The following is a 69,690-nucleotide window of genomic DNA, read 5'->3' as shown; positions in this document are numbered from 1 at the left end:
TTTATTAACACCTCCTCATGTTTGGTCAACTGCATCTGATTCTGATCCGTTTCAAGTTAAAACTAAATTCATGCATAAATTATTTACACATTAGTCAGACTTCTAAGGACAATGAGGAGCAACCAAATTGCTAAGCTACGAATATTCCCAAATTTTTGAATTCTTGATAAGCATTTTGTTATGAAAAAAATGATCGAATAGGAGTTTATGAGAACAAGAGAAAAATTAATGACAAGAAAAGTAAATAGGCACACACAAACGAAACAAAAATTTATACGTAGTTCACCCTCACAGATAGAGTTACGTTCACGGACGATGATGATTCGTATCACTATAAAGAATAATATTACAAACTGAATAACGTTTTGGTTCTTCCTCACAATAATCTCTCTTTTTACACCACTTACTCACCAACAAAGAAGACTCACTCAACACTCAAGAAATACCCCAAATAATATATGGTTTACATAAAGAGAAAAACCCACCAAAATACAAACTTCAACTCTCTCTTGAAGATTGTACACACAAAATGATTTTTTCACACATACAAAACCAATATACTCTCTTGATCCGAATATTATCTAACTCTTTGATGTCTCTCGGATGCTTTAAACTACGGAAGGCAAAGACTATTTATAACAAAAATAGGACACTAAAATGAGGCTACTTGGTGACCACTCAAAAGACTTGTTGGGCACACATCCATGGAGGCCAAGACTCAAAAGACTTGTTGGACACACATTCTTAGAGGCCAAGAATCTTGATGACATCGTGGGTGATGCAAGTTTCAAATTGAGCCATATGTTCAACACATTTTATTCTTATCATACAAAACCGAATCATTATATAATTTTTTTATTTTTTATTATTAGCCTCCTATCCTCCATGTATCTTATTGTTTTATAGGGGTGACTCTCGACTGTAATTATATATATATATATATCAAGAACATTTGCTACGACTTTTGGAGATTTGCTCAATTACACAATCGTGGCCATCTCTCCGAAGGCTAAGCCTACACAAGAAAATTATCCAACAGACGCAATTTTGACTGGGACATGCAACGGTGACAGAGAGAGAGAGTCGCTCTGGAACCAAACTCTCATCACACCACTGCCTTTCTCAAACATAGAGCCAAAGTGGTGGGGGTGCAGCCTTAAGCCGCTGAAGGCAGAGAAATCCCTACAAATTACACCCCTTCCACCCTTTCGAGTGCGGTTGGAGAGGAAAACGAGTTAGGCACGTACGCACGGCATGTTATATAATATATAGAATAGTAACTTATTATTATTAATTTACTGTTCTCCTATATCTTATTATTATTATATGCAGTGAATATATATATATATCTATATATTACATGCATAATATAGAATGATGAGATTTTATTTCATGTTTGGGAGTACTGTGTTCTTGTTGTGGACTCTTTAGGTGCCAGCTTTGTGTTGCGTGTCTCTAATTGTTTTTACTCTGTTGTTGTATTAATGCTATGTTTGCCCATTTATGGAAAGGGAAAAAGAAAAAAGAAAAAAGAAAAAACTTCAGCCAGATTAAATAATAATAATTAATAAACAAACAAACAAAACAAAGACTGTTGACCAGCCAGAATTATTGCACGTTAGTTAATTGTTAGACTTAATTACAAAAACGGACAAGCTGTGGAACCAAAGTGAACCAGTGATTTTTTTATGATTCAATTTGGTTCCAAATATTACTTAATCCTTAGAAACAATTTAATTCTAAAATATTTGTAAATAGATGTAACTCGAATCACGTTAGTCTTTAACTTGTTTGATCTAGTGGAACTAAATGCTGAGAATTTGTGAAAAATTATTTGTTTGATATTTCTTTTACACATTATTTTTTTCATATCCATCTGAAATGTTCTCTTTCCTAGAATTATTGACAACTTATTTTAGAGAACTGAACTAAAAAACACTAAATAGTTTGTAATAATTCAGGACTAAACTCTTTAGATACCAATTTTTTTCATTACACAGTTGACACAATTTAATAAGTTCCATTATGATGTTTTTTTTTTTTTTTTTTTTTAAATACAATTTAAAACCACAGGTGCCATTTAAAATATAGTAAAGTGTTAGGAGAGGAATACCTCACCAAACAGTGAACATTAAAAATTAAAAAATAATATTTAATTGAAATTAACACTAAAAATTTCCTACACTTGGACAGTCTCTGAATTATGGAAATTCTCTGTTAAAAAAATAAATAAGATATGAAAAAGGAGACAACCAATGAACATTTATGAAATGCATCACGTGAGATCAATATGAGTAGTCCCTATTTTTGTTTCATATTATTAAATCAGCCTATTTTATCGACTTTTGGCTGTAAGTGAACATTTATGAAATGTATCATGTGAGAGCAACATGAGTAGTCCGTAATTTTTGTTTCAAATTATTAAATCAGCCTACTTAATCGATATTTTTTTTCTTCATAATTACACATTCAAATATAGGGCTAAAATAAAAAATAAAAACTCAAATAGTGACACAATCATGGACTATAAAGTAGCTATCGCCAATTGAGTGAATGAGCTAAAAATGAGAGACAAATTAATACACACTCATGTAAAAATCTAATGATGTCATATTATTATTATTTATGATTTAAGTTTTTTCTTCATTTCTTATAACAGAATTTTGTTTATATCAATTTTTGGAAGACTAAAATGGATAATTCTAGAAAATATCGACATAATTTAAATATTTGACACAGTAAATAAGATTTTGCTTATACCAATTATCCAAAGACCAATAGATAATTCTAGAAAGTATCGACCCAGTTTTAATATTTGACATAGTAACTAAGTCACTTAACAATAAAGAAACGTTGCCAATAATAACTTAATTTAATTTATCCAATTATCATAAATCGCACCGCCAAACGTACTCGCCAGCTCAGATGAAAACGATTTACTCGCCATTTGTACGACCTGATGGCAATTCTGTCAACTCACACAAAAACCGTACGACTGAATTAGAAAACTCTTTTAAGTGGCAGGTGGCAAACAGAAGGAGGCGAGTACGATTGTTCCGTGACACAGTCGCGAGTTTTGTAGAAAACTCTACGCTTCTGTTCTGCTTCGGTCGAGACGGGCTGGCCAATCATGTAGACCGGGCCCACACTTTGCTCTCAACTTATTTCCACTGTGGCGGTGTGTACAGATAAGCTCACGCCAACTCAGCGGCCACATCACACCTCGACCAGTCAACGTCTCGAATTTAGCCACATCATCGTCCGACACGACGTTTCACTCCAGAAGAGTAATCGAGACAGTCAGGTAAAAATTGGAGACTAGAGAGAGAAAAGTTAGAGAGAGACCGGGACTAAGTTGTCATTTTAAAACACCTAACGCCCCTCTATTTACAGGTTGTGGATGGGCTTTACACAGAGCAGACCGAGGGCTCGCGTCGTTTTCCATTTTATATCTTTATTCTCTCTCTTCATATCTGTGCGTTTCTTTATATCTTCTCTTCTGGTTGGTACTAGTGCCTTTTTGGTTACTTCGATTTAGGGTTTGTGTTAAAGGAAGGCGTTCCAAGGTAAATATATCGGTTTTTGGCCTGCGATCGTTTGTTTGTCTGATTTTTTGCTGTTTAGAATGCGATTCTCCATGTTATAAGTTAATTTCTGGATGTTTTTATTGATTGTTTTGATGATTGTTCTGTTTATTTGTTTGGATCTAGTCCTTTTGAGTTTAGTAATTTGTTTTTCATTCGGATCTGTAGCGATTTTGAAGGGTTTTGCATGTCTCTTGTTTAGTCTTGTTTAATGCACATGAATCGGGTGGGTTTTTTTGGTGGTTTTGTGGAATAACCTGATCAGATCTTCAACTTATAGTTTCTGGTTTTGATATTAGCTCGCCCCGGTTATATATGGCATAGTTTTGATGAGTAGGGTTTTTGATGGATTTTTCATTTTTTATTATAATTTGTATTAAGCATTTTATTCGTGGATGTTTTTCTGCTTCATTTATGAGAAATTATGTTATAATCGGAACAGTTGGACTTGTGCGTGCTGTGTATATATGTATTATATATTGATCAACTGCTGTACAGTAATTTTAATAGTTTATTTTGTGTTCTTTAACAAAAATTTTCAGCTGTATGTTCATGTATACAGTATAGATAAAGCATTAGATCATGTATACAGTATATATAAATTATTAGATCATCTTATTTATTTATTTATTTTTTATACTTGGTTGTGATTAGGGCTGCGGTTGTTGATTTTAGGTAATCTGCTAATATTGTTGTGCTTTTGTTAATTTGAAGTGTGATGTATCTGGTTCTTTACTGTTCTGAATCAACCATTGCAAGTAAATAGATTATTGCCATTTTGCTGATATCCCACAAATAGTGAATTTGGACTGTGTGAAGTAAGTGTTATGGCTTTGGCGGCATATAGTTCTAAAACATTCACTCATTCTCGTGATACTAGTTTTTATTCTATTTATATTTTATCATACTATTTTAATTTATGATTTTGGTATCTTCACACAGATGAAGTTTCAGTAATCAGCGATTCTGCTTTCCTTTTTTGTTTTTGATGCAGTTTTTATCATGGTGAGGAAGAGGAGAACCGAGCTTCCTAGTGGCGGGGAGAGCTCTATGCCCCAGGAAGGCAGTGGAGGACGTGGTACTGGTGCACAACGTCCACCAGCACAACAACCACAACCACAACGTCCACCAGCACAACAACCACAACCGCAACCACAACAACCACAACAGCAGCAGGGATTTGGACACCAAGGAGGAGGAAGACCATGGGGTCCTTCCCAATCTCAGTATGGAGGTCGTGGAGGATATGGTGGCCGTGGTGGTGGTGATCAGCGTGGTGGAATGGCATCTCAGCAGTATTATGGTGGCCACCCTGAATATCAGCAAGGCAGGGGGATCCAGCAGCAGCCACCACGAGGAGCACTGCCCCAGCAGGCTGGTGGCCGTGGTATAGGACCTGCTGCTGGCGGAGCATCTAGGCCACCAGTTCCCGAGCTGCACCAAGCAACCAATACTCCGCATCAGGCTGGCCTGACCACTCCGCCAATACCATATGCTGAGGCCAGTTCTTCGTCCCGTCCACCTGAACCAAGCAGTTTACAAGTGACACAGCAATTTCAGCAGGTTTCTATCCAGCAAGAAGCGCCGCCTTCCAGCCAGGCAATTCAACCTGCCCCTCTTTCAAGCAAATCAATGAGGTTTCCTCTTCGACCCGGTAAGGGTAGCACCGGTATGAAGTGTATTGTCAAAGCTAACCATTTTTTTGCGGAATTGCCAGACAAGGATTTGCACCAGTATGATGTGAGTACTCTCATTTTCATATATCTCTTTGTACTTACTTTTAGGGCACATGTTGCTGAAAATGCATTTTAATTTATTTTCTCTTGATTCATGCAAGGTTTCCATCACTCCCGAGGTTACATCGCGCGGAGTCAACCGTGCTGTGATGGAACAGCTGGTGAAACTTTACAGGGAATCTCATCTTGGAAAACGGCTTCCTGCATATGACGGAAGAAAGAGTCTTTATACAGCAGGACCTCTTCCTTTTGTTACAAAAGAGTTCAGAATCACTCTAATTGATGAAGATGATGGATCAGGCGGTGCCAGGTATTAGTTTATATTTTTATTTAACTTCTTTGCTTCTTTCTTTTATTTTATTTTTCTTGTATACTGTTACCCACATACTTGTTTGATCTGTAGCTAAGTTATCTTTGGTTACCTTTCTTCTTATCTTGATGCAGGAGAGAGCGAGAATTTAAAGTCGTCATCAAATTGGCTGCACGTGCTGACTTGCACCATTTAGAAATGTTTTTACAGGGGAGGCAGGCAGATGCACCTCAAGAAGCTCTTCAGGTTTTGGACATTGTTTTGCGGGAGTTGCCTACAAACCGGTAGTCCATGGTTTAAATGACATTTGACTCGATTACTGTTACTTCTATATTGTTGTTCTTGTACTGATTTTATGCTTTTGTTTGAAGGTATTGTCCTGTGGGCCGTTCATTTTATTCCCCATTGTTGGGGAGAAAGCAACCATTGGGTGAGGGATTGGAAAGTTGGCGTGGTTTCTATCAGAGTATTCGCCCAACTCAGATGGGGTTGTCGTTGAATATTGGTAATTTTCATTACTGTAATAGTTATTCATTTTTTACCAATGACTTTTACAGTATGTTAGTTATGTGTGCCTCTGTTTATGGCCTATTGTGATTTTATGTAACTGTGACATCCTTTATTGGTGCAGATATGTCTTCAACTGCGTTCATTGAGCCATTACCTGTTATTGACTTTGTGACTCAGCTTCTTCCTCATATTTCTTCCAGACCTGTGTCTGATGCTGATCGTGTGAAGGTTTATTCTGTTCCTTTATTTTATGATAATTATGTACTTGCACATTATTATGTATATCTGTTGCACTTAAATATTTTGACTATACTATCTCTCTCTGTTTCCTGCTTCTTCTTTCCACTCGAGGCTGTGTCCACAGCTGATCCACTCGCTTTACATGCCATTTTTTTTCCTTTTATTAGAAGTTTTAGATAGAATATATTCGAGCTGTTTGTCATTACTTACCAGCAGCTTAAGAATAAAACTACTTATACCATGAGAAAACAAGAGGCTGCTTATTGCTACATTTTATCAGAAGCACACCCCTGTAATTATAAAATTTTTTCGAAAGGGCCAAAAAATTCATGTTATATCAGAATCTCTTTCTGTTTATCACACTCTCTCCCCCTGTCAATTTCTTTTACTCATATCTACATGTCTATTCAATTTTCCTTTGTTTATTCTGCTGTCTTTTCTTTTGTTTGTCATAAATTTTTTGAGTATCCTTCTGAATCCACCTATTCATGTTTATATATTATTCAATGAAAGGATTCAATTTTTGGCTTCCATTTTAGTGTATTTGATGATATTTTCTGTTGTTTGTTTGAATGGGGTTTTATGGACAACATCTGATGACAGTTCACATGCAGTTAGCTTGCTGTGAGTATTTGCTTATCTGTATCATTGGCTTTACTTTGCATGACAGATAAAGAAGGCTCTGAGAGGAGTTAAGGTTGAAGTTACTCACCGTGGAAATATGCGTAGAAAATACCGTATATCTGGTTTAACATCTCAGGCAACACGAGAACTGACGTAAGGGTCATTGTCTGGTTTGTAATTTCAATAAATAATTTTAATTTCTCGAATGTAATTTGTGGCTTGTGTTTAGACACTGTTCACATGTTTTTTAGCTGATGATATGCTTCGCTGTTTGTATATATTAGCTTCCCTGTTGATGAAAGAGGTACAGTGAAATCTGTGGTTGAGTACTTCCAGGAGACCTATGGTTTTGTTATTCAACATACCCAATGGCCTTGCCTACAAGTTGGAAATCAGCAGAGGCCAAATTATTTACCTATGGAGGTCAATACTTGAACCTTTTCTTCCTGGTCTCGAGAATTGTATGGATGTATGCCTTATGTGTCATTTATGGATTCAGGTGTGCAAGATTGTGGCGGGTCAGAGGTACTCCAAGAGGTTGAATGAAAAACAGATTACTGCTTTATTGAAGGTGACCTGTCAGCGCCCTCAAGAAAGAGAGTATGATATTCTTCAGGTTTGTGTGGCAAAATACCCACATTGATTATGTTTCACATTATTCACTGGTCTATAGCATTCATGTTGCATCTTTCTAATTGTCCCCCCCCCCCCTCTCTCCCTCCCCGGCCCGATATCTCTCTCCCTTGTGTATATGACTAAAAAGGGCTGTACGTAGATCATGGTCAAGATCCTTGCCATCATGCTAGGTCTATTTTTTCATTTTACTCTTTATTTGCCATCTTGCAAGTACTCTCTGGATGGAACTCTCAACTCTCGATATAAATCCTAATTTTTTGGCGACTCAATTTTTACCTTGTTAGGAGTCCTGATTACCTTTGTTGCATTTCTTGAATATATATTATCAATGTATGTATAAATTCCTATCTGCAAATGCCACCTTATTATATGTATCAAACCTTTTATAATCAAAAGTTTTTCATTGAGTAGTATCTGGTATGATCATAGTTGGACTTCAGATGTGCTCTTATCAGTTCTTGATATTTTTTATCCTTCTGCAGACAGTGCGTCACAATGCTTATGCTGATGACCCCTACGCAAAAGAATTCGGAATTAAAATCAGTGAGAACTTGGCCTCAGTTGAAGCTCGAATTCTGCCTCCTCCATGGGTAATTGATTAATCATTATTTTTGCTGTTGCTGGGTGTCTTTCGTTTAATCATCTTTCATTTAATCATCTTTCGTGATCTCTAATTTGATTGTTTGAAGTGACATATGTGGCTTATGTGTTGCTTGTGCAGCTTAAGTACCATGACACGGGTAGAGAGAAGGATTGTCTGCCTCAAGTTGGTCAATGGAACATGATGAACAAGGTAACCCCCGGTTTCTAAATTTTGAATCAGCGTATTCTAGTATGTAATGGTCTGCAGAATGTTTAGTATATTTTATCCACTTCTATTTGCTCTAGATAAACCAAACCTGTTGTTCTTACATGTACTTTTGTAGCCCACATGGCCCAAATATAGTATGTTTAAAAAAGAGGGTATTTTACATTTTATTTCCTAAATAGTGTTCTTAATTTTTTATTTTTGAATTGCGCCATTATTTTTAGGATAAGTTAGTGTGAAAGGATAAATTGATAAATGAATTTGACTTGTACTTTGTTAATAAATTTGAGATGTCTTTTGTACTCCCGCGTTGAAGCAGAGTTTACTTCATTTATTGTGTGCTTGCTCGCTCGCTCTCTTTGCTACCACTTGGATCGGTTACTTATGTAGTGATGCAATGGGTTTTATACCTCTTTGACGTTTCTTAGTCAGTTAATGTTGGGTTATTATCTAAAGGTTCCTTTGCTATGGGGATGCCGAGTCTGGTTAAGAAGCAGTCTAAGGTGTTTAACATGTTTCAATAGTCTGAGAGGATTGTGTCTAGTTGTTCAGTTTTACCATCTAAGTAGTAGCCACAATGAAGCATATGTTGGTTAGTTCCATGGCAAGGACTTGCATTTATTGTGAATTTTGTGAGTAAGATAACTTTTGGAATTTTAGTGAGTGGTAAGTGCTAATCATCTGTGATTTGGTTTGGAAGTTGTGGATATATTCAAACTAGTGAGATTGGCAATTCCAATTCAGTTGGGTGATTATGGGGCATTTTCGGAGCTTAACATCTGTTTGAGGGAAAGGGATTGGCATTGTTAAATAGATTGCTAAAAGAGGGTATAATGGGAGGAAGATAAAAAACTTTGATATTTAGGGGTGCGAGTGAGCTTCTCCCTTGCTGTTCTGTTACAAATATGGATATTGAATTATACTTTCTTTCATTTTGTAAACTTTGGTACAATATTGTGGCTGTTTTGTTTATTAACACAACATTTGCATTTCTTCGAGTAGTTCATATTTTAGTTCATATTTTTGGCCTTGTATTGAGGCTATGAGGCAATATATTTGAAGGTTGAGTCTCTTTTATTGTTTATCTTACATCTTTAACGTTTACAGATTTACATGTGGTATTTGCAATACAAACATTCATTTTTTAAGGTCTAATCTTAATGTCGACATTAGTTCACTGGAGTATTTAAAAATCTGTGTTCTTTTTTTCTGGTCTTTGTTCAACTGCCATTTGAAAGCATTGTAAATGACATTGATACTCAGATTTGATTGGCTTGTGTTACAGAAAATGGTTAATGGCGGTATAGTGAATAATTGGATCTGCATAAATTTTTCACGAAATGTACAAGATGGTGTGGCCCGTGGTTTCTGTCATGAGCTCGCCCAAATGTGCAACATTTCTGGCATGGTGGGTCTTGAGATATACTTATATTTTATTATTTGCTATATATCTCAAAGGATTATCATTACTCTGCTCTGAACTTTGGCTGTATGGATTTTATAGGCATTTAATCCTGAACCTGTTCTCCCGGTACTCGGTGCCCGTCCTGATCAAGTAGAAAGAGTTTTGAAAGCTCGATTCCATGACGCTATGACTAAACTCCAGCCCCGTTCCAAGGAGCTTGACCTGCTAATTGTCATTTTGCCAGATAATAATGGATCGCTTTATGGTATTAAATCTATACAACAAATCAAGTTCCACTTTATTTTCTCTAGTTTTTCTGGATAGATTTTTGAGGTTTATATATTTTTGCCATTCAGTTTTATTTTCATTCCTTTGCAGGCGATTTGAAACGTATTTGTGAGACAGATCTGGGAATTGTGTCTCAGTGCTGTTTGACAAAGCATGTATACAAAATGAGTAAGCAATATCTTGCAAATGTGGCTCTGAAGATTAACGTGAAGGTTGGAGGAAGGAATACAGTTCTTGTTGATGCACTATCAAGGCGCATACCACTAGTCAGCGATCGGCCTACTATCATTTTTGGTGCTGATGTTACCCATCCTCATCCTGGGGAGGATTCAAGCCCGTCTATTGCGGCCGTATGATGTTTTAGGATATGTTTTTCTTTGTTTGCCTGGATTTATATTGCCTCCTATTTTCTATTGCCAACCAAAGTTAATTTATTTGAATTCTAATTTAGGTGGTTGCTTCCCAAGATTGGCCGGAGGTTACAAAGTATGCTGGCTTGGTTTGTGCTCAAGCACATCGACAGGAGCTGATTGAAGATCTGTTCAAGTCTTGGCAAGATCCTGTAAGGGGACTTGTTTCTGGTGGCATGATCAAGTATGGCCACATCTCTCTCTCTCTCTTAAATTTAATGTGCATAGTTCTAGAGTGGGTTTGTTGATGCTGATACTCGTTTGAAATTTTCAATGTGAAGTTATTTGGTAATAGGTTTTAATATTTTCATGTTTAATTCAGGGAACTTCTCATTTCTTTCCGCCGAGCAACTGGGCAGAAACCACAACGCATTATATTTTACAGGCATTGTCTTACCATCCTGATTTTATCTTTTATATGTAGTGGTGGAATTGGCTCTTATGTGTGCTATGCCTATTGACTAGTGCTTTTTCTGCAGGGATGGTGTCAGTGAGGGGCAGTTCTATCAAGTTTTACTTCACGAACTTGATGCTATTCGAAAGGTAAGACTAGTATTTAATCTTCTTTTTGGTCCTAGCTTTCTTTCACTGTGATTCATTGATGTGTGCTTTGTTGTAATTAGGAGAATTTTGACTTCTTTTTTTCCTCCCACCATTCCTATTCAACTAATTTCAGGCCTGTGCACATTTGGAACCAAACTATCAGCCTCCTGTTACATTTGTTGTGGTTCAGAAACGGCACCACACAAGGTTGTTTGCTAACAACCATAACGACAGAAGAGCTGTTGACAGGAGTGGAAATATACTGCCTGGTAAATTATTTGATTTGCCACCACCTCTGCTTGAATTACTTTCAATTCTGAATGAGTAATATGGTTGCTTGAATTATTTCAATTGTTGGTATTACCGTCTCTGTAATAAATTCACTTTCTATAATAAATTTACAGGTACAGTTGTGGATTCGAGGATATGTCATCCCACTGAATTTGACTTCTATCTATGCAGCCATGCTGGCATTCAAGTAGAACTCAGTTTCCTCTCTGGTTTTGATGAAGTTAATTATTTTTAAGTTTTTGGATTTCATTCATTGGAGATATTATGATGATATGTAACAGGGTACGAGCCGGCCGGCCCATTACCACGTATTATGGGATGAGAACAACTTCACAGCTGATGGGCTGCAATCACTCACGAACAATCTTTGCTATACGTAAGTACATTACTGGTTCTTGAGTATCTATCTAATGTTTGAAAGAATTGTGGTTTTCATGTTTTCTTAATTGTGGCACCCTGCCTTAGCATCGGGATTACTTCTTAATGATCATTATTTATTAGTTTTTAATAGATATCAATTTGATAGGTTTAATGGAGAGATTGTTTTAGCTGTCAATTTTATTTTTCACTTAATGTTCTCTAGACTCTGGCATAAAATCCCGTTAAGGAACTCACATAATTTTGAATTGGTGTCATTTTATTCTTGCAGATATGCGAGGTGCACACGATCGGTCTCAATTGGTTAGTTCTCCTCACCATGCTATACTACCCTCTGTCCATTTGTGTTGTACCATCTATGTACCCAGTAGAATGTCTATTAATGGGCTCTTTCCCCCTGTTTGTTTTTTGCAGTTCCTCCTGCATACTATGCTCATCTGGCAGCTTTTAGAGCTCGTTTCTATATGGAACCAGAGACATCTGATAGTGGATCCATGACAAGTGCAGCAGCTGGTCGTGGAGGCATGGGTGTTGGAGGTTCATGGAGCACACGGGTACCTGGTGGTCCTGCTGCCGCAGTGAGACCCCTTCCTGCCCTCAAAGAGAACGTGAAGAGTAAAATGTTCTACTGCTAGGTTTTGGATTTATGGGAGAGATCAAAACTCTATTTCTGCCTTGGAGCGTAATCATAATTAAACCATGATGTGTGTTGTTAAAGTTCTGCTAGTTTGCAATGAGTTTGTTTTGTATTTAATTAAACTGCATTGAAGTCGTTACCATGACTTGCTTCTGTATCAGCAGCTCTTGCTGCAATTGCATATGGGTGAGATGATTTGACATGTGCGCTTCTATATTTGGGGTTTAATATAGAAAATGTTTTTGTGGGATGATGAAAGCTAAGGAACATCATTTAGAGTCCTTTTTCTTGGTTTCATTCATGTCTTGTAGGGCTTTTGATTTGATTCAATACTGATTTATGCTGTTATTTATACTGTTATTGACAGAGGCTATGGCCTCGAACAGGACTTAACGGAAATACGAGCATAGGCTATAGCCTCGAATAGAACGGAATGGAAATACGAGTAGAACGGAATGGAAATATGAGAAGCCGAATTCAAATAATTGGAAAAAGGCTTATTTTCAATTGAAAACATTTGCTAGCCTCTATCCTTGTGAATCTTGGGGACTGACTTAGATGATATGAGTGCCTTTTACTTATTCCTCTCCCATGAGACGGAGATATATTTATATTTATGGATATAGTTCCAACCTATGGTTAGCAAGATATTATTTATATGATGGATACAGTTCCATCCCATGGTTAGCTAAGATACAGAAATGTCACTTTTGAGTTGTGTGTTTGCAGACAAATAGAATTTATTTTCATCCATTTTTTTCCCGGCATCTCCAGTTCTAGAGTGAAAGGAGTGCTAGAAATAAATTCGGAATTGTCATCACTATTTTGCATTAAAAATAAAGTTTCAGTTGCATTTCTAATTTCAGTACACGTAATTTAAATCAACTTCTCATTCTTTTCTTCTTCTGTTTTTTTAATAATAAAAGGATTATATTGTTTTCGAGAAGAAAAAATAAATCAATTGTTTAAACCCTGAAGAAGTTTTGCTCATGTTGAGCAATCAACTGCATTGTTATTCTTAGTAATAGCAAATAGAGACTTCAATCTCCATCAATTGGGAAAAAGATAGAAAAAGCTTATAACTAATTGGGCTCGACACATGATGTACAAAAGTCGACCCAATTACGAATGAGGCCCAACCCATCAAATCCTTATCGTCAATGGAGTGCATTTCGCAACATTATCCTTTCGATCAACTAACCAACCCAGTTTATTTATTCAACAATACATTCAATATTCAGAAAAAGAACTCCTTAGTAAAGTACCACAAAGTGAAGAAGGCTAGAGATAGAGAGAGAGAGAGAGAGAGAGAGATGGATGGAGTGCAACTAGCCCTTCCCATATTGGGAATTGTAGCAGCTGCAGCTGTTACTTTCTATGCAGTCAGCTTTACTGAGCTTAGTGAGGTATCTCTCCCCTCTCTTCCTCTGTATAAATAGACAACAAACAATATATATATATATATATATATATATATATATATATATATATATATATATATATTTGTGTGTCGGCTTGTATGTACTTGTTTGTTTGATAGATTTTTGAGATGGTTTCACCATTACTTTTATTGTCTAATGATTTTAAAGTCTAGAGTCTGAACCAAACTGGGTCAAAAACTCCATCCTTCAATACACTTACCTCGAGTTTGGGAGGATGGAATTGGTGTGTTTAAATTGAAATTGAAGAAAAACTAGTTGAAATTGTGAACTAAATTTTCTTCCAGTCAAATTCCAAGGCTGGAATTCGGTGCTCCCTGCAAATGTAATTGAAACTCTTGGACTTTAATAGCATTACTCTTACCGTTATGTATGTATGCAGAAATCTTTCAGAGATTTAGAGGATTCGGAAAATTCTGAAAACGAAGGTTTCAAGTCGTCTCTCAGCTCTAGGGAAAGGCGGGCCAGAAGAAAGTCTGAAAAACAAGCCAAATCTTGAATGTATCCCAATTCCCATGTTAACGTTTCCATTTGAATTATGTGTTTTGATGGGTTTGTATAATGCCCTGTATTGTATATCACTACTCTTTCTGTAACAAGTGAATTCGTATTTCATTTGCTTTCCACTGCTACAAATTAAGAAAGTTTCTTTTTTATTTTCTTTGTCCACTATCCTTCTGAAATAACAATAGTATTTGCTTCCTCCAACCTGTTTTATAATATGATTGAACCATTTTAAAACTGTTTGATCCAAGGAAAAATGGGTTAACTGTTTATATATATATATATATAGTGAAGGAAAATGATTAATTGTCCTCTCTCCTTCACATTTTATCCTAATTAATTAATACTATTTTTTTCTTGCTTTCCTCTCTTTTTTTCCCTCATTTTTTTCCTTGAAAATAGAATGCACATTCCTTAGGTTAAGATGGTAATTTTTATGGGAATGACCATTTCACCTACCCAAAAAAGAGACATACTTTACTTTTCAAACTCGAAAAAAAAAAACAGGAATGAAAAAGTGGAATGAGTGTTTCATTCCATTCCAACCATGGCCTAAAAGTGCAAAATAGAAAGAACAACTGCATGTGATATATAGAAACAAGAGACATGCAGTGCAAATTAAACCACAATTGTTTGGATATATACAACTAAGGAAGAAAAGAATAAAAGGCTAATCCATCTGAAAGGGTAAAATCAGATTTGGATCTAACCAATCACAAATTCCTTTCTTGCTTTCACCCTTTATTAATTTCCAACACTCAGCATCAAGGAATGTTCTTTCTTTTCTTCCCTTCCCTTAGCCTCATATTCCCTCCCATTATGGTGTCCTCTATATATACTCTCTACTTCAGGGATCAGAGGACAGAAAACCAATTCCTCCATTCAACTACAAACCATTTTTAGCATTACAATGGCTTCTTCACCAGTTTTCAAACAATCATCTATGGTTGATGGCATGCCAGATGCATTGAAGCAGAACCGGTTTCATATGAAAAGATGCTTTGCTAGGTACTTCTTTTTTCTTGAATTATTGCTTCAGTATTATCTTAGAACTGAAAATTAGAAAACTGTATAAAAATCTGTTTGGTTGATAGTTTTTAAAAACTATTTATACTTTCTGAGTCGTTGAGAATTGTTTTATGAGTGACAAACCAAGCAGACTTGTATTTCTCTTTAAACTACACATTTCCAATGAAGAGTCCTAACTTGTTTATTTTGACTTTTGAAACTTGATTTCCTTTGTAAATTAAGGTTTGTGGGAATGGGGAGAAGGTTACTGAAAACCCATCATTTAGTGGAAGAAATGGAGAAATCAATAGAGGACAAGGTTGAAAGAAACAAAGTCTTGGCTGGTCTGCTTGGTGAAGTCTTCAGTTCCACTGAGGTGCTCAATTACTCTATCTATTTCTTTTTTAATCTTCAAATATATATATATATATATATATATATGTTTGTAGACTATGAAGTTCTTCTTACCAATTGGTATCAGTCCATATGGAATGTGCTCTCCTCCCCCAAAGGGAACATTGAGTGTTCGAGTCCTGTTAGGGCAATGTTATGTGCTGTGTGCACGTTTGCTTTGCTTGAACTTTCGAAAAAGACTGAAATTCTTCTTAATATTTGCAGGAGGCTGCTGTTGTTCCACCTTATGTTGCTTTAGCAGTAAGGCGCAATCCTGGTTTATGGGAATATGTCAAGGTGAACAATGATGATCTAGCTGTAGATGTTATGACTTCAACAGAATACTTGAAATTCAAAGAATTGATCTACAACGAAAAGTGGTGCGTGCTAGCTGTTCAAGTCCCATATTTTTTTTGTACAAAATTCAACAGATTTTTTAAAAATAATTATTGAAATTTAGCTCAGGAATTGTAACTTGTGTTTTTGATATGCAGGGCCAACGACGAAAATGCAATGGAAATAGATTTTGGAGCATTAGACTTCTGCACTCCTCGCTTAACCCTTTCTTCTTCTATTGGAAATGGAGTCAGTTATATCTCGAAGTTCTTGACTTCAAAGCTTAATGGGGGTTCTGAGAGTGCAAAGCCTTTGCTGGAGTACTTACTTGCTCTTAGTCATCATGGAGAGGTACGAAAAGAAACTGAAAAAATAATCAAATAATTTCAAAGAGGAATGCATTTGATTTTGTCACTAATTGGGATGTTTGATTTTGGTTCCAAAAATCACAGAAACTTATGATCAATGACACACTCAATACAGTAGCCAATCTTCAAGTTGCATTGATGACAGCTGATATTTTCATCTCCGCGCTACCAAAAGACACGCCTTATCAGAAGTTTGAGCAGAGGTTACCATTTTCTACTTTGATTAGAATCAAATTGTAGAATTTTAAAATCTTACTTACTATGCTAAGTGGTTTCAAATGTTTCAGGCTTAAAGAGTGGGGCTTTGAGAAAGGATGGGGTGAAAATGCAGAAAGAACCAAAGAGACAATGAGCATACTTTCCGAGACACTTCAGGCTCCAGACCCTGTTAACATGGAGTCCCTCTTTAGGAGGCTTCCTGTCATATTCAACGTTGTAATCTTCTCCGTTCACGGCTACTTTGGTCAGTCGGATGTACTTGGCTTGCCAGATACTGGAGGCCAGGTGTATAACTTGATCAGCTTCAATTTCTTAGTATTAGTAGTAGTAGTATATAGTCATTTGAAATAATAATAGACATGTCACCCGTGACACTCCATGTTCATTCAGGACTAATGTTTTATCTGTATAAATTTAAACAGGTTGTTTACATTCTAGATCAAGTGAAAGCTTTAGAGGAAGAACTGCTTCTCAGAATTAAGCAACAGGGCTTGAATGTGAAGCCTCAGATTCTTGTGGTCAGTTATACATACATATATAATTCATAAAGATTTGGTAGTTTTCAACCAATTGAAGATATGATATAGAGAATTTAATTCCTATTTTCTTCTGCTATATCGAATATAGGTAACTCGTCTTATACCAGATGCAAAAGGGACAAAGTGCAACCAGGAGATGGAGCCTATCCTTAACACTATGCACACTCACATCCTTAGGGTCCCTTTCCGGACTGAGAAAGGGGTTCTCCGGCCATGGCTTTCCAGGTTTGATGTCTACCCATACCTGGAAAAGTTTGCTGAGGCAAGTCATCTCTCCGTTTTCATTCCTTTATTTGCACCTTCTTTTTTTTTTAAAAAATCTAATCTTTGTTTATCAATTCAACTCTCTGTGTGTCTCTCTCTCATCACTAGGATGCTACTGCTAAGATCCTAGAGCACATGGAATGTAAACCAGACCTTGTACTTGGGAATTACACTGATGGAAACCTGGTGGCATCTCTAGTGGCTAGCAGACTCGGAATTACTCTGGTTTAATCATTGTTGATTAGTTTGAAACTGTTTATGTGAATTGCTTCACTTTCTATTTCTTAACTTCGTCATGCTTTGAACCTAGGGAACCATTGCTCATGCTTTAGAGAAAACTAAGTATGAAGATTCTGATGTGAAGTGGAAGGAGTTGGATCCAAAGTACCATTTCTCATGTCAATTTACAGCTGACTTGATTGCGATGAATGCAGCTGATTTCATCATTACTAGCACTTATCAAGAAATCGCAGGAAGGTTAGCCGGTTTTATGACATTTTCTGTTTAGCTAGATGCATACAATGATTGTCTGCAGTGCTGGCCAAAGCTAAATGAATCTTTTCTCAATTTTCCCAGTAAGAAAAGGCCTGGACAGTATGAAAGCCATACGGCATTTACCATGCCAGGCCTTCATAGAGTGGTTTCAGGCATCAATGTCTTCGATCCAAAGTTCAACATTGCTGCCCCTGGGGCTGATCAATCCATCTTTTTTCCCTTCTCCGAGAAACAGAAGCGATTAACCTCATTTCATCCTTCCATTGAAGAACTACTCTACAGTAAGGAGGATAATAGCGAGCACACGTAAGTTAATCTCTCTATTCCACTCAATTCATGTGCATTGTGTGCACTTGCAAGTTTTTAGCATCAAAACTAAATTAGGCCTGGAACAGTGGTTTTCTTGCAGATAGGAAGAAGCCCATCATCTTTTCAATGGCGAGACTTGACACGGTGAAGAACATAACAGGATTGACTGAGTGGTATGCGAAGAACAAAAGGCTCAGAAATTTGGTAAATCTTGTTGTGGTGGCTGGGTTCTTTGATGCATCCAAATCGAAAGACCGGGAAGAAATCATGGAAATAAAAAAGATGCACACATTGATAGAGAAATACCAACTCAAGGGTCAGATCAGATGGATAGCAGCTCAAAACGACAGGTACCGGAATGGTGAGCTGTATCGCTGCATTGCAGATACAAAGGGAGCTTTTGTGCAGCCTGCACTATATGAAGCTTTTGGTCTAACAGTTATTGAAGCAATGAACTGTGGATTACCCACATTTGCAACTAATCAAGGAGGACCAGCAGAGATCATTGTTGATGGGGTATCAAGCTTCCACATTGATCCTAACAATGGCGACGAGTCAAGCAACAAGATTGCCAATTTCTTTGAGAAATGCAAGGTGGATGCTGGATATTGGAACAAGATGTCTCAAGCCGGTCTCAAGCGTATCTATGAATGGTACCAGAGGGCCCTACAATATCTAGTTTTTTCCGTTTTCCATTTGAATTGTCATATTATCTCTAATCCTGTTGCCTTGCAGCTACACATGGAAGATTTACGCGAACAAAGTGTTGAACATGGGGTCTATATATGGCTTTTGGAGACAATTGAACAAGGAGCAAAAGCAAGCTAAGCTAAGATACATTCAAATGTTCTACAATCAGCAATTCAGAGATCTGGTGAGTTGGATTGGACCTATTATATTAATTTAATTGTTGAGAATTTATTGACAAAATAAATATGAACTTATGTACATATAATGTTATAGGTGAAGAATGTAGCAATCCCAAGTGATGAACCTCAACCACCAGCAGCCCCTGCACCATTATCATCACCTGAACCCCAACAACCAGTGCCGGTGCCAAAGACAGACACTCAGCCAACGCGTTCCACAAAAGATGAACCACCTACGCGTCCCACAAAAGATGAACCAAAACCAAAGTAATGTGTACAAATATGATCACACATGTCATACCTGGTTTTTCAATTCATCATTCTCTTGCTTCCAATACTAAAACCTTTGTATTTTTTTTTCAAATTGATCCAAATTGATCTGGTGATTAATGTTCACAGGGAAGAAGGTAGTCCAGAGCAGAAGCAGTGGCTAGGCTACCGAAGAAACCTTGGTGCAACTTTGTCCAGTGGTTCGTGGTGCTTTGTTGCTATCTCTGTTTTTGTCATTGTTTATGCTATAAAGAATTTATATAGCTCACCTGATCATCAGCACCGTGATTAGACGGTGCAATCTCAAGAAATTCTGTGAAAAACCCTAATATTGTAAATGCTTTACTTGTCAATAAAATGTTTCATTTGGCATTTATATTTTCTACTATATTGTTGGTTGGGTTTTAGAGTGGCATTGAATCCCCAATCATGTGTGAACCAAAAAGATGGGGTTGGGAGACATTAATTTAAATCAATGCATATATGACAATGGAAACAAAATTTCCCAAAACAATGCCTCACTCACACTAGGATCATCCATAAAACATGTTGTAGAATAGGATGACTGAAAGCTGTCATATTGGCCCCATTCCATAAATTGCAGCAGTACAGTTCAGCACTAAGCAGAGAGGCCAGTACAGCATTCAAGTGAGAGAGCCACTAACATTTAGCACTAGATAAGGTTTCAGATGAATCTAGCTATTCCTTACTCTGGTTCTGTTTCCTTGGCTCATTTTGGTTTTTAAATACGAGATCGTTTACTAAACAAGCCGAGCTTGAGCCTAAGCTTACTTATGTATGCTAGATAATAGTTGGAGATCTGGATTTCTGATGGTCTCCAATTATCCAGAGTGGCTGGTCAACATTGTCCCAGGCCCCACGAAAATGGGGAAGGTCTGAATATGTGTAAACTACTGTGATCTAAAACAGGGCAAGTATTAACCTACCATTTGGGACTGTTTGGACAAATTTTTTAGTAGTGCTTGCTCAAAGTGATTTCATAATTGTATTGCAGCATGAACTCTTACATACATAACCAACTAACTAATAATAACATATGGTTTTGGCTTTAAATTCCTGCCCGACTAATTAATATTCTAATAACTAGGTGAGTTGACCCGTACATGTCTTGAAATTCCTGACCATTGTTTGTTTTGTATTGTACTTTCTTTGAGTTATTTTTCCTTTTGATTAATACGAGTTTTTTTTATTTTTTATTTTTATTTTTTTATTTTTATGGGGTTAGTAATTAATACGAGTTCTCGTGGATCAAAATCTATAAATGACAATACTTCCTAAAATTATCAAGGTTTTGTAAATAGCTCAGGTAAAAAAATAATAATAATAAATAAATAAATCTCAACTATCAAGATCTTGCAGATAGTGACAAACTAATTGTTTGTTCAATTACTAAATTGCCCATTCATTACTTACAAAGGTTAATGTTAATTACAGAAAAACTCCTTCAACTATCAAATTTTTGCAAATGCTCCCTTGGCAATCAAATGCTTAAGAGAATGAGTTTTGTGTCAATGGACTGACTTGTTTTCAACATTCATTTTGTATAACTAATTGTTCTTTTATTTTTATTTGAAAATAAATAAATAAAAGATTTCCAATCATTAGAGCACTTTAGTTTTAGTCTTTTTATTAGACTATATTTTTTCATGGCTTGTTCTTTTTATTTTTATCTTCTGGGGTGGGAGAGATAGATGTGATTGGTTAGTTCACATCTAACAATTCTGGATTTACCCAAAATATTTGCAGTGGTTATTTATTTATATAATAATTATGTGTATGAAGTATAATTTCCGGTATATGTTTGATCCAAAAATCCATTACTCAATAGGTGTCAATTTGTTATTGGTCCATCATATGGACCAAAAAAAAAAAAAAAAGAGGATATAGTTTAAGGTGTTATATGTTAGAAAATTAATTTGAGGATTTTTTTTTTTTTTTTTGTAAAGAAATATTTCAAGGAGTAATAATAGTTTAAGGATTCTTTCTGGTAAAGAAATAGTTCAGGGAGTAATAATAGTTTAAGGATTTTTTTTTTTTTTTGGCAATTTACCACATGTTTTATAATGGTTTCATGATGCTTCAAAAATTCCTTTCAAACTTCAAGAAGACAATAGATAGAGTTGCAAACGAACCAAGCCGAGCTGAACTTTAGGCTATTCGGGCTTGGGCTCATTTTGAACTCATGTTCAAAATTCATTTATTCTTGTTTTTAAGCTTACTAGGTTCGTTTGCATTTTTTTTTCCTACTTCAAAAGATTAAAGAATTCCAATAAAACATAGAAACAAATATTAAAAGTTTACAATTTACGAATCTATGCAAGCCCTGAGCTTTTGTTCCCGAATATATGCAAGCACAGTACAAGACTATGTTCTCGAATATATATAAGTTTACAAGAGCTAAGTTCAAAATTTTTTGGACTAACTCGTTTAGTAAGAGAGTTGGAACTCAAATTTACTTAACAAATAGAAACAAATATGTCCAAGCAAAGCACGAAATTTTCATCAACAACTCATTTCATTTGCATTCCTAAACTGCTGATGGTCAATCAATATTTAAAAACTTCCATAAAAATCTGTTTTTGGAGAACAAGTCCTTTCAAAGCCTATTTAAGATGCTCTCCGAACGGTACCTAAACTTTAATTCACTTCTGAAAATTAGGAATAAGAAATTCAAATTATTGTAGTAAAAGTTGTGTAAGCATTGGAAATTCGAATCTTGATAATTAAGGCGCGTGAGACGGTGAACACAGAGTCAACAACAAATTGTTTCGAAGTCTCCTCCTTCAAAATCAAAACCAGACCAGAAGTGGTCTTGATGATGAGTCTTCTGTTCCCTAGAAGACCACGTATGCCTTTATTTTATATTTTTTAACAAAAGATGTAAATCACATGTAGGTAATGTTTATATGTTGTTGTTCAATCACCTTCAAATTAACCTCAGAATCGTGGAGCCCACATCCCAATTGATGTTCAAGCTACAAAACTGTCCAACCCGTCACCATCTGTCCCCAGTACTATGACTTTGGAGTTTGGAAAGACGTATTTGCCCATAAAATGTTACATATATACATATATATATATATATATAGAGAGAGAGAGAGAGATATACACACGCATATATATATATATATAGAGAGAGAGAGAGAGAGAGAGATAGATGGAGGTGAAAATTAGTAGATGATCCTGTAGATAGCTCCATAGATAGATGATAAAAAGTCCATGAACAGAAGTCAATACCCGAACCATACATTATTCTTGCTGTGTTGAGTAAGGCAAAGAAAGAGAGAGACGGAAAGCAAATGGAAAAAAATGTAACAGTGACAAAGACAGAGTGACCCCACAGCAGGAAATTCACGTATGGTGCGTTCTTGACTTCCTCTTTTAAAGCCTAACCCTCCAAACCCAAATGAAAATGACAAACCCAAAAATAAAAAAAGGGATTAAACACAAACACTCAAAGAAAATAGAAATAAAAAATTTAAAAAGAAAAAAGAAATTTTTTGAAGTGAAGTTGTTGTAAACTGTAATGAGGTTTGGCAGCAAAAACAGCAACACCAGCCAGAGAAGCAGCAGCAGCAGCAATAAGTCAGCTTCAGCTATTGATGATGGAGCATTCAAAGTCCCAACTAACCCAATAGTGTTCCACCTTCATTCAATACCACCAACATGAAGAGGACTCTGAATTTTTTCTCCTGTGTATTTAAATATGGTGGACAGTTGTGGGAGCAACAGAACCTCATCAGGAACTAGCTAGTGCAATTCAAGGCAGCTTTAATTTGCTGGACAGTGGAGCTGATAAGGTTATTAACGGTCGTCACCGACTCCGGGCTCATCTTAGCAGATGGCAAGCTACTCACTAGTATTTGAAATACTACAGTAATAAGTGAACCTGCTGACCTACCACCCATCACCCCATGAGTGTTGGAGCTTGTCGACGCTCCGTCCCCACCTTGGTCGGGCCGCCCATCCGGTGAAATGGCGAACCCTGATGGCAGCAGTGGTATGTATGAAGGATCCTCGCCGCTCATTGCTATATTGATGGCAGGTAGGTCCACCGGGCAGTAGACAACAAGCGAACCCGATGAATCTATGCAACTTTCTTGGAGTAACAACATATTGTTCTGGCTGGTATTGAAGGCCTAATCAACAAACATTGCACTTGATCAAGTAGAGTAATTTGAAAATTATAAAACAAATATATCCAAAGAATACATCCCAATTGCTACAGAACTATATGATAAGGAAACTGAAATGCAAAAAATGAACTATTTCATCGAAAATTTGATCTGAGTTTACCCGAAGAACAGATATACAGTTCCCTGGATGAGACCCATTCGCAATGTGGGCAACCTCCTGGACGGCATTGCCATGGGATAGCACGTCCCACTACAAAAATCAGGAAGAAAAACAAAGCATTACAAAACTTGAATAGCCAATTAACTTGGTTGGTTAAACAGTGTCCTACTTTCATATTTGCATTCAAGTTATCATGTGTGCGCGCAGCGCGCATGCATATACCTGAGGACGAGTTCTTTCATCTCTAAAGAAATTGAAGACATTCTGTGGAGAAATTGGAAGCCAAATTGTAGTAGCTGCACTAAGAACCACGCCATTGGGCTGTCCAGGGTCCGTGCTCTTATGAAGAGTGGCTCGGATTTCTGTTTCATTCACACCAGAGAGAGTGGTCCATTGGTGGCCGTTCGATGGGTTGATGCTTGCACAGAAGTTGTTCACCATTCTCTGGGCAAGTTTCATCATGCTTCGTTTGCCATCGGGAGACGGAATCACTGGAAATGGAAAAGTTTGTTCACTAAATGAAATTGAATAGGTGATTAAGCATTGAAGAAATTGGTTTAAGAGTTAGTTACCTCCTCCAAGATCACGAGTTGACGTGCCTGTCACCATCAAACAAGCGAATCTTTCGCACATCCTCTGAAGAGTAGCAAGCCATCGTTCTGCACCAAATGCCAATCCACTGTGTATGAGATCTCTGTAAAGAGCATGAATTGGGGTTCTGTCTTCTATTTCCATGTGTTCCACCCAAGTAACCTGTTTCCGGCACGGCAAGGACTATGTTATACAAGGATTACAACTTGTATATCACAAACTAAGAATATAAAACAACAGAAAAAATGTTAGTAGATTGACTTGACAACCTTGGAGTACCCATTAGGCATATCTTGAATCAAGCATCCAGAAGGCAGCCGTTGACACCGGCATTGAGAGGCAAATTGGTTCATTTGAGGTAAATCATATGAAACATCAATTATTGCCCACAAGCCTTGTTCGATTTGCTGACAGAAACGTAGGAAATAGAATTGTCGAGTTGGTACCAATGGAGAAAGCACTTGCAACTCTTGGTACATCTGCAAGGAACCCTTACTAATAAGAATATAGACAAACAAAAATCTGCCACAGTAGTATTGAACTCAAAAGAAAGTGAGAAGGTTGGTGCTAATAACCAGTTGCAAGGAACCACTTTGGCTACCCATCATTCCAGAAGATATTACTTCAATTATTCTAGCCCTCGAGACAATTGTGGAAAATAGGTCCACCCATTTGTTCTGCAAATTCAACACAGCCGAGTCACGAAAGTGAACAATTGGGATTCAAATTTTACTATGATTTGAGAAATAGAGGAAAGGAACTAACCGAGTCCATAAACATGTCAACCAATGCCAAACTATTCATTATCACTACACCTGAATCTCTTGATGCTTCAACCCGAACATTGGGATTTTTCAAGTGAGTATTAGCCCTCGGGAAAATCCTCTCATAATTTTCGAGGTTAAGAACCTCCCTCCCATCAGCTGTGGACTTCATCCACAACGGTTCGTTTGTCTGCGTTGTCTGCAAAAGTCTGATCAATTCATCCATTGATCTACCAGCAATATCAGCCATGACGGATTTATCCATTTCTGTAAAATTTGTTGCCTGAAAAGGCGGATTGGGGATAGTCGCCGAACCACCAGAGAGAAGATCAAGATCAAGTGAAGGACCACTCATCCCATGGCCTCCGAAACTTGCCATCGATAAATCCAATGAAGACATGTGAATTGGCTGTATGGATGGGAGCTGAGAAATGGGCCTTCCTATGTACTTGGCAGCTATGCTCGAAACTCTGTCAAGCTGCAAAGCAAGAGTGTTTAACAAAATGATTAGTAGAAGAAGAAGAAAAAATAAATAAATAAATAAAAATAGTTGAAGTATGAATTCATTTAAGCTACCTCTTCTTTCAACTGGGCATTTTCCATTCTCAATTTTTGCTCATCGAAATACGAATCTTCGCCAACGGGAGGACCTCCACAAGAGGGGCATATCACATTTTTTAGAGCCTCTCTGATTGCTATGTTTTCACATCGAATCTTATCATTCTCAGACCGGAGTGCACAGTTATCGGCTCGTTCATGTTGAGCCTATATCAATAAAATCACAGACACATTAAAAAAAATAGAAAAAATTACAAACAAGTTCAATCGCTCAAGAACAGGAGGAACAGAATGAGAATAAACATAGCAAAAAAAAAAGACCTTCATTTGGGTTCTTCTGTTTTGAAACCAAAATTTAATCTGTCTAGGAGCCAAGCCCAACTCTCTGCTTAACTGTAATCTCTGTTTTTCATCTGGATGAGGAAATTCTTTGAACATCCTTCATTCGCATCGACATCATAACAACAGCAAACACCATTTTATTACAAAATCAAACATGTATATAGAATGAACAAGGAAAAAAAAAAAAAGTGCATGTTGTGATTATTACTATTTACTATTACTTTCATTATTATCATTATCATTATTATAAGATAAAAGAGTGTATGCATGTAAAGGCAATCTTACGCTTCAAGTCTCTGAATCTGGTGAGCAGTGTGGCGGTGGTAACGTTTCTTCTTCCGGTGAGGGTCGGAGGCATCGTGGTGATCGCCTCCCGACCCCCCGCCTCCGCCGCCGTAGTCCATCATCGTCGGAGGAGTCACCAACACCTCCGGCAACTGTCGCGCAGGTGGTAGTAGTGATTATAACAATAGTAGTACTTGTCCTCAAGAAGCTTTTGAAAATCAGCTATTCCCGTCATATTATTCGAAAAAACCCAACAAAATACAGCAAAAGAAGAAGAACTCGCGCCCAGAAGATTTCGATTTGAATTCTGATTTGAAAATCGATGCTCCGATTTTGAGCATGTAACGCATTGTTTAAACAATACCCATTTCATTTCATTTTGAACAGAGCCGCCTCGTCGGCCGGAAAATCGGAGATATCGGCATAAATATCTATAAATATAGATATATAGAGAGAGATATATTTATAGAGAGAGAGAGAGAGAGAGAGAGAGAGAGTGATAAATTTTTTTAATGAAATGAAATTTCGGAGTGGAGTGAGTGAGCAATTAAAAGGGAGGTTCGCGTTGTTTTAGAAGAAGATCGATAAGGGAGCCAACCAACCTCAAGTACGTATATTGTATGCGTGGTAACCGACGGATTTAAAGCCCTTTTCTCTCTCCTCTTTCTCTGATTACAGAGAGAGAAAGAGAGAGAAGGAGAGGGGGGTTTTAAATTCGTTACTCATCATTCGAGGGTCTCTCTTTCTCTCTCTTCTTTTCTCTCTCTGAAATAGTTAGTACACATGCTTACTCACAGCCAGGCGTACAGTTATGAGCTTTTAAGACAGTGGCCGGAGGGTTTTAAGTCCCGACCGTCGGCGAGTGTTTCCAGGCGAGTTCGTGTAATGACAAAAATGACCTTTCTTGGTTGACATTTATGTGACTCCCACAAACTCCAAGAAAGTTTCGCCCAAAAGTCAAACTGACCTTTTTGGGTGGGTGTCCAGCTCTTCTACAAATTTAATTCCTTCAGTGTACTCACCAAATGACGAAAATATAGTACCAATTGAGTTGAATTACTCTTAAAAGTTTGTAACAAAACAAAATGCAACAAACTCTTTTTAGGTGCAAATATTTTATGAATTAAAGTTTGAATATAAAAAATTGAATTGCAAATCATTAACTCTCTTTAGTATATTATACTCAATACCCATTCAAATCCATAGCAAATCAGTACAATACCTATTCAAATCCATACTTTATTAAGTGATTTTAATTAGATGATTCTTTAATTAGAATAAATGATTTTAGGATATAATTCAACATCTTTCAAATAAATTAATTCAATATATTTTTTTTACAATAAATGGTATTAAAACCGATATTCCACAATCAAGAGGTTGGAACTTGGATTAGATTATTAAGATCAGATTTTGATCAAAGGAAATAAAATGAAAGGAGAAAGACTAGCTTGACTTTTTAATCAATGATTTTGCCAATTTTACTATTAATGGAAGATGAACCAAAATGCAGCCTCAATCACAAAATAAAATGATCATTTCTTTTTGAGTCATAATATAGATATAGTCTGACACAACTATTTTGATTGAGTGATTGAGTGAAGGGCTGACATCATCAGCTCTTCACTCGCACCGAATAGACGACATGTTAATTTTTTTACAAACCTAATGAAAGGTAAATATTATTCATTGGTTTCATTTCTCTATTTAATCTCTTTTTTTTTTTTTTTTCTTTTTTTAATGTATGTTGATATAATTATTATTATTCGTTTGTTAGTCTCATCTCTTTTCATTCATAATGGAGGGTTTTTTTCCATCCTTGATAGATCATAATTTGATGGCCATCAGTAAGTTCAAGTAACAAATAAAGATGGTCTTACAATTAAATCATTCTATATGTATCTCTTTTCTTCTTTGTCACCTATTTTCTTAATATAAGTGAGCATTATAGCCTCTACTTCATAAAATTCCAAGAAAAGAAAAAGCTTACATCACATCTGTAACTATCATTACGCTGGATAATGCTATTTCAAGGTTTAGACCGCAATTGTTTATGATATCACTCTCATATTTTCCCATATTTATGACTAAAATGCCAATAGCCATGCCTAATAAACATTTACAAAACCATCTTGATGGAAATGAAAATTGGATAAATCTCATTTACGTTTGTTAATATTTTACATAAATTTTTTTTACGTTTCATAATTTCAATTACTTCCTCTATAAGTGAGGATGGTCCAACTTAATATTTTTAATGTGTCATTTACTGTTTTGTCCATGAGAACCACAAAATTGACCTTTTGTAAATTTTCTTATGCTTACATCATCATATTCTATTTATCTCTGTTTATCTTCTAATATGAAACAACTCTATTAAATAAATCAAAATCTCAAAGGAGATAATTGAAAAGAAAAAAAAAAAATATATATATATATATATATATATATATATATAAATTATTAACAAACCTTACAAAGTATAAGTGGGATTTCACACTACAAATTTTGCTTTACCTACTTATCAAAAGGAGGGTCGTTATTGCGAAGAAAGATGTTTGATTATGACAAGGGTGTGACCATTCGTTTGCACTCTCTCTTTAATACAGTATATGTACATTAGTACATAACTATATATGTATATATATGTATGTATGTTAAGGCCCAGAACAAGTGATCCCAATCGATGTTTGGAAACATATAATAATATCTGCAGCATTTTTGGTTCCTGCATGGCATCATGTGACTGCTGTTTTGTTTTGTTTTTTGTCTTTTTTTTTTTACTTTTCTCCTCTCCTATATTTCACAAGCACACCATATGGAATATATTGATTGAGAAGAGAATATATATATATATATATATATATATATTGATTGCTCTGGGCTTGGGGCATAGGGTGTTTTATTAATTTTTGGGAAATTTTGACTTGACTCGGGGCTATTTCGGAAGACTAGGTTTAAGAAGTGGAAAAATTCAAAAAAATTGCAACCTTGACCAATTGAGGTGGTCTAACTATATGAATCAAAGTTGGCAGCTTTAGCCTTTAATAGTGTTTTTTTTTTTTTTTTCTTTTTTTCAAAGTAATATTCCATTTTCAAAGAATTGAAAAGGGAATAGACAGTAAGACAAAAAATGATTTAATTGACTTTTTCTAAAACAATTATTAGTTCTTAGGATGATTTTTTTAGTTCAAGTCGTGACAATCCGACAATGAGACTTTCACATCAGTCATTCTTCTCGCGACAACTTGAAAAATACACTCTCACATCAATTGTTTGTACAAGAGTGTCGTTTGTACAAGAGTATCGTTGTGAGAATGTGAAAGATTTTTTATTTTTCACAAGATATTAATTGTAAAATTAAGTCTTGTTATCATTTTGCTTGATAATTTGAGGAAGATACATATTGAAAATCAGAGACGCGGAGATCAAAATAATGAATTGGTTCAAACCTCTTGACCAGTTCTTATATATATATATAAATTATATATAGAGGTGTCTTGCTTCATAATATATTTTGTAATTTACCACAGAACGAATACAATCCCTTCATCTATCAAGCAATTACCAAAAATTCTTAAATTATTAAGTCGCGCACAAATTAAGCAAAGGTAAGTTTGATGACTATAAGCTCAGTGGATCGAGACTTTTCACTCCATATATAAATGTATAAATGTGTCTTAGATATGTTTTTTTTTTTTTAAACACATTTATAAATGTATAAATGTGTCTTAGATTGAAAAAAGCTTAACTTTATCAGAATTGGGCTTCATAAATCAATTTGTAAAATAAAAATCTTAGATTGATTTACTCTATTTGAAGAAGATTTTGTGTATCCGAAGGTAGTCTGAGTTGATAAGATCAATTCCACATAGTTTTTGATTGATTGAGAGCAAGCTCATTGATCCAAGTCAAAATGCTCATAGAATGTTTAAAAGCAATTGAAACAAAGACATGAGCAAATCCAAATTGTTGAACTACCACAAAATGCGAGAGTTTGTGCTGTTAAATTGCTTCTTACTATAAATGGAGATGCATTTTAAATTACTTTTAGATGCTAAAAGCAACTGATACAATTGTTTTAGGTAGCTCTTAAAGTGGTAAGTAGGGGTAGGTCGCAACGGATACATGAACAAGTCATTAATTGAGGAGGTTTAACATGTATAACCCATTTAATTAAAAGTTATAATTAAGTTATTTCAAACAAAAATATACATAAACTTCTTATCCTATATATTGTAGTATTTTATTGTTTAATTGAGTATTTTAAATAATTTGAATAATATAATATCGGGTTTTGTGAATAGTTCATTAAACATGTGTTACTCGTTTAATAAATAAATCGGGTTAATGTTGAAAATTTCTATCACAATTATTAAATGAGTCGTGTTCGGATTGATCTTTTTAGTAAAATATTTTTAAAGTTGACACAATACGATTATAAATCCCAAACACTAATTACTATCCCTAGTGATAAATTTGGATTTCAATATGGGAAAAAGAAAAGATAAAAAATTATTTGGATTACTTTTAATTTCAAAGGTTGTCTTCCCCTGAGTCACACAATTATTCTCAAGGGATGTTGCTTTTACGCTCCGAGCTCCACGTACACTTTGGCTCAAATTCTTACTATTTATGATTTAATTATGCCGCTCTCACGTTCCTACTCTTGAATTTACTCTCGCTTCCGTGTTATGTGACTTAGATTTTTCTACTATTTTTTAATAAACCAAATCAGAAAAATAGTATTTTTTGAAATTATTGTAGAGTGTGAAACATTTTTAGAGGGTAATAAGTGAAGTTTGTTTCCTTATTTTGGTTTTGTTAGCAAAAAGAGAACTTTGGATAGCGAAAGAAATAAATAAATGAAATGTGTGTGTGTGTGTATATATATATATATATTAACATGTATTTGGTTAGGATAAAAATATTATAAGAAAGTTGGAGAATTATCATTTTATGTTTCAAGTAACTTTAATGTTTACAAAGCTTTTATTATTATTATTATTATTATTATTTTAAAGAAAGTGTGGGAGAAACTTAGGTAATTTTGCTCTCTAAAGAATTTATCCTTTCTTACCATCTAAACTATTAAAAGTTAAAAAAAAAAAAAAAAAAAAATTTAATTAATAAAATTTGATCCAATTTTATTAGTATATTTTCGTACTAATTACATACCCTCACACACTTATACGGCATATGTTCGAATCCACTTCCCATAATTTCTCAGATAAGAAAAAAATAAAAAAAGAAACAAGTCTCACCTAGTCAAGTCTATTCAACAAACAAAATTTTCAATTCAAGTATTAAGAAGTTCAAAAATTTTTTAATTATGACTGAGTTTAGGTTTATAGAATTGAATTGAAAACTCGGATGGATTGATGTTGGTCTAAGCATAAAAAATTCTAAAAATTGGGCGCAAATGTTTAAAATATCATTCACAATTTGTCCAAAAAAAAAAAATAATAATGTTCAAAGTATTAATACATTAATATAAAAATAAACTAAATAAAGCACAATCACAAATATATAAAATAGTTAGTTATGTTACCAATTTCGATTGGAATTGAACTAGGACCACTAGGTATATAAATGTAATAATACGTTTAGCGGTAAGGGGGATGCCCGGAAGTCTCTGGAATTTCTGGGTTTTTCTTCCTGCCCAAGTTGTGTTATAATTAAACCCTAGGCCCAGGAAAAAAGAAAAAAGAAAAAATAAAAATCCCCCGAGAAGACGAAACAAGAACGTCTTTTTCATTATTTAACTTCGAAAAGAAAGAAAGAAGGGGAAAAAACCCTAATTTAGAAGAAAATACAGATACAAAAAGGTTAGTTTCTGCGCCTTCCTTGGAATTTTTTGTTTGGTTGTTGAGAGAAGCGGGGATTCAAGCTTTTGAATATGATTTATTTCCGTTCTTGTTTTTTTAACCCAGAAAAAAATCCGAACTGACGGAACTTAAGGTTTTCGAATAATCTTCCTCCTTTTTCTCATTAACCAAACACAATATTTTGGTTTTACTAATTATCAATTTATTCAAGCTTAAGCAAATAGATATCTACACTTCATTACGTATTTTTTTTTTTTCTTTTTCTTTTGCTGATTTTATGTTTGTCCTGTATTGCAGATAATTGCTTGCTTGTGCAGAATTGTGAATATTTGTGATGGTAAAATCATGTTCTTATCCTTTTCTTTTGAATGAATGATGTTATATTTTGATTATCTTATTCTCTTGGGTTGCTTGGAGAGGATTTATATATGAGTTAAACGGTAACACAAAGTGAAACCTCACGTAAAAGAATGGCTTCAAATAAGTCTTTTCTGTTCTTAGTGCCATTGGAAATCTGTTTATATATTAGCTCAGTGCACAATGTTCTTGGTAATTCGCGTGAATTTGCAGGGCTTGATTTTTTGTCCGAATAACGTGAATTATAGTTTTTGATCTAGGCAAGGATAAACTAAGCACCAAGCAGATCTTCTATTGCTAAATTGAAGAATTAAATTCATTTTATACTGTAGAGTAATTTTGACATCCAAATTTGTGTTATGTGGTAAACACTGCTTGTGTCCGGTGCTAGAAGAATGATGCCAAGGACCAAATTTAACAAAGACGTGCAAATGATTTCGTGAATTACAAGTAGAAATAAAAGAAAATTGCGTAGGAGCTTTTGGTTGTTCCTTCCATGCCTAATTAAAATTGTTGATTTTGAAACATGGGCAAGTTTGGCATACTAGAGATTATAGAATGGTCCTCTCTGAATTAACTAAATGGACGGTCTGTTTCGCTATCAAAAACTTTCAGGCTTACTTTTGTAATGATGAAAATATTATATCAAAGTTTACTTGGTTTTCGTATCTATTTAGCCTATAGTTGAGTTCTCTGATTGTTGATTTGCTCCCATACAAGTTTTGTGCTGCTGCTAAAGTAGGTAATATGCTGTGGAGGCAAATTGTTATCAAGTTTTAGCATTTTATTTAGTCAATGTCACATTATTGTATCATATTAAAGTGTTGGCATAGCTTTTGGGGTCATTGAAGTGACTTTTCCGAGTAGCTTTTGTAAAAATTTGGTCAGTAGACTTGTTGGAATGCTCTGAAATAATACAGTGGTCAACTAGGAAGCACGGACACGCCTAAAGGGCCAATAAACATGTCTGATTTTATTATTATTATTATTATTATTCTTCGGACACAACGCAGACTCAGCATGGACACGCTGTGTACGTGCGTTGGACACGCCATGTATAAGTCCGACACGCTTGTCCCTTCTTTTCTTTTTCTTTTTTTTGTTTTTAAGTAAGGCACTTGGGGATTTTAAGAAAAGTTTTAGAAAGAAAGCTAGGTTGAAGTGTAACTGTGTAAATATAAGGAGTTGTTTAATAGCTTTCAATAATATGATGCTTATTACATAATTACTTAAAAGTTGTTTTATAAAACAAATTTTTTTTTTTTTGATAAGTAAGAAAATATTATAGAACCCCTCAAAAGGCAATACATAGAAGGCCAAAAAGGGCCTCTAAACTTTCAAAGAGTCCAAAAAATCAACAATCTCCTCTAAAGGTGTATAATTTCTCCCTACAACCCAACAAAAAAGAGTGGAGATAATAGAGAAGTTAAGCATAGAAATAGGATTCTTTTTTTCGAAAGATCTCCTGTTCCTCTCGAGCCAAATACACCACCAGACACACACCTCCAAGCATCCCAGACTTGGACCCCCACTATACAACCTCTCCAAGCCTCAATTAACCCTTTGGAGGACCTAGACATGATCCACTGAACCCCAAACAAATCAAGCATCAAATCTCAACATTTCCTAGCCATTGTGCTGTGCAAAAGGAGGTGATCCATCGTCTCCTAAGCACGAAGGCACATGCAACAAGAGTTGACTGCCGCCTGATTCGTTGTCCTCAAATTATCTTGTGTCAAAATCTTCCCTAAAACATGCGTCCAAGCAAAGAAGGACACGACCAGCAAACTCTTGCACGATCAACTTTGACTCTCTCTTGTTGTCCCACCGACCAAGCTTTGCTCCCGGTGGATGGTCGATCTCTCTCTTTCTCCTCTTTTTCTTCTTTTTCTTTGTTTTCTTCTTTTCTTTCTTTCTTTCTTCTTCTTCATCTTCACAAACCCTAGATAATTTTTTTTTCCCTTTCACAACAAAATCCTTTGTGTGTTTTTTTTTTTTTTTTTCCTAGTTGGGTACTCACACACACATGCCTCCACAGAGGCTCGAATCCCTGACCTCTCTTTGAGAAGTAGGGGTTTGGTACCGCTAGGCCACTGGCCTGTTGGTTCCTTTTTTCTTCTTGTTTCCATGAACTTTTTCTCTTCTATGGGTTCTTACTAACTAAGCCCTAATTCTTTTTTCTAACAAACCCTAATCCTCTTTGTTTATTTGTTTTCTTTTCTTTCTTAACCCTCTTTCTACCATTCTCTCTTTTTCCCGCTAAAGCACAAATTTTTTTTCTTTTCACTATTAGGTTGATAAAAAATAATATTAGTCTTAATTTCTTAAGGTACAACATCATATATATATAATTATATATTTATTCGCCGTGTCTTCGCTATTTCCGTATCCAAATTTTTTAGGATTTGTTGTGTCATTGTGTCAGTGTCGTATCCGTGTCCGTGCTTCTTAGGCGGTCAAGTAATGAGTGTTTTTCTTTAATTTCAATACATTATACGGAAATTGTGTTGTATTTGAGGTTTGGTTTTTTTTTTTTTTTTGGGCTTCGTATCTACGGACCTCCACTTTGATCTTGCTTCTTCTTCCACATCTTTGAACTTTCTTTTGGGTATGGGAGTAGGGTTATCACCTTCTATGGTTACAACTACTCTCCCCAAAGAGAGAGACTTCATTTTGGTTATCAATTTTAGATTACTTGCATTTTGTACAGCATGTTCAAATACCTTTTATTTTTTATATTATAAAAAATAAAACACCACAGAAGTTTGTTCGTAAATTACCAGAAATAATTTTACTTGGTGCCACTTGCGAGTTCCTCTAAATAAATTTCCAAGTAAAAACAAGTTCGTGAATGTCCATGTACTGTAAAATAGAACAACATAGATTGCGTGATTAGATTTGCGTAATAGGAAATTGAAGGTATGAAATTGCATGCTATTTGAAGAGTTAGGAGAAGCTGAGTCCTTGAATGGAAGTCTTTAGAGTAAAACTGGGATTGTGGGAGCCATCCCTGAGTAAAAGTGCCTAATTGAATGCTGGTTGTATCTGTACAAGATAAGATCAAATGTTTGAATCGATGGCAATGGAAAGAAAAATGATTGGCTTGATGGAATTTCTTTCAAGTGGAGTTTTTTTAGATATGTCTCAGATACTTAATTTGGTAGTTTATTCTGTAGTGTATATTGTTTAGGAAATTTTATGTAGGAATTATTTGGATGATAAGGTGTCATATACTTTGTCCAACGTGAAACTTGGAGTTAGGTCTCTGTAGATAGATAATAGGTAGTCAGTTGATCAATGCCGCTCTATTAGAGAGGGAGTTGTGTGGATTTTGCGCCATTGCATTATTGGGTTTGTAGATATGTGTGTAAGAGACAAGAGAACACCGTAGGGTATTGAAACAAGGGACACTTGTAAATTCATAGATATGATGCATTATCTTTTCCCATCATTGGACAGGCGGATTTGTTGGCCACAATAAATATCGTTCGCTTGTTTGATTGGATCTTGATAGGAATTTGGTTTCGCATGCATAACAAGTGGTATTAGAGCTGAAAGGTTCATTTTGTGGCTCGTGGGAGTTTGATGTGATTTGGTGAAGTTAGTAGGAGATCTGGAATAAGTAAAAAGGTCTCAGCAGTTGCAACAGGGTTTTGTTGTAGGTTGAGTCAATCAACCGGCTTGCTATGGAGGGGGCTGGTTAAGTTTTGAATATTTCTGATGGTAACATCATTTTATTATCCCTCTTGTTTTTCTTGAATAATTTAATATCTTGATTATCCTATTCTATTGGGTCGTTTAGTGAGGAATTATATATATGCTAGAAAGCATGTTAAACTGCACCACAAACTTATCCAATGTTGGTGTCTCGTGAAAAACTTCCTATTAAGTTTTTTACATATTACTTTGAAAGAAAAAAAAAAAATAATAATAATATAATATGTTGATATATAATATGCTTCATGTTTTGGTTTTGAATTTATGTAATTCCAGTAATTTTAGGCATGGACATACAGAATTTTAAATTAAGTTTACTGGGAAGTCAGTGTACTGTATACATTTAGTCTGACACAAATTTTTTTTGGAATTTTAATTGCCAAATATGCACATATTTATGGAGGAAAAATGACTTCAAAAGTTTTCTGTCCTCACTTGCAATGGAAGGTTGTTTGCATTAGATTAATACATAATATCCATATTATTTGGTTCTTCGTAATTCATATTAATTTCCATGGTTCCATTTAAAAAAAAAAAAAAAGAAATATGGAAGGTATACTTTCTGAAGTTGTTTAATGAATCATGTAGGGTGTTTAGATTCTATCATGAAGAAAAATATCCTCTTTATGTTCAAAGTTCGATTAGTTTATCGGAGGTTAGACACTCTTTGAAGCAGATGAGGACTGGACACGCTCAATAACTTGTTGGCATTGTATAATTAAGGTTTGGAAGTAAATAATATGTAAGTGTCTCGGGTCTTATATTTGATTAAGAAGATCCCCAAGGACAAAGAGAATGTCAGCAAGCATTTAAGTGTTTTTATGTAAGGATAAAGGTTATATGTGGAGGTTAAAATTGTTTGTCGATGTTAAACTTGGAGAGACTTAAGGTCATATTGTGAAACACTGGTGCTAAGTAACTAAGCAAATAACTATGGTATAATAGATGGGTTCACAAAATTAAGCTTATGTGAACTTAAAAAAACTTGGTAAGAATTTAATGTGGTGGGTTTCAGGAGGGAAAAAAAAAAGGAGAGATATGGTATTATGTAATGTCTTTGTCTATCTTGTGTGGGTGACTTTTCTTCACTTTCCAATGCTAAGCCTTGATATAAAGACATCATTTCAGTAAGTTTTCATGCATTTTAATTTTGGTTGTCCATTTTTAAATGGGGTGGAAACACGCATATCATTCACTTCTGCTAGTTTGGACTCATGATCAGTTCTTGATTCAATCTTACTCTTTTAACCATTTACACCAAACACAATCACCCAAAAAAGAATGCAATAATGTAGGTGGTTGTTTGTTATTCAATGTTGTAAGTCAAACATTATTATACGAAATTATTCTAGTTTGGTCATCAATTTCTTTGTCCATGGCATGTATATGTACTGGTAGCTTTTCAATAAGTTGCGGCCAAATAATTTGCTAGCCTCAAGATTTTGCAAATTTACTATAATCGATATTTTAATTTGGAGAAGTACTGTATTTCTGGATTCATTCAAATGATATTGTGGATTACAGAGCATTACATTTTTTCTTTGGTCACTTGTCAGGAAACTCCTCTAGTATTAGGTTGCTTTACTGTTGCAACTGCTGCCTTGGGAGGTAGATATGCGATAGGTGCATGGAAAGCACTCAGAGCAATTCCTCGCACTCGAAGATTTTATCCTGGTGGATTTGAGAAGGCCATGACAAGACGAGAAGCAGCATTAATTCTTGGAGTCAGGTAATATGTATGCAGTTTTTTTTATTTTTTATTAATTAGTATTATTATTTTTTTTTCACTTCTAGAGTATATTCCTGAATAATTGGCATCCGTTGAGGGAATTATATGTGACCGCCAAATGTTCTGTTCATTTCTTTGCCTTAGGTTATGAATTATTAAATTTGTATTTGGTGGTTTCAACTAACGTGTTTGCCAACTCAAAATTAGGCTATTGAGTTATCTGAATTATTTAACTTTATAAACATGATTAATTATGTACTATTTTGTTAGGGGTGGCAAATGGACGGGTTAGTAATGGGTCATAAAGGGGCGGGGCGGTAAATGGTCATAATCCGTTAACAAAATGTTTGTGGCGGGTTATAAATGGGTCAAGTATAAATGGGTTGGTCAACCTACAAAACTTTTTTTAATGTGTAGTAATTTTTATTGTGACAAAAATCTTTAATTTTGATTTTGACTCATATTCAATCAGTCTAGCGCAACCTTCCCATGTAAATGTCTCTAGGTCATTATTGAAATGAGGATTAATATTTGACATATAGAGCTCACAGGTGTGATAATGAAATTACGCACTATTATGAATCTTGGCTTAAATTTTTTGACATAGTAGTTGCCAAAAAGAGCAACCATAATTTTGTTAAAAAGAGAGCACTTTCCAGTTGAGAAAGAAAGAAGAAACAAGTATAATTCTCGAAGGGCCTTTACAGGCTCTGCATGCACCGAACCCTTGTCTATGCTACCTTCATCGTCGTTGGTGCTTTCAAAGTTGAGCACATAAGATTCGAATTCTCTTTTCATTTTTTCATCTAATTTTATATTATAATATTGTCGGATATCGACGCTGCTGCGGGACGTTTCCCACACCACCTCCTCACTTGAGTGTTCAAGTCCCTAAAAGGGCAAAATATAGTGAGTGTGTGCATTTGCTTGAACTTTCAAAAAATAAAAATATCTGCCAACTATAATTTTTATGCACATAATTCTCCTGCTCTTGTTTTTCTCTTTTCTATCATTATACAAAATTTAATATATTTTTTCACTGCAACTTGTGAGTTGTAAAATTCCTTTGATGGATCTCCTCGATTTCAGAGAACATGCTGTGATGGAGAAGATTAAGGAGGCTCATAGGAGGGTGATGGTGGCCAACCACCCTGATGGTGGTGGGAGCCACTATCTTGCTTCTAAGATCAATGAAGCCAAGGATGTTTTGGCGGGGAAAGCCAAGCGGCCAGACTCTGTGTTCTAAATGATTGAATCAACGAGAGAGTTAACACAATTGTGAAGTTTGTTTGTATGTTGTTCTTATATTGTCATTGCTTGGTATACACAATTGAATTAAAAGTTGGGGCTGTCTTTGAAATATTTTAATATAGGGGGTGATGGTGTCACTTTGATGGGGGAGGTCATGATTCACAAGTAATTTATTGAGAGAAGAGATTTGTGGAATAGTTACTTTTTGGGTGAGAATTCTAACAGTCAGTAGTTGTAGTCATTATTTCTCTACTTTATTAGTGTTGAATGTGTCGTACTTGGTAGACATGCTTTTGCTTTCTGTAACAACATTTCAAGTTTTTACCGTTCAAATTGAACAGAGGATTGGTCTGATGGTTCGGAAGTTATGAATATTTGAAACGCCAGAAAGAATTCTGGTTTATTGCTAACTACCGTACATTGGTCATTACTACTTCAATCGGAGCCAACATGGTGTTGATGTGTTTGGTAACATGGCTTTGATAACATGGTCTCAAAAGAATTGTGGTTTATTGCCCACTGCCTTACATTGTCGTTGAAAAAGATGACATATAAATACGGTCAGATGCGTTCGACTTCTGAGCTCTGTATCACCATCCAAGCCAACTTGGTTTCTATGTGTTGGTCACAGGGCAGGCTTTGACAGCAACCTTGATCTGAGTTGGGTTTGGATAACGCGGTTGGACAACTTTGATCTGCGTTGGGTTTGGGTCTGCGTTGGGTTTGGATAACGCGGTTGGACAACTTTGGCCCGACAAATTGGATTTAAACCCATCTCAAATCTGGTCTAGCCCAATTATTGTTCAATACGTCATACGGTCATAGGAATAAATATACATTTATGCTTAGTAGTATGTTACATAATATTGTCACAACTATCGTCCTAACAAATCATAAAAAGTCCATCTTTTGCTGTTCTGTTTCTCGGAAAATGATAGAAGTTTCGATTTAATTTTTGTTATCTATTAAATAACAATCTTCCGATTCTTCCGCACGTTAGCTATTAGAAATTTAATGGAGTGTTCCTAAGTAATTTTTTTAGTATGCTAAGTAGATAATATACTTATTAGTATTTTCATTATATTTTTAATTTAAAATGTAGTATTTAGAAATATACAATTAATATGAAGTATTAGAGTAATACTATTAGGAGATATTCTTCTGACAAGAGTCATAAGCTCTTTATATTTAAATACTGAATTGAAAGATGTATTACTGTTTCCATTCAGTAGTTAAATTTAGAGACACTAAAAAAAATTGTCAATATATTTAATTAATGATTTACAATTTGTAATACTTGTATAGGTAATTATGTATATATAGGTAATTGATAATTTATGTATACAATAAACTTATATAAGTAATTATAATTTAACTACAATATACATTTACTCAGACGATCTCGTTACGAGCCCAAAATTAAGGTCGAATAGTCCTGAATCTGAACAAAGCTCAAATCTGGGCGGATTGTAGATAAAAGAGTTTTGGGCCGGCGCTTTTCGAATCATGTTTAGCTCAGTCTAACCGGTTTGGGATGCTTTCCGCAAATCTCTTTTCCCCTATTTAAAGAGAAGGAAGAACTCAATATGCGTTTCCGCAAATCTCTTTATTGATGCACAATTTTTTTAATTTATTTATAGAGATTTGACATTGATTCGTGAGATTTTTAAAAGAAATATGATGTGAAAATTTCAAAAGTAATGGCAATAATTTATTTATTATTCATAATGTAATAATGAAATTGAATTAAAATAAAATTTTAAATATTTTAGCACTATTAATTTTGATATCAAATAGTATTTAATATTGAAAGTAGTGAACCAAATTTGTATTTTTATGAGAACTGTTGTTTTTATTTATTTATTTATTTATTTTTCCATTTAATGTTAAAAACTTAACCACTAAATTGTCCTCTTTTACATATTATAAATACACATCCATTTTGTGGATTTAGTGTATATTTTTTTTATGACAGTGTATTATGATCTAAGTCATACATATAGGGAGTAAGTGAGAGTGCATTATGATCGAAATCACAAATAATGGGAGAATCACAAATAATGGGAGTAAGTGGAGTCTGTGTGAACATGCGTCCCACTGAATATTTTTTTTATTTATTTATAAAATTATCTATAAATTTTTTAAAAATATCCTCACTTTTGTTTGTAAAAGAATTTAAAATTAATGTTCTACTTAAATTCTAATGATTCTCCATTATTTATTATTGTTGTTCAAGACTATCTCTTCTAATGTAATTTTTTGAATCCAATTTTTGCAATCGAAACATGAGAGTGGAGGGTGTAGCCACAAAGGGACAAGTAGGGGCAACTGTCCCCACTGAACTTTTAATTTTTTTATTTTTATTTTATATGAAAAGATTTTTATATTTGTTTAGTTGCCCCTTTTGAAATTTGACCATGCACATATATATACTATATATATATATATATATATATATAACCAAAAGTCCATTCACGATTTTACAATGACTTTGATTTTTAAGTTAAATATTCTCTAAGTTATCTTGAATTCGCTACAGATTGACACGTGACATTGAAAATCTATCTACTATTGTGTTAAATCACCTCAACTAATTTAAAAAAAGTTTGAAAACTGTACACCAAATGAATATTTAAGAGTTTTCAAACTTAACTTTTTTAAAATTAGTTGACATGGTTTAATATTTGTAATACATAGATTTTAAATCTCACGTGTCAATTTGTAGTTAATTCAACTTAAGATAACTTAGAGAATATTTAAGTTAAAGGATACAAATCCGTTTTACAAAATATTACTTTCCCACAAAATATGATATTTTTTTTTTCACTTTCCCAAAATATTATATTATTTCACTTTCAAAATAATAATAATAATAAACATTTCATCAAGATATTCTTTCATACTTTTAATTTTTACCACCAACAAATGGATTGTTTCCATCACGTTTTCTTTCCGCAAATCTTTAATATTTTACAAAAAATCATTTATAGTAGACATTCGATTTTCTTTTCGGCGAATCTTCAATATTTCACAAAAAATCATTTACAATAGACCGTCGTACTACAATGTAATCTGATATATTTTTTTATCATCTAAATTTACAATTATTATTTAATATTATAATTTTAATTATCAGAATTATTAATTATTATTATCAAAATTATTTTAGGAGTTGTTGTTCTTTCAAAATCTAATTTGTGTAATTATGTTACTAATTACTATTTTCTAAATAAAACTAAGAATTATTATCAATGAAATCTCTATCAAAATTTTTCTCCATCTAAAAATATTTCTATTTATTTCAATAATTACTCCGTGAGTCGGCAAAAAAAAAAAAAAAAACAAAGAATCTGAAGTGAGAGAAGAATGGTGATACGTTTTTTCTCTACTTTTAATGGCAGTGCCAAAAATGGATACGTGGCGGACAGGTGGTAGGACTAGACGTGGCGATCCAAAAAAGTCTTGGCCCTTAATTTTCTGCTTGTCTATTCTTCCAATTCACACATCCCCATTATTAACTACTACCTATCAGTCCCATCACGTAGCGGTCGGCAATCCTTTAAGTTTACTCATTGTTGAGAAACGTCGGGTGGGTGCCAATGCACAGTCATCTTAATTTCCAAACCACTATAATTATCTCCAACACCTATCTATCTATCTATCTATCTATCTATCTCTTACATAATTATAATTCACCTGTCACCTCCTCTTTTTATCTCTCTGAAAGAAAAGAAAAATGGTGTTAACGACCACCATTAAGGACTCCGGCGGTCACTTGGACTGTACTTTCGCTTCCAGATATGTCCGCACTTCACTTCCCAGGTTAGTTTCTTGGTCGTTTTTCCGTTTTATGGAGTATATAAAGCAGAAAATATCTACAGAGAGTGGGCCGGTGATGACGACAGATATGTAAACAATGTGTAGGTTCGAGATGGGTGAGCAGCCAGTACCGAAGGAAGCGGCATATCAGATAATACACGATGAGCTGATGCTGGATGGGAACCCCAGGCTGAATCTGGCGTCGTTTGTGACCACTTGGATGGAACCCGAGTGCAATAAGCTCATCATGGCCTCCATCAACAAAAATTACGTTGACATGGATGAGTATCCTGTCACCACCGAGTTCCAGGTTTCAATTCTTTTCTTAATTGTGTATTTTCTCTCTCTCCCTCCCTTTTTCTTGTAAGATCCCTTTGTTTAGAAAAAATTTCAACTGTGAAACCGAAAAGTGAAAGAAAGTAAAGTTAATGGAAAGATTATAAAAATTTTAGGATTTATTTGATTAGTATGAAAAAATTTCAAAAATATTGTTCAAGCTAGAAGTCTTGCTTTCATGGTTTGGACAAGCACACGAGACTTAATAAATTAAAAAAGAAAAACCATCATAAACTTCTGTATATGGACTTGTGGAGAGCACATTAGGCTTTGGAGAGAGATGTGTGGAGGAGGGCTATCCCAATTGGGAAGAATATATACTTAAAAAAAGATGAAGGCAAAAGAAAAAATAAAAAATGGGGTGTGTCTACGTCTATGAATAATTTCGGAGTAGATTACACTTTGGTCCCTTTCTTGTTTTTTTTTTATTTATTTATTAAAAGGACAAAAATATCCCTCCATGTCAGCCCTTAGATATTTCCCATTCTCACTGTGCATTGTACTCTCATAATTGTGTCTACTGTTTGAAATTGAAGTTTTTGTTGGCTTTAGCAAAGCAACATGTGTACTCAACAACTATCCATCATCATTACGTTGGATGTGGCAGGAAGTTTCCTAGATGAAAAAAAAAAAAAAATGTGTTAACCAAAAATGGGGCTTTTGTAGAATTAGGATTTTAGGAACAGAAGATCCAGTTTGTTTTTTATTGGCCAGGACATCCAACAACCGCTACCTGGTTTATTATATATTTTTATCAGCTCCTAACACAGGTCTTGATCATAAAAAGAGAAAAATAAAAATAAAAAATTGAAGAATTTTTTTATTCTTAAGAATTTTTTAGGAAATACAAATGTCACAACAACTGCTCCATACTTGTCATTATTCACTTGAGACACTAAATAAATTTTAAGGACGGTAAGCACAATGCACAAGGACCCGTCAATGTTGGGTCCAGAGAGAGTCAAATTTATACAGCCTTACAAAGACTATGATATCATACAAAATTTAGTAACATTGTTTCACTTTCACCTGGTTATTCTGCAGATGAGTTGGTGTAACTTTTTGCGTTGAATTTGCAATGTGACCAATCTTTATATTTGGCTTCTTGTAATCATCATTATCCTACGAATTTCACTGATCTACAATATCTTTGCAATACTCATTTCTTTTTTTTCCTTAAACGAATTAGAAAGTATTTGAATTGCCTAATCATTTTATACAAATTGAGGCATTTTACTGAACTAGCATTTCTTCAAGATACTCCTTTTTTATATTCTGTAAGAAATAAAGAAAGGTAATGGCATTAGAAGGGCCCAACTATTTGAATGCTCTTTTGTCCAGGGATTTAGTCGGGGGCAAAGCCCCGGATTCCCAGTTACCTAAAAAAAGTATATATATATATATCTTATACAAAGGATTGCAGGCATTGGTTGTCAAATCACATCTATGGCTTTCATGTGATGAATAGAATTTTGGATTTCAAAACCGTACAACTTAATTTTGATTATACTCGCTCTTTGTTCTCTATAATCAAATAATCTTAATCATGTAGAACCGATGCGTTAATATGATAGCCCGTCTGTTCCATGCCCCTCTTGAGGACGGTGAAACAGCTGTAGGTGTGGCGACTGTGGGTTCATCAGAGGCCATAATGCTGGCTGGTCTTGCCTTCAAAAGAAAGTGGCAGCATAAGAGACAATCAGAAGGCAAACCCTATGACAAGCCCAACATTGTCACTGGAGCAAACGTGCAGGTAAATTAATGCATTTGCTTCTTTTATATATGTGTATTTGATTATAATTCTTGGAAATAAATTGGCATTGTCTAATCATTTAATTGTCATTCATGATCAGTAAGATATTCTTTTAAAAAGTTTTTAGTTTATGTGACTTTGTTTTCATAGTGTATAAGACATCAATGTTATGCCTTGTTCAATGTTCCATGAACCTTTCTTTTGTGATAGATATTGTTCTAACAAATTGGTCATTCTGATCATTACAGTTGTGACCGAAGACTATAAAATTAGGGCTAATATTTTTTTGCAGTTGCTTGAGTTAGGCACCTAAATGTCATTGCCGGGTGCAGTGGTAACTGCTTGGACCGACAGACATGATGATGTCGATTAGAGTATGAGAGCTGCTATTTTGTGCAACATAATGTCAAATACACATGATGATGCCATATACGGGCACCTGCATATTTGTTTACTTTAACATGCCTACCACTTGTTTCACCAAGTGAACACAGCCTACTGATACAATATTCTCTCATTGCATCATCATGAATCTCCGGTTATAAACAGAATATAATCAGGTTATATTTAGTATTAACATGTACTTGTTTGTGGGAGATGTTATTGTTACTGCAGTTCTGTATATTTCGTAAGACGATTCTCATATTGAACAATTACCCAAGTTTGGGTCTTTGTATATTAGAGCCATTTATATACTTGATGTTCATGAGGATCTAATTATTATATTTCTCTCCACTCATTCCATAATGGAAATCATAGCTTTAATTTTTTATTTTTTTAAAAGGAAATTAGCCAATGGTTTCAAATGTGGTTGATTCAAATTAACATCAATTGTAATATGACCTTTATATTGCATTTATTCAGTAATTATACAGAGAAGTTAGTTCTTTATTATTATTATTATTATTTTATTATTATTTTTTTTATCTGTGTTTTGAAAATCGAGACTAAATATTTATGCTTCACAGGTCTGCTGGGAGAAATTTGCCAGGTACTTTGAGGTTGAATTGAAGGAGGTGAAACTGAAAAAAGGATACTATGTAATGGATCCTGTGGAAGCAGTGGAGATGGTGGATGAAAATACCATATGTGTTGCCGCGATCCTGGGGTCTACCCTGAACGGGGAGTTTGAGGACGTAAAGCTGCTTAATGATCTTCTCACCAAAAAGAACAAGGAAACTGGATGGAACACACCAATTCATGTTGATGCTGCCAGTGGAGGGTTCATTGCTCCATTTTTGTACCCAAATCTCGATTGGGATTTCCGTATGCCATTAGTGAAGAGCATCAATGTCAGTGGTCACAAGTATGGCCTCGTGTACGCTGGTGTTGGCTGGGTTGTGTGGAGGAGCAAGGAGGACCTGCCAGACGAGCTTGTCTTTCATATCAACTACCTTGGATCTGATCAACCCACTTTCACCCTCAACTTCTCTAAAGGTAACTCCTTTCTAGCTATAACTCCTAACAAATAATTTGGGACCGCCTTTTGCCTGTTCATCACAATGATGATTCATAAACATAAAGATTAATTTAACAATTTTCGAAACTATATCACAAATCTAATATTGGCATTGGATTCAGAGGAATTGCACCAGAGAAAAAACCAACCTATTTAACCCGAAGGATTGGGTCAAGCTATTCACCTTCTTGTCACTATGGTTGAGCAAAAAATGCGCATCCCTATAATTTTTCCCCTAATATGACCTGAAAACAAGTGGTTATTATTCCAGAGTGCATGTTTAGTTTTTAACATTCAAGACTTGGAACACATTCCATTCTACAGATGTAGGCTTGTGATGATCGAGTGATCTTTGATTGTGCTAAATGTGGGTACTGATTGCTATTGTGGTTACTGTGCAAGCTCGCTTTTTATTGATTATTTTCTGCCTACAACTTACAATGTGCAGAATTTAAATATTACTTTCTGATTTTTACTCCTTTTAAAATTGGCAGGCTCAAGCCAAATAATTGCCCAATACTATCAGTTCATAAGGCTTGGCTTTGAGGTAATTCTTCTGATCACATTGTCTCTTTGACATTTTGATGTCTCTCCAGTGTGCTGCACGATCAGATTTGATGCATTGAGAGATACCATGTTATTTGAATGCAATTAAAGAAAGATACTAAAAAAAAATTGATTTCATCATCGAATCAATTTGATTGAAAATTTTATTTTGAAACTTGTTTTTCGTTTTACTACTCCTGGGGCATAGCTTGCTCAATATCGGTTGGTTTGTATTGTGGATGTTCAATTTCTAGTATACCACAATTTTTCTTTCTTTCTTGTCAATAGGGCTACAAGAACATAATGGAGAATTGCATGGAGAATGCAAAGGTGCTGAAAGAAGGGATATTAAAGACGGGGCGGTTTGAGATTGTCTCCAAAGACGTGGGGGTACCTTTGGTGGCATTCGCTCTCAAAGACAGCAGCAATCACACAGTGTTTGAAATATCCGAGAGCCTGAGAAAGTTTGGATGGATCGTTCCAGCATACACAATGCCACCCAATGCCCAAGACGTTGCAGTCCTGCGGATTGTGATTAGAGAGGACTTCAGCCGTAGCCTGGCAGAGAGACTTCTCTCAGACATTGAGAAAGTCATGAAGGAGATGGACATGTTGCCTCCCCGAGTGTCCGGTACTACTAAAACTGCCCATGTCACCGCGGTTGTGGATGAAACACAGGACAGCAAGGGCAGTGGGCATCATGTGAAAAGAAGCAGCAATGAGACTGCTGAAGAAGTACTTGGGCATTGGAGAAGAATTGCAGAGGGTAAGAAGACTAATGGACCCTGCTAAGTCTCAGTAAGTCGCCCTTGTGCAAGCTTTTGCTCGGTCCTTCTCTACCCTTGTTTTTGTGTGGATTGCATTGCCATTGCCTTTGTAGTAGTATGATTTTCTCTTGAAAATGTGTATGGTACCTTTCAAAATCAGGTGAATAATCCTAACTCATGAGATTACTATTTGATATATATTTGGTTTGTGAAGTTTTCTCTTCCTAGACATGTGAAAACTCGGTTACTGGGTACTCCGGGAGGCAATTTAATTTGTCGGGATATTCAATAACCGCTACCCTAAGGTATTGCATATTTTGTATTGCAACCGGAAGTGCTAATCCATTCAAATACATAATTAAATACAGAACCTTTGGGTGGTTCTATTATTAATAAAGTGCATAAACAGTTGGTCAGTCAAGCCCCTTACATAGCTTTATAGCTACTATGTTTATGAGCATCAAATCATTGTTTTGAGTTTTAAATTGTAAAAAAAAAAAAAAAATTAGTTTAAAATTTAAGTGACTGGGTGCTTTTACTGACCCATTTTTAATAGGATACGGATCTTTTTCGCGGATATCTCTCTCCTACTTTCTCCAAAATTAATGTGAGGCTAATATTAAAATGTCATTCATTAGGACACGTCGTTTGTGACATTTACATCTCTCTCTCTCTTTTCAACGTCTCTTTCTAAATTTTAGATACATGACCAAAATTTTCTCAACCCTTTTTAATAACTTCCATGTGTATCCAAATTTTACTTGCTGAATCCGCCACCAGTTCAGAAGATATATTTATAAAAATAATATATACACACACATATATATAAAAGAAAAATAATGATTAATTCTAGAACAAATAATAATAATAATAATAAATAATGAAGAGGAAGATGACGATCTTAGATCACTCTCTGCACTGCACGAGGAAGACAATCTTAAGTTCGTTCTAGGCCCAACTCCAAGTGGCTTTTTTGATTCAGGAACACCGTTAATGAGAGAAACAGTAAGGAGACATGTTTTAGAGGTGTGAGGAAGTTTTTTTTTTACAGGCGTGAGGAAGTTCATCAACATTGTCTGCTCTTGTTGGAGACATCGTTGCCGACTTCATTCATTATTTATAAAAATATATCATCTTAAACCAACGGTAAGAAGCACAAGAAGAACTTGGCAGCCGATTCCCACAAGCGAAATTTGGGTAATGGAAGTTATTAAAAAGGAAAGAGAAAAATTTGGTCTTGTATCTAAAATTTAGAGAGAGAGAGAGACAGAGGTTGAGGGAGATGTGACCAATGATTCAGATAAGTTTTAAAGAAAGCCGGAGATGATCCATATCTTTTTTTTAATATGGTCCAAAGTTTGCTCAAAATTGGTTGATTTCTTTAATATAGTCTCAAATTGTTTCTTATTGTGTATTATTATTCTATTTATGAGGTTTTTTTTTTTTTTTTTTTTTTTTGTTTTGTTGGGGGGTTATGAAAACTCAAAGAATTGTTTACACTAACAGTCAGATTTTAAAAATGATATTTCATGAGGCACAGCCCAAGTGATTTAAAATTCCAATACCTTGGTTAATAATCTCTTTTTGGGTTGTAAGATTTTTAGTAAACAAAAACACTAATCCAAAGCATCAAATTAAAAATTAAAAATTTGTTGAATGATGGCCATCCAAAAAAATTGAATATCAGTAGGTAGTTTTAAACTTTTAATATTCAGGCAACCTGATGGATTAACTGCTAGATTTTATCAAACACTATTGGAGTCTTGTTGTGGAAGATTTGTAATAAATTAAATAGTAAAAAAATACGTATTTAGTAGTTTTAAATTTCCAAAATCCCTCCATAAATCTGCTTAATTTGGTAAATCTGGAAGGATTTAGGCCAAAATTTTGAAAACCATAAAAATAATTTTTCTCAGAATCTGCCAAAAACTAACAAAAAAAAAAAAAAAAAGAAAAAGAAAAAGAAAAAGAAAAAGAAAATTTATTTATATATATATATATTTAGCCAGAAAATTTATTTATATTGTATTTCTACTCATCAATCGAAATTTCCTAACTTCAACTTATTGTAAAAACATAAATAAATAAATTAACGGTTATTGTAGCCCCACTGATAGTGTGTCATTGTGTCCTGGCCCGAGTAGGCCCAAATTGTGTCCAATAGGTTGAACAAAAAAATACAATCTGCTAAGTTAAAAAAAAAAAAAATCAAACTATAAATATAAAATATCAATTTCTCTCTCATAGGTTTAGGCTTCCGAATCAAACAATTTGCTCAAGGATCTGGGTATTGCATCGTCTGTGCTGCTCAATAACACATTTCTCTTTATTTTTGATTCTCCACATCTCATCACGGATTCATTGAGGTGCCTCCTCTCTCTCTGTCCTTTCTCTCTCTCTAAATATATATATATATATATATATATATATATACTCATTTGCTCTTTCTTGATTGTGCAATGTTGCGAATTTCAGTTCGTTCGACTATTGCGTATTCATATACTTCTACTAGTCGTCTTCTTATTTACAATTTCTCCAGAATCGTAACTTCACCAATCTTTCAATGTTCATTTCATCACCATCATCATCCAACACCATCATCACTTAGATTTAGTCCTCGTCTTTGGAATATCAATTGGCCTTTTGGTTTTCGTTCCTGTTCGAATTTAGCTGTTAATTCCTCACTTTCCTCGCCTCCTTTGGAAGCTGAGGCATTAGATCAAACACCTGATAGTTGTACAGATGATGGCAATAAGCTCTACGAAACTATTATAGACCACTCCAGTCCTGAGCATAATATGGAGAGAGCACTTGACCAAGTTAGCATAAAACTGACCACTGCATTGGTCATGGAAGTCCTTGGGAGGCTTCGTTTCCAGGAGAAATTAGCCTTTAGATTCTTTACTTGGGTGGGGCATCAAGAATTTTTTTCTATTGAATCTCGGGTGTTTAATGAGATAATTGACATACTATCTAGTACGAAATACAAGGTTAAACAATTTCGGATTGTTTGTGATCTTCTTGATTACATGAAGAGAAAAAACAAAACTTCGGTTCCTGTCGAAGTTCTGTTAACCATTTTGAGACAATACACCGAAAAGCATCTGACCCATCTTCAGAAATTTGCCAAGAAGAAAAAAATAAGGGTGAAGACGCAGCCGGAGATCAATGCCTTTAACTTGCTTTTGGATGCTTTGTGCAAGTGCAGTCTTGTTGAGGATGCGGAAGCGATGTTTAAGAGGATTAAAAATAAGGTCAAACCGGATGCTAACACGTACAATATTTTGTTTTTTGGGTGGTGTAGAGTCAGAAACCCAACCAGAGGTATGATGATACTTGAAGATATGATCAAAATGGGTCATACAACCGACAATTTCACTTACAATACTGCCATTGATACCTTCTGCAAAGCTGGGATGGTGTCTGAGGCTGTTGAACTATTGGAGTTCATGAGAAAGAAAGGCTCAACCTTTTCTTCTCCCACTTCAAAAACATATGCAATCATGATTGTGGCATTTGCCCAAAGCAACAAAATGGAAGAATGCTTTAAACTTCTAGGGGACATGATAAACAGTGGATGTCTCCCTGATGTTGCAACGTACAAGGATTTGATTGAAGGCTTGTATTTGGCCAGGGATGTTGATGTAGCTTACAAATTCTTGGAAGAGATGGGAAACAAAGGTTACCCTCCCGATATAGTTACTTACAACTGTTTTCTCAAGGTTCTTTGTGACAATAGGAACAGTGATGAAGCGCTTAGGCTTTATGGAAAAATGATTGAGGTGGGTTGTGTGCCTAGTGTGCATACTTTTAATATGCTAATTACAATGTTTTTTGAGATGGGTGATATCGATGGGGCCTTTGAGACATGGAATGAGATGGATAAGAGGCGCTGTGCACGGGATACAGATAGTTATTGTGTGATGATTGAAGGACTTTTTGGTTCCAATAATACAAAGGATGCCTGCTTTCTTTTGGAAGAAGTTGTAAATAGGGGAATGAAATTGCCATATCGAAATTTTGATTCCTTCCTGATGCAGCTTTCTGGGATCGGTAATCTCCAAGCCATTCATAGGCTATCTGAGCATATGAGGAAATTCTACAATCCTGCTATGGCACGCCGTTTTGCAGTGAGTCAGAAGCGGAAGAGCATGAGCTTAAGAGGAAAGTAGTAGATGCAAAAGTAATAATATTTGTTATGTGTTCTGAAATGTTGAATGATATGTGTCTATAGCTCCCTGCTACACTCTATTGCTAGCTGTTTGAGAAATCTGAATGGGAACAAGAAATGAGGCCTCATTACCACAACTCTAGATCAATGCCTTGGCTGCAAATGATGCATGAATTCGCAATACACATCTAGAGCCGAAATTCTTGCCTAGTTGTTTTGCTAAATTGATGTCTTGAACTTATAACATATTGCCACAAGACTAGGTAACTCCCTGAATGTTCCCATCATAATTTGGATAAAGCATCTGCAGTTGAATTTTAAACTTGATATTGACAAAGTGTATTCTCATTTGCATTTAGGGGGTAGAATGTCATCGTGGAAGGAAGTCCAATGCATGTTTTCTTTCTTTCATGTGTTTGGTCAGGTAGAAAACGAGCATCCTTGATTTTTCTTTTTAAAATTTACTGTATATGAACTCACTTCTCGTGTCTAATGCTTCACCTGTTCGTATATGATATTCAAGGTATTTTTTGAGGGGCGTTGATGTGCTATTATGGGACCATGAAAACTGATAGTGACGCAGCCCAAACGGTGGCTTGAAATCCTGGATGCTCTGTTCATTGCATGTGGAACCCGAGTGCAATAAGCTCATCATAGCCTCCATCAACAAAAATTACGTTGACATGGATGAGTATCCTGTCACCACCGAGTTCCAGGTTTCAATTTTTTCCACTCCCTCCCTTTTTCTTGTAATATCCTTTGTTTAGACAAAAAAATTAACTGTGAAACGGAAAAGTGAAAGAAAGTAAAATTAATGGAAAGAAAATAAAATTTTTAGGATTTATTTGATTAGTTTGAAAATAATTCAAAAAAAAATTGTCCAAGAAATCTGGTTTTCATGGTTTGGACAAGCACGAGACTTAATAAATAAATAAATAAAACCATCATAAACTTCTGTATATGGACTTTGGAGAGCACCTTAGGCTTTGGAGAGAGAGAGAGAGAGATGTGGAGGAGGGCTATTCCAATTCGGAGAGAATATATTCTTAAAAAAAGAAAAAGAAAAAGAAAAAATGGGGTGTGTCTACATCTATGAATAATTTCGGATTAGATTACACTTTGGTCCCTTTCTTGTTTTTTTGTTAAAAGGACAAAAATTTCCCTCCATGTCAGCCCTTAGATATTTCCCATTCTCACTGTGTATTGTACTCTTATCTATTACAGTATCTAATACTTTCACGAGGTTTCCTCATACAATACTCTCATAATTGTCTCTACTGTTTGAAATTGAAGTTTTAGATGGCTTAAGCAGAGCAACATTAGTACTCAACAACTATCCTTGGATGTGGCAGGAAGTTTCCTAGATGAAAAAAAAGTGTTACCCAAAAATGGACCTTATGTAGTAGGAATCTAGGATAATGTTGATAGGTAAATCAGATGATCCATTTTGTTTTTGATTGGTACCCGGATATTGTATATTTTTCTCGGCTCGTAGTTCTTGATCATAAAAAGAGAAAAAAAAATAATAATAATAAATTGAAGAATTTTTTAATTCTTAAGATTTTTTTGGGAAATACAAATGTCACAACGACTACTCCATACTCTTGTCATTATTGACTCGAGAGACTAAATGAATTTTAAGGACTAAAAAAAAAGGGTAAGCACAATGCATGAGGTCTGTCAATGTTGGGTTGGGTAAATTTATAGAGCCTTACAAGGACTATGATATCATATAAATTTCTGTAACATTGCTTTACTTTCACCTGGTTAGTCTGCAGATGAGTTGGTGTAACTTTTTGAGTTGAATTTGTAATGTGACCAATCTTTATATTTGGCTTCTTGAAATCATCATTAGCATACAAATTTCGCTGATCTACAATATCTTTGCAATACTCATTTTTTTCCGTAAACAAATTAAAAGTATTTGAATTGCCTAATCATTTTATACAAATTGAGGCATTTACTGAACTAGCATTTCTTCAAAATACTCCTTTTTTATATCCTGTAAGAAATAAAGAAAGGTAATGGCATTAGAAGGGCCCAACTATTTGAATGCTCTTTTGTCCGGGGATTTAGTCCTGGGCAAAGCCCCGGATACCCAGTTACCTAAAAAAAAAAACTGATCCAAAGGATTGCAAGCATTGGTTAAAAAACTGATACAAGCCCAACTATTTGAATGCTCTTTTGTCTGGGGATTTAGTCGGGGCAAAACCCCGGATACCCAGTTACCTAAAAAAAAAAACTATCTGATACAAAGGATTGCAGGCATTGGTTGTCATATGACATTGATGGCTTTCATGTGATAATATAATTTTGGATTTCAAAACTGTACAACTTAATTTTGATTATACTCGCTCTTTGTTCTCTATAATCAAATAATCTTAATCATGCAGAACCGATGTGTTAATATGATAGCCGTATGTTCCATGCCCCTCTTGAGGACGGTGAAACGGCTGTAGGTGTGGCAACTGTGGGTTCATCAGAGGCCATAATGCTTGCTGGTCTTGCCTTTAAAAGAAAGTGGCAGCATAAGAGACAATCAGAAGGCAAACCCTATGACAAGCCCAACATTGTCACTGGAGCAAACGTGCAGGTAAATTAATGCATTTGCTTCTTTTATATATATGTATTTCATTATAATTCTTGGAAATAAATTGGCATTGTCTAATCATTTAATTGTCATGCATGATCAGTAAGATATTCCTTTAAGAAGTTTTTAGTTTCTCTTACTTTGTTTTCATAGCGTATTAGACATCAATGTTATGTCTTTGTTCAATGTTCCATGAACCTTTCTTTTGTGATAGATGTTGTTCTAACTAATTAGTCATTCTGACCATTACAGTTGTGATCGAAGACTAGAAAATTAGGGCTAATATTTTTGTGCAGTTGCTTGAGTTAGGCACCTAAATGTCATTGCTGGGTGCAGTGGTAACAGCTTGGACCGACACACATGAAGATGTCGATTAGAGTATGAGAGCTTGTGCAACATAATGTCAAATACACATGATGATGCCATATACCGCACTTGCATATTTGTTTACTTTAACATGCCTACCACTTGTTTCGCCAAGTGAACACAGCCTACTCATACAATATTCTCACATTGCATCATCATGAATCTCCGATTATAAACAGAATATAATCCGGTTATATTTAGTAGTAACATGTACTTGTTTGTGGGAGATGTTATTGTTACTCCAGTTCTGTATATTTCGTGAGACGATTCTCATATTGAACAATTACCTCAGTTTGGGTCTGTGTATATTAGAGCCATATATATACTTGATGTTCATGAGGATCTAATTATTATATTTCTCTCCACTCATTACATAATGGAAATCATAGCTTTAATTTTTTATTTTTTTAAAAGGAAATTAGCCAATGGTTTCAAATGTGGTTGATTCAAATTAACATCAATTGTAATGTCACCTTTATATTGCTTTTATTTAGTAATTATACAGGGAAGTTAGATCTTTTTTTTTTCTTTTATCTCTGTTTTGAAAAATCCAGACAAAATTTTTATTCTTCACAGGTCTGCTGGGAGCAATTTGCCAGGTACTTTGAGGTTGAATTGAAGGAGGTGAAACTGAAAAAAGGATACTATGTAATGGATCCTGTGGAAGCAGTGGAGATGGTGGATGTAAATACCATATGTGTTGCCGCAATCCTGGGGTCTACCCTGAACGGAGAGTTTGAGGACGTAAAGCTTCTTAATGATTTTCTCACCAAAAAGAATAAGGAAACTGGATGGAACACACCAATTCATGTTGATGCTGCCAGTGGAGGGTTCATTGCTCCATTTTTGTACCCAAATCTCGATTGGGATTTCCATTTGCCATTAGTGAAGAGCATCAATGTCAGTGGTCACAAGTATGGCCTCATGTACGCTGGTGTTGGCTGGGTTGTGTGGAGAAGCAAGGAGGACCTGCCTGATGAGCTTGTCTTTCATATCAACTACCTTGGATCTGATCAACCCACTTTCACCCTCAACTTCTCTAAAGGTAACTCCTTTCTAGCTATAACTCCTAACAAATAATGTGGGACCGCCTTTTGCCTGTTCATCACGATGATGATTCATAAGCATAAAGATTAATTTAACAATTTTCGAAACTATGTCACAAATCTAATATTGGCATTGGATTCAGAGGAATTGCGCCAGAGAAAAAACCAACCTATTTAACCCGCAGGATTGGGTCAAACTATTCACCTTCTTGTTACTATGGTCGAGCAAAAAATGCATTATTACACTGAAAACAAGTGGTTATTTTTCCAGAGAGCATGTTTAATTTTTAACATTCAAGACTTGGAACACATTCCATTATACAGATGTTGGCTTGAGATGATCGTGTGATTTTTGATTGTGCTAAATGTGGGTACTGATTGCTATTGTGGTTACTGTGCAAGCTCGCTATTTATTGATTATTTTCTGCCTACAACTTACAATTTGCAGACTTTAAATATTACTTTCTGATTTTTTCTCCTTTTAAAATGGGCAGGCTCCAGCCAAATAATTGCCCAATACTATCAGTTCATAAGGCTTGGCTTTGAGGTAATTCTTCTGATCACAGTGTCTCTTGACATTTTGACATCTCTCCAGTGTCCTCCAAGATCAGATTTGATGCATTGAGAGATACCATGTTATTTAAATGCAATTAAAGAAAGATACTAAAAAAATTTGATATCATCGTCGAATCAATTTGATTGAAAATTTTATTTTGAAACTTGTTTTTCGTTTTACTATTATTGGGGCATAGCTTGCTCAATATTGGTTGGTTTTTATTGTGGACGTTCAATTTCTAGTATACCACAATTTTTTTTCGTTCTTGTCAATAGGGCTACAAGAACATAATGGAGAATTGCATGAAGAATGCAAAGGTGCTGAAAGAAGGGATATTAAAGACGGGGCTGTTTGAGATTGTCTCCAAAGACGTGGGGGTACCTTTGGTGGCATTTGCTCTCAAAGACAGCAGCAATCACACTGTGTTTGAAATATCCGAGAGCCTGAGAAAGTTTGGATGGATCATTCCAGCGTACACAATGCCACCCAATGCCCGAGACGTTGCAGTCCTGCAGATTGTGATTAGAGAGGACTTCAGCCGCAGCCTGGCAGAGAGACTTCTCTCAGATATTGAGAAAGTCATGAAGGAGATGGACATGTTGCCTCCCCGAGTGTCCGGTACTACTAAAGCTGCCCATGTCACCGTGTTTGTGGATGAAACACAGGACAGCAAGGGCAGTGGGCATCATGTGAAAAGAAGCACCAAAGAGACTGCTATTATGGGACCATGAAATCTGATAGTGACGCAGCCTAAACTGTGGCTTGAATTTTTGATACTCTGTTCAATGCATGTGACAGCAGATATTTAAAGGGTTTCTTTCGTTACTGCTGATGTTATTTTGTTTTTCAGTTAAGAATAAAGATTTAGTTGATCTTCATTGTTATTTTACTTTGAGCACTTTGAAATCTTACAGTGGATTTCAAAAGTAGCATATTTAAGGCACTGTTTGTTACATGTGACAATGAAGTGAAAGCAGTGTCTCTACACACGTCGAGGATAGGTGTTCAGCTGTCCTGCCTGGCCAATTCCCAGAAATCAAAGAATCCAGTTTGCTTCATTTTTGAAGATATCCAGAAATAGTAACAATGCTAATAAAGCTAGTTTGTATCTAGTGGCCTGGGTTGAATTCAACTTAGAAAGACTTTTCCTTATTAGAAATGCTTCTGCATCCTCTGTAAAAGGATTTTGAATTATTGAGCTGTGCTTGCTAGGAGGAGGGATGGTGAGATTTGACGGAGGAAGAGGGAGGGGAAAGGAGTGGAGGGAATTGCTCTTTGGGGCTAAGGTCTTTTTTGTTTTTTTTTTTTTTTTTTTTTTTTCTTTCATTGACAAGGAACTCACACACACCACACTAACACACCCACTTTATTCCTTTGGAGATTTAAACCCTCACCATCCACTTTGGGAGGTAGAGGAGATATCATTGGGCTAGAAGGCCCTTGGAAGGTCTTTCTTGACTTTTCGCCTATAATCCTTTTGAATTTTCATTTTATTGTTCAAAAATATGATGGTTATATCATTCAATACTTCAATTCCTTATTTTCTTCCTAGTCAATCAAAATTTCTATCATTCCTACCTTACCTTTCAATTTTTTCTCATTTCTACTGGTTGGACCACACCGCCCATTAGTGACACATTAACAAATACTGATGTGGAGGTTTTGAACAATTTCTATGATGTGTTTGTACAAGAACCTAAATTTCCCTGCCAAGAAAATAACAATATGGAATTTGTGGTAAATCAGGCATGTCCACGTTACGGTTTGGATAATTTAGCATATACGCAGATGATAAAAGTTATTTATTTGTTTGTTTTTATTATTCCGATTAGCTAATGGCAATGATGTAAGGTTTGTTACAAATGGAAGAGCTAACTACTCATAGAATTTGAACTGTGATGTGATAAGCATGAGTCTCTTTTTTTTTTTTTGAAATTCTAAATAAATATATAAATATATATATATATATATGAGAATACAGTAGATTTCGTTAGTGTAATGCACATGTTCGTACATATATGACACTAGCTGATAATGAGTGTTTAGAGTGCAACGGGTGCAGATAAAAAAATTTCCCCGAAATGAGATGTCCCCAAATAAAAAAAATTCCCCAATTCGAGATGCCCTCAATTGGCTACTTCGGCTATGATAGCATCGCTCTTTCAGACAATACTCTTACATACACAACAAAGAGTTTGATTGTTCACTTTCATCAGCTTTAAATTAACTAGGTACAAATTCATAGTACAAAAAATTGGTACATCCAAGAAATAAGTCAATTTAGCAACCTTTGTTCAACTTCTCGCGGAGTTCGGACAACCACTTGGTTTCACCCAAGCATCAATTTTGAATTGGTTTCACCTAAGCATCAATTTTGGATCTGTTATTAGTGACAAGTGTCCTATTAAAACTCATTTAACCAAACCAACTGAGATGGGAATGGTTGAATAATTAAACACCTGCACAATCAATTGAAATAGTTGTATTCTTAATTATGAAATGAAATATGGTTGGTTGATTATATTAAAGACGTTTTACTCTAAAGAAAAATCACTCTGACATATATATTTGAAAAAAAAAAATTGTGATTAAAGCATGTGCTTTGGCTAGGTAAAAATTTTAACCCTTGCCAAATATTGTACATAATTGTTTGAATTATACTTTCATGGGATAAAAATACCAGAAACAATAACAAAAATACAAAGAAAGAGAGCATGCCCGGAACAACCAGCTTCCGCTTCAGCCTCGCCGCCGCCGCCGCCGCCGTTACCGCCACCACCTTCGTTCTCCCCTCCCCATTCGGCGACCTCACGCCCACTCTCTCCGCCACCAACCTCCGCGACACCGCCTACGAGATCTTCGTTGCCGCTTGCCGCACCTCCACCGGGAAGCCCCTCACCTACATTCCTACCAATTCCTTCAACTCCGACCGATCCCCATCCCGTCGCCGTCGTTGCTGTCCAGCTCGCCGTCAATGCAGCGATCGCTCACTTCCACTGCTGCTTCCAAGGTCAAGAAGGCGTTAGGGCTCCGATCCAGTTCCAATTCGGCGCTGATAGTTATAGCTTGTTTTTTTTTTTTTTTTAATTAGTAATGGCATTTTTACATTTTAGTGCACATCAGATCCCAACCCAAGAGCATGAATCGCTGAAGCATGATAAATCTTCTATACTATTTCCCCAATTCAGATCTATATATACCCATAAACTTGAAACCAACAATTATTAATTCCTTAAAAATATATGATGAATCTTGGATCAATAAGGATCAAAAGGGCCATTGGGTTGAAGCTATTTGCAGAGTCCAAGATAAGTGAGATAAAGAACTCGATCCTTGGCACCTGATCGATTATTGTTGGTGTGTTTGCAGAAATACTTCAACTGCGTGAGCTTACAACACCCAATCATCTGACCCGGAAGCAAGAACAGCCAACTTATCTCTCTCTTCTTCTCCGCAATCACTGGTTTGACATTACTGCCCTGTTTTTGACAGAATTTGCAGATTTGAAGAACAGGGTTCAACCATTCATTTGGAGCTCGATCACGCATGGCGGCTTTGTTTTTGACTATAAAACCACCCACTTCGTTGAATTTCTCTCTAAGATCATATGGTTTGTGAAAATTGGTCTGTTGACTCTGTTGCGGCGCATATAGTTTAGGTATTCACAGAGAGAGGGGGTAGAGATCAAGAAGAAACGGGTTTAACCCGCACAAATGGATACTACTCATATTTTAATATTTTTTAATGTTGGACAGGTGTCAGCAGGGAGTGTGGCCACGTCATCAGAGTTCATCCTCCCTGCGCAGGATGCAAGCATTACTCAAGAGAAAAAGATGTATTTTTTTTTTTTATCAAAAATAAAAAGTGAAGGAGCCCTAATTGATGAGGAGTTCCCGCCATTTTTCCCCACAGTAAAGAAGGCCGGTCTCCCGCCAATTCCACAGCAGCCACTGCAGAGAGTGGAAGCCTCTGAAAATCTTCTTCCTTGGGAGAGAGATAGAGAAAGATGAGTGGAGCTGTGGTAAAGATAAGGAAGAAGGTACAGAGTAAGTTCAGGATCAGAGGCTACACCCTCAAAGTTGAAGCCCTAGATGAGATCCTGTCCTTCTTGACCCGCTTCCAGGACGCGGAAGACGAAGCCCTAGATCTCCTCCTCGACGAACTCCAAAATGAATCCTGTATTTCATCTACCTATATATTCACACACACACAGTCCACATACAATTTGCCCTTCTGGTATTAATTGTGAGTTTGATTGCTTATTGGTCTTTCTTGATTACTCTGGTGTGGCAGTGAAATCTTCCATACTGGACAAGGAGTCCGTACATCGTGTCGTAAGCCTTCTATTGGAAGCCGAAGCCGCCGTTGATGAAAGCCCTAGCAGCTCAATCGCTCCTAACAAATCCGCTCTCCGCATAATCGACGCCTTCTTTGTCCCAAAGTTCCGCTACGATCCCGTCAGAAAGATCTTCTTCGAGTATGTCAATGAACTACTTTCATTTCACATACATATTGGTTCTGTCAATTTTCCTATTAATTCAATTGCCCTGTGAAAAAACTAGCAATTTTGCACAAATGATCAGACTGGCACATATACTTGCCTTAGATGATGAGAGTTTTTCTATTTTTTAACCAAAATTACTTATCTTTTGCTCGCTTTTCTCAGAAGTCTAGGTTTTTTAACAGTTAATGAGAATATGCCAATGTTCTACTTTCATTTTACACACGTATATATTGGGTCTGTGAAGTTTCCTATTAATTCAATTGCCCTGTTAAAAAAAAAAAAAATAGCAATTTTGCACAAATGATCAGACTGGTACATATACTTGGCTTAAGTGATAAGAGTTTTTCCATTTTAAACCAAAATTACTCATCTTTTGCTCAGCTTTCTCACAAATAGGGAACTACATTTTTTTTTTTTTTTTTTTGTGAAGAGGGGTTTTGTATGTGGACTTTGGTGTTACATAATTTGTCAGTGTCAAGAAATTTTATTTCTTGTTGTTGGTTCTGGCATTTGATTAAGTGTTGGTTATGCTAATCTTTTGACTTGTAGGCACACAGGGAGGCTTCCAATTCATGGTGATGCTTCTGCAAAAGCCACTTTGTACAGAGATAGGTTTCTCTTGTTGCTTCAGAGGCTTTCTCGTGACCCGAATTTTTCGAGGCCTGTATTCGATACTGGAATGTCTCAGCTTGGAAGCTGTGAGGTACTCCCTTCCCCCTATCTCGCTTGTTATTTCTCTCCTTCTCACACATTTTAGCAGATAAGTGTCTGTAACTTTTTATTTCCATGTGAAATGTTGCTTCTGAGTATATTTATGTGTATATTGGGCAGATATCTCCGATACAGTCTCTGGTCGGGCTAACAGGGAGAAGATGGGTCATGGGAGTAATATCTCAGTTGGAAGATGGCCATTTCTACCTGGAAGACCTCACGGCAGCAGTTGAAATCAATTTGTCTAATGCAATATCCTTTATGCCATTAATCTATTAATTTGCCTAATCAACATACTTATTATCTGTTTTGAATGCTTGGAAATACACTCATATACAAATTGAAATAATATAAGTTCTCATTATAAACAACTTTATAAAAAGATCTCTTGCATTTGTGTTTTTAAACTTTCCTTAAATAATAAATTATGAATATCTAGCCTTGTCTCCTTGTCCTTGGTTTGGGAATCCAATATATTTGAAGCTTAGACATGTGACTGAGTTTATGTAAGGACACATATATTGCAAGGATGCGATGTGGTTTAAATGCTATTAGAGCAGAGATCTAAATCATCGTTTTCTTTAACATGCAATACAAGATAACCACAGGTTTTTTTTCAGAAAACACTGTAGTTTTAGCAGAAGGTGAGATGCTTTTGGATGGTATTTTTCAGGTCAGTATTTATTATTCTATCCAATTGGCCTCTTTTTACACATGCATTTGACTTTTCAAGTTTGAAACATTTCTAGACATTGTCAGAGTTTGCTGCTATTAAGGTTTTTCAGCTTTTGCAAACTTAATACGTGATAAATCACTGGAATGTTTTATCACAATATTCATTTCGGGAGGAATCTTGCCTCCATTATTTGGGTTCTTCTTGGCCATTTACAGCGTCATACATATCCTTGTTTAATTCTCCTGAACCATAGATACCAAAGATTATCATACAAGTCATACAGGAATTTTACATATCATTCCTTACTAGTATGGCATATGGGCATATTCCTGTCCAGATTTGGATTATTTTTATTAAAGTTAGTTATTTGGTTCCTTTTAGAATTATATCTTCTTGATCATAAAATCAAATACTGGATGCCCATGCAATGCATGGGAACATCTTGATAATCTTCAAACATCCCTCCTAAAAAGGCCAAAAACATAATGCGAGAAGACTCTACTATCAAAAAAATATTAAGGAGATGAAATTTCAATTCTTACAACAGTCAGGAATATTAAGAATGTGTTCAAACTCGAGAAAGAGATTAAAAAGGATAACATTGCCACATTTCAAGTTCCTGATCAATTAAAGGATGTTTGCTCCGCATAAATTCTCCTCTGTTACATGGACACTGCTATTTGCCTTCAGGTACCCATGTTAACGTGACACATGGGTATGGGTACAGGATATGTGTCCCACACACGAACCCAAATCGGACACCCTGGTGTTTTACATGGCATGATTAAAGTAGATAAAGACTCAAATTTAATAGCAAAGATGAGTTTCCTATCTATAAGATAGATGAAAACCTTTTTCTTTTATCACATCCTATTTAATTTGAGTAATAATTGACTAATTGAGTATATTTTAATAAAACAGTGGCACTAAGAATTACACTACAATAAAACATATATGGTATTTAAATCCATAATACGTCTCTATGTACCCGTATCTGACTTTTGGACACATATTCCCGTATCTTAAGACTTGGATTTGAGGAGACCCGATACTTTAAACGGACACCCGCACCCAATACTTACCTGAGTTTGGGTAACATAGCTCGTCTCCAACCAAGATGATGAGGCAGCATGAACTCTAAACTTAATATATCTTCTTTTTCAAAGGTAAGCAAGAATTTATATAAAATATTAAACAAAAAAAAAAAAAAATGTACAAAGGCATACCCCCAGTCTAACAAGGTTACTTGGCCACAAAAAAAGGGGAAACAATCTCAGGCTCTTACAGTAATATCCATCAATCATGTATCTCCCTAAACAGTTATACCCGTATTATTGTGAATAGAATCATTAACTACACCAGGAGCAGATTCATTCATCAACACATTTGATCACTGGATGAAATGGCCAAAACTTGCTGAAAGAATTACATGCCTTGATATAATTGGATTGACTGTGGTTAAAAAATAGCCTGAGCTTCAACTCCAACTTTTTTACGATCCCAGCTCCACCTCTGGTTGTCAACCGTCACAGCTGACTGCCAATTTATTTTATGATCATTAAAGACATGTGTGGTTGAATTCCTGAAACATTAAATTCTTGTTAAATTTTATTATCATTATAATTAACTTACTGTCAAATAATATGTAGGTGAAAACATGTGGATTTCCTCCATTAGAGGACAGAGATAAGACAATTGCATTATTTGGCGGACTTGACTTATTTGGAAGTGGTACGCTAACAAAAGAGGAAACTGTATCCTTTTTCTGGCCTTCAATGATAATCATAATTACAAAAGCATTTCTAGCACTTCCTTTAATGGCCAAGAATTATTATTTAGTCTTCCTATACATTTCCAATAGCTGAGACTTGCAGAACTAGAAAAGAATGCAGTGAATGACATGTTTGTGGTACTGTCTGATGTTTGGCTAGACAATGAGGAGGTAATTTATGTCTATTATATATTTGTTGTTTAGGTTTTATATTATTTTATTCTTAAATCTTTTTTAGGTGTTTTTGTGAGTAATATTGACTAATCTCAGTGTCATCTTGTCCGTAGAGAAGACCATGGGAAAGCTAGAGACTGTCTTAGATGGTTACGAGAATGTAGAGGTCGTTCCTTCTCTATTTGTTTTCATGGGAAATTTCTGTTCACATCCATGTAATCTTTCCTTTCATTCCTTTTCTAGTCTCAGGTGAGCGTGGATAAGATATTATCATATTACTTGTGGTAAATTTTATTGTTGGAATAAATAAAACCAACAAAAAAAAAAAATTTGGAATGCAGATTGCAGTTCGGAAAGCTTGGGCAAATGATTGGAGCCCATCCACGATTAAAGGAGCAAAGTAGATTTCTTTTTATTCCTGGTCCTGATGATCCAGGTGTGTTAAGTTGATCATTACATGCTCATTCAAGTTTTCCTGGACTAACGTTGTATTACTTACAGACATTCTGCTTGTCTGCATTTTCAGGTCCTTCAACTGTTCTACCTAGGTGTGCTTTACCAAAATACTTAACTGAAGAACTTCAGAAGCTCATTCCAAATACCATATTCGCAACAAATCCTTGCAGGTAATCTGTCCGGCTAGTTGCTGCGTAAACATCAATGAGGATAAGCAGTCCTCTGGAGGGCATCCTCATGCTCCACACTATCTGATGATGTTTGGATTCAATTTTTATAAATCCCGAGGGCCATACTATGATCAAATCATGAGGATGTATTTCTTATGATGTTACTACTGTGACTTGACTGACTGACATAGCTAGTGATTCATTTTTTAATTGCTCAACTGTTTAACACTTCCTCATTTTTGAACCCAGAATCAAGTTTTACACGCAAGAAATCGTATTTTTCCGTCAGGATCTGCTTTATAGAATGCGTAGGTCATGTCTGATGACTCCTTCAACAGAAGAAACTAGTGATCCTTTTGAGCATGTGAGTTTGTTCTTTCCCATTCTCCATTTTGTATGTTAGAGTGATCCTATGATTGGTGGGGCCCTACAATGCTAATCAGGTTTGGAATTTTGTTACAGCTTGTTGCTACCATAACGCATCAAAGTCATCTCTGCCCCCTCCCTCTGACTGTGCAACCCATTATCTGGAATTATGATCACTGTCTCCACCTTTATCCAATTCCACATACGGTACTTGTTCATTTCTCTTTTTGCTATCTATTAAAGGACACGACTTCAAGCTTGAAAATTAATTGTCATGTTTCTACTGTCACGTCTGAGACTATGCGCATGTTGTTTGTTTATTCATTTATTGCTATCTACTAAAGAACATTTTTCGCCATCAAAGTTGAACATTCTTTTCTGGAAACATGATAAGGATACACGACTTCAAGCTTGAAAATTAATTGTCATGTTTCTACTGTCACGTCTGAGAATATGAATATGTTGTTTGTTTGTTTGTTTATTTATTTATTTATTGCTATCTACTAAAGAACATTTTTCGCCATCAAAGTTGAACATTCTTTTCTGGAAACATGATAAGGATTTTTTGTTATATATTTTGATAGAATCTGATTAAAATTAAATGCCGAAATTATCAAATCAGCCTGTTAGGTTCACTTGATCCATGAAATAGTCTGGCCAAAAATGGAAAGTCCACCTAATAGGATCCATCATAGGGTGGACTTAATGCCATGTAATGTTGGTCATCACTTGCAGTTTTATGTTTAAAAATTATGAAATTCAGTTTTCTAACATTACTTAACTTATTTTACTTCTCTAGTACTGGAGATTCTTTTCTTTCTCAGCTTTGGATATTTTGAATTGGGATTGGGATAGGGATAATGCCAAACATGATTGTTAGACATGAGATGTCTTGAATTGATGTTGAATCTAATGACGGTTCAGAACATTGAATCTGCTGAAAATTTGCTGGATTGTGTACTGTTAAATGACCAATTGGATGAACTGAGACCTTGGAGAAATGTTGCTTGACCTAACAAGTGAAAGGGGCTCTGCCTAAAGTTGCATGTCTGAAGATCGTTTTTTTCCATAATTCATACAGATTGAAAAAAAGATGGAATTTAACTTTGCCAGCAGAGAATGTACATGAATATAAATCTCAAACAAAAGCTGTGTAACATCTGTATCATTGTTTGGCTTTCTACACAGATTGTGTTGGGAGACAGAAGTGACCAGAAGGCATTCAAGTACACAGGAATAACGTGTTTTAATCCTGGTTCATTCTCTAACGACAGCACTTTTGTGGCATATCGTCCTTGCACTCGTGAAGTTGAGCTGTCGGCTTTGTAAGCAACACTAGGTTACCGCCACCATAATTCTTTTAGCCGGCAATGTGGTTTGGTGCAGAAGTTATACCACCTTGTCCTGCTGCACGGCGGAATTGTTGGCATTGAAGTTCCTCAAATGTTGAAGCAATCATCAGGTTATCAGATTTATTATGCTTCGTTTCTAATGTAAGGTATATTAAATTACTATTACACTTCGCATCAAGGTTAATATTGAGGGATTATTTTTTTTCTTCTATGTACAACTGTCACATATGTACTATTTTTCTGATACAGATTCATACATGTACTATTTTCTAACTGTTAGCTCAATTGATATCATCGGTCTTTATTTTCCGTTTATTCTCTACTAGTTATTGACAGTGGCCTGAACGATTATGAAGAGTTCATTAAAAATAAAATAAAACTTGAGCTAATGTGTTTTGTTTCAGTTTTCATCTAAAGGATAAATTTAACCAAATAAAATGGACAGAGACTATTACTTCATGATGCAAAAGAAATCCCCTTAATTAAAGGATATACCGTTTCATATAGATTCTAGTATTAAAATTTTGAAATGAAATCCCAAATATTTGAGATATCTATTAGTTCTTAAGATTTAAAGGTGTTGATAGTCAAACAATATTCCAAATTTTCATTATTAGCAAAATTATGTATTAAAGACCAATAAAGCTGAGCCGACAAAGTGCAATAGCTAGCATTCACCTGTTGAAGCAACAAAAGCTTTATACAGTGCTTACACTTTACTAAAATTTGAAAGGTTCACTCTTGAAAACTTAACGAAGACGATCAAGACGTAAAACAATATTTTATTTATTTGCTACTTGTTATTTTATAGGTGTTTTAATTATTGTTAAGAATTTAGAATACTTTTAGTTGCAAAAAGTAGTATGCAGATTATAGTTTTCTTGTTATGTAGTGCTTAGAGGATGTGTTATTTAAATCATAAAAAGAAAAAGAAAACTTAGTGGGGGGTGTCAAATCGTCGTAGTGGGGTCCCTCCTATGAGAAAGACACCCAATTTAAGATACCAACTACCCCAACTGTTAAGGCCGTTTCTTCTGTATTAATTAAAAGCATCCAAACATTCCTACACTTAGAAACTAGAACTAGAAAAAGGATTAAATATAGTGATAATTTGATTCTTCCTCGCCCCTTGTAAATATATATAGGAAATTTATTTTTCTATTTTTACAAAACAAGATTAGTCTTTCTGATCTAAAACATTCCCAGATCATATCGTAACTCAAAAAAGTTTCCCAATATGCAAAACTGGCAAAAAAAATTCTTATTGAAGACAGACAATGAAAATTCTGTCAATGAAACTCAACTTACATGCTGGGGAATTAGAAGAAGAAGACAAACACAGAAGCAGTTTCTATTAGTTAAAGATTAGTAACCTAAATGGTTTTATATATATATATATATTAACAGAACTCACATAGCTAGTGTCCATGTTTCATGTATGTAGCTTTGAGAAAGTGTAGCTATATATAATATATATATATATATATTAACAGAACTCACATAGCTAGTGTCCATGTTTCATGTATGTAGCTTTGAGAAAGTGTAGCTTTAGGCATTGACACACCAAAACAACACATTTCTCATTCAACATTTCAAAACAATAGTTGCTTTAAGGCTGATGATATATAGGGGGGTCATTAAGCACATAGCTAGTCTAAACAAAATATCCACAATGAGGCAATAATATGCAAAACCAGAAAGGTGTTCTCTTGTGCATATTCAGAACGAAAAAAAAGTCACCACATGTTGAACAATAAAACACAAGAAATTAAATACTTTTGTGTTAAAACCAGTCACTGTTATGGAACATAACACTAAGTTAATATCTGTATTATGGATTTAGAATAACCACCATGCACACTGCTGTATATAAACTTGTGTAGACTTGCATGATGCAGAATCGGATATTCTTAGACAAAGAAGGAGCTCAAACCTTTAAATCAGAATGCAAATATGATGAGGCTGGATCGTAAATATAAACCTCGATATTATTAATCTGCTATTTATATTATATTATTATTTATTTAGCTATCTTTTTCTTTTCTTTTCTTCTTCACCCCACATCTGGCACCGACTACGCATGACAACAACCACCTTTTATTTTCCAGACCTGGAATATCATATCTAGGCGTTTCATTGATTTCTTTTAGGAATTTTAAGTAAGCATATGATTATTGCTGTTAATTCTGTAACATATATGTTAGGTTTAGGTCACTTCAGGTTAGGATCCTTCCAATATATTAGCACCAGGTTTCTTTCCCAAATTAAATGACTGAACGTACCCTCATGAGTACTTGAGTTTGAGGAGGACCAGTATAGTAAACCCTACTGCTGCTGCACTATTTGAAGACTGTGGCATCTTCCGTCTGTTGAGGGTAAGTGAGTCAAGTCCGGTCCATACTCATATATGTTTCTTTAACAATTTTTCTTCTTTAAATAAATGGTCCGCCAGTTAATCCTTTGATTGAGCTATTGTTTAGTATTCAAACATAACAATCTACTCTCTCCTTTATTCATTTTCTTTCATTTCGGCATTTAGACCTTTTTAGTCTAAAGTTAAAATACAGAAGTTAGACTTTGAGACTATAAGTTGTTCTTCCTTTTTCACCAACTTAATTAATTTGTCAACGGGTGGACAAATTTTGCGATTGGTTCACCATTTAAGAGAAACTGTAGAAGAAGAAGAAGAAGAAGGTCGCAAACCAGATTGTTAATAGTATTGTTCTTTAGTAACCATTTGCTGAAGGGGGCATATAGGAAATTTGTTTGCATAATGTGATTATGATGGGAAAACTGCTTAAACTCAAGTGCTAGAAGAATTCCATCCAGTTTTATGAACTAGAGTATTCCCTTTTTACTTCTTTCTTTCAAATATATCATTGAAGTGTTCAGTTATAACAGTTCATCTCATGTTTAACATCATCAATTGATCTTTTGACTTATGAACAT

General features: G+C 35.2%; 8 protein-coding genes and 1 pseudogene across 9 annotated transcripts; 8 read left to right on the top strand and 1 right to left on the bottom strand.

Moving 5' to 3' along the window:
- Positions 1-3,403: 3,403 nt before the first annotated feature.
- Positions 3,404-12,697, top strand: LOC132293645 (protein argonaute 1-like). Its single transcript, XM_059791196.1, has 22 exons — positions 3,404-3,566; positions 4,579-5,324; positions 5,422-5,630; positions 5,765-5,914; positions 6,002-6,135; positions 6,262-6,368; positions 7,051-7,157; positions 7,289-7,427; positions 7,504-7,620; positions 8,123-8,230; positions 8,362-8,433; positions 9,734-9,856; positions 9,953-10,118; positions 10,232-10,491; positions 10,593-10,735; positions 10,874-10,936; positions 11,031-11,094; positions 11,228-11,363; positions 11,499-11,572; positions 11,667-11,761; positions 12,035-12,066; positions 12,178-12,697. The coding sequence occupies exons 2-22, from the start codon at positions 4,587-4,589 to the stop codon at positions 12,396-12,398; spliced, it is 3,258 nt and encodes a 1,085-aa protein (XP_059647179.1). The 5' UTR covers positions 3,404-3,566; positions 4,579-4,586; the 3' UTR covers positions 12,399-12,697.
- A 974-nt stretch (positions 12,698-13,671) lies between these two features.
- LOC132293647 (uncharacterized) lies at positions 13,672-14,495 on the top strand. The gene is made up of 2 exons (XM_059791198.1): positions 13,672-13,806; positions 14,222-14,495. The coding sequence occupies exons 1-2, from the start codon at positions 13,714-13,716 to the stop codon at positions 14,336-14,338; spliced, it is 210 nt and encodes a 69-aa protein (XP_059647181.1). The 5' UTR covers positions 13,672-13,713; the 3' UTR covers positions 14,339-14,495.
- A 108-nt stretch (positions 14,496-14,603) lies between these two features.
- LOC132293646 (sucrose synthase 7-like) lies at positions 14,604-19,787 on the top strand. Its single transcript, XM_059791197.1, has 15 exons — positions 14,604-15,351; positions 15,595-15,727; positions 15,970-16,124; positions 16,239-16,431; positions 16,533-16,651; positions 16,736-16,952; positions 17,090-17,185; positions 17,295-17,468; positions 17,579-17,695; positions 17,781-17,947; positions 18,047-18,271; positions 18,361-18,927; positions 19,010-19,148; positions 19,238-19,410; positions 19,543-19,787. Exons 1-15 carry the CDS (start codon positions 15,254-15,256, stop codon positions 19,703-19,705), a joined length of 2,736 nt encoding a protein of 911 aa, XP_059647180.1. The 5' UTR covers positions 14,604-15,253; the 3' UTR covers positions 19,706-19,787.
- Positions 19,788-22,594: 2,807 nt separating this feature from the next.
- LOC132293643 (homeobox-leucine zipper protein HDG11) lies at positions 22,595-27,072 on the bottom strand. The gene is made up of 10 exons (XM_059791195.1): positions 26,271-27,072; positions 25,965-26,082; positions 25,662-25,850; positions 25,087-25,563; positions 24,897-24,998; positions 24,591-24,800; positions 24,303-24,483; positions 23,953-24,221; positions 23,731-23,820; positions 22,595-23,573 (listed from the first exon to the last, which is right to left on the bottom strand). The coding sequence occupies exons 1-10, from the start codon at positions 26,390-26,392 to the stop codon at positions 23,181-23,183; spliced, it is 2,151 nt and encodes a 716-aa protein (XP_059647178.1). The 5' UTR covers positions 26,393-27,072; the 3' UTR covers positions 22,595-23,180.
- Positions 27,073-31,865: 4,793 nt separating this feature from the next.
- On the top strand, positions 31,866-39,506 carry LOC132293642 (mitochondrial import inner membrane translocase subunit TIM14-3-like). 2 transcript variants are annotated; one of them, XM_059791193.1, is made up of 4 exons: positions 31,866-32,098; positions 32,396-32,435; positions 37,729-37,901; positions 38,991-39,506. In XM_059791193.1, exons 2-4 carry the CDS (start codon positions 32,433-32,435, stop codon positions 39,145-39,147), a joined length of 333 nt encoding a protein of 110 aa, XP_059647176.1. In that variant the 5' UTR covers positions 31,866-32,098; positions 32,396-32,432; the 3' UTR covers positions 39,148-39,506. The 2 variants fall into 2 exon arrangements, with proteins under 2 accessions (XP_059647176.1, XP_059647177.1); XM_059791194.1 differs by lacking the exon at positions 31,866-32,098 and adding an exon at positions 32,118-32,231.
- Positions 39,507-42,715: 3,209 nt separating this feature from the next.
- On the top strand, positions 42,716-48,045 carry LOC132293639 (glutamate decarboxylase-like). The gene is made up of 6 exons (XM_059791192.1): positions 42,716-42,974; positions 43,077-43,281; positions 44,860-45,060; positions 46,029-46,497; positions 47,014-47,066; positions 47,354-48,045. The coding sequence occupies exons 1-6, from the start codon at positions 42,889-42,891 to the stop codon at positions 47,855-47,857; spliced, it is 1,518 nt and encodes a 505-aa protein (XP_059647175.1). The 5' UTR covers positions 42,716-42,888; the 3' UTR covers positions 47,858-48,045.
- A 137-nt stretch (positions 48,046-48,182) lies between these two features.
- Positions 48,183-52,004, top strand: LOC132293637 (pentatricopeptide repeat-containing protein At1g73400, mitochondrial). The gene has a single exon (XM_059791190.1). The coding sequence runs from the start codon at positions 50,292-50,294 to the stop codon at positions 52,002-52,004; it is 1,713 nt and encodes a 570-aa protein (XP_059647173.1). The 5' UTR covers positions 48,183-50,291.
- A 600-nt stretch (positions 52,005-52,604) lies between these two features.
- Positions 52,605-57,439, top strand: LOC132293641 (glutamate decarboxylase-like; annotated as a pseudogene).
- Positions 57,440-59,265: 1,826 nt separating this feature from the next.
- Positions 59,266-67,051, top strand: LOC132293638 (DNA polymerase epsilon subunit B). Its single transcript, XM_059791191.1, has 14 exons — positions 59,266-60,219; positions 60,317-60,739; positions 60,855-61,038; positions 61,615-61,768; positions 61,897-62,029; positions 62,373-62,449; positions 64,102-64,206; positions 64,314-64,394; positions 64,516-64,646; positions 64,739-64,833; positions 64,924-65,023; positions 65,273-65,387; positions 65,486-65,596; positions 66,578-67,051. Exons 2-14 carry the CDS (start codon positions 60,568-60,570, stop codon positions 66,716-66,718), a joined length of 1,599 nt encoding a protein of 532 aa, XP_059647174.1. The 5' UTR covers positions 59,266-60,219; positions 60,317-60,567; the 3' UTR covers positions 66,719-67,051.
- Positions 67,052-69,690: the final 2,639 nt, after the last annotated feature.

The sequence above is a fragment of the Cornus florida genome, unplaced genomic scaffold, assembly GCF_030987335.1.
Source record: "Cornus florida cultivar Cherokee Brave unplaced genomic scaffold, ASM3098733v1 CherokeeBrave_3.0.0_Hap2_Chr02, whole genome shotgun sequence".
Taxonomy (NCBI): domain Eukaryota; kingdom Viridiplantae; phylum Streptophyta; class Magnoliopsida; order Cornales; family Cornaceae; genus Cornus; species Cornus florida.
The sequence above is the reverse complement of the archived record's forward strand: the minus strand, read 5'-3'. Positions and strand labels throughout refer to the sequence as shown.

What these genes read in the sequence shown, in the direction of transcription:
- LOC132293642 (XM_059791193.1), top strand. An exon ending in GCATTAATTCTTGGAGTCAG is followed by an intron (nt 37,902 to 38,990) that starts GTAATATGTATG and finishes CCTCGATTTCAG; the next exon opens with AGAACATGCTGTGATGGAGA.
- LOC132293646 (XM_059791197.1), top strand. Translation starts at nt 15,254, where the DNA reads ATGGCTTCTTCACCAGTTTTCAAACAATCATCTATGGTTGATGGCATG. An exon ending in ATGAAAAGATGCTTTGCTAG is followed by an intron (nt 15,352 to 15,594) that starts GTACTTCTTTTT and finishes TTGTAAATTAAG; the next exon opens with GTTTGTGGGAATGGGGAGAA. An exon ending in CTCTTAGTCATCATGGAGAG is followed by an intron (nt 16,432 to 16,532) that starts GTACGAAAAGAA and finishes CAAAAATCACAG; the next exon opens with AAACTTATGATCAATGACAC.
- LOC132293643 (XM_059791195.1), bottom strand. Translation starts at nt 26,392, where the DNA reads ATGATGGACTACGGCGGCGGAGGCGGGGGGTCGGGAGGCGATCACCAC. An exon ending in CAGATTCAGAGACTTGAAGC is followed by an intron (nt 26,083 to 26,270) that starts GTAAGATTGCCT and finishes ATGCGAATGAAG; the next exon opens with GATGTTCAAAGAATTTCCTC. An exon ending in TTGACATGTTTATGGACTCG is followed by an intron (nt 24,999 to 25,086) that starts GTTAGTTCCTTT and finishes TTGAATTTGCAG; the next exon opens with AACAAATGGGTGGACCTATT.
- LOC132293639 (XM_059791192.1), top strand. Translation starts at nt 42,889, where the DNA reads ATGGTGTTAACGACCACCATTAAGGACTCCGGCGGTCACTTGGACTGT. An exon ending in TCACTGGAGCAAACGTGCAG is followed by an intron (nt 45,061 to 46,028) that starts GTAAATTAATGC and finishes TATGCTTCACAG; the next exon opens with GTCTGCTGGGAGAAATTTGC. An exon ending in CACCCTCAACTTCTCTAAAG is followed by an intron (nt 46,498 to 47,013) that starts GTAACTCCTTTC and finishes TAAAATTGGCAG; the next exon opens with GCTCAAGCCAAATAATTGCC.
- LOC132293638 (XM_059791191.1), top strand. Translation starts at nt 60,568, where the DNA reads ATGAGTGGAGCTGTGGTAAAGATAAGGAAGAAGGTACAGAGTAAGTTC. An exon ending in CGAACTCCAAAATGAATCCT is followed by an intron (nt 60,740 to 60,854) that starts GTATTTCATCTA and finishes CTGGTGTGGCAG; the next exon opens with TGAAATCTTCCATACTGGAC. An exon ending in TTTGGCTAGACAATGAGGAG is followed by an intron (nt 64,395 to 64,515) that starts GTAATTTATGTC and finishes TCCGTAGAGAAG; the next exon opens with ACCATGGGAAAGCTAGAGAC.
- LOC132293647 (XM_059791198.1), top strand. Translation starts at nt 13,714, where the DNA reads ATGGATGGAGTGCAACTAGCCCTTCCCATATTGGGAATTGTAGCAGCT. An exon ending in GCTTTACTGAGCTTAGTGAG is followed by an intron (nt 13,807 to 14,221) that starts GTATCTCTCCCC and finishes GTATGTATGCAG; the next exon opens with AAATCTTTCAGAGATTTAGA.
- LOC132293637 (XM_059791190.1), top strand. Translation starts at nt 50,292, where the DNA reads ATGTTGCGAATTTCAGTTCGTTCGACTATTGCGTATTCATATACTTCT.
- LOC132293645 (XM_059791196.1), top strand. Translation starts at nt 4,587, where the DNA reads ATGGTGAGGAAGAGGAGAACCGAGCTTCCTAGTGGCGGGGAGAGCTCT. An exon ending in GAGAGTATGATATTCTTCAG is followed by an intron (nt 7,621 to 8,122) that starts GTTTGTGTGGCA and finishes ATCCTTCTGCAG; the next exon opens with ACAGTGCGTCACAATGCTTA. An exon ending in GAATTCTGCCTCCTCCATGG is followed by an intron (nt 8,231 to 8,361) that starts GTAATTGATTAA and finishes TTGCTTGTGCAG; the next exon opens with CTTAAGTACCATGACACGGG.